The sequence below is a fragment of the Haematobia irritans genome, chromosome 3, assembly GCF_050003625.1.
Source record: "Haematobia irritans isolate KBUSLIRL chromosome 3, ASM5000362v1, whole genome shotgun sequence".
NCBI classification, from domain to species: domain Eukaryota; kingdom Metazoa; phylum Arthropoda; class Insecta; order Diptera; family Muscidae; genus Haematobia; species Haematobia irritans.
This window is the reverse complement of record NC_134399.1, coordinates 151,965,098-152,037,186: the sequence shown is the minus strand read 5'-3', so window position 1 is coordinate 152,037,186 and position 72,089 is coordinate 151,965,098. Positions and strand designations below refer to the sequence as shown.

At 33.9% G+C, this 72,089-nt stretch overlaps 1 protein-coding gene and 4 long non-coding RNA genes across 9 annotated transcripts; 1 reads left to right on the top strand and 4 right to left on the bottom strand.

Annotated features, from left to right (window-relative positions):
• Positions 1–9,518: 9,518 nt before the first annotated feature.
• On the bottom strand, positions 9,519–10,017 carry LOC142231943 (uncharacterized). Of its 2 annotated transcripts, XR_012720970.1 has the most exons (3): positions 9,959–10,017; positions 9,775–9,899; positions 9,519–9,714 (listed from the first exon to the last, which is right to left on the bottom strand). It is a non-coding gene; the product is annotated as an uncharacterized LOC142231943 (long non-coding RNA). The 2 variants fall into 2 exon arrangements; XR_012720969.1 differs by having other exon boundaries at positions 9,775–9,992.
• A 13,865-nt stretch (positions 10,018–23,882) lies between these two features.
• On the bottom strand, positions 23,883–24,790 carry LOC142229820 (uncharacterized). The gene is made up of 3 exons (XR_012720502.1): positions 24,647–24,790; positions 24,477–24,582; positions 23,883–24,411 (listed from the first exon to the last, which is right to left on the bottom strand). It is a non-coding gene; the product is annotated as an uncharacterized LOC142229820 (long non-coding RNA).
• Positions 24,791–25,111: 321 nt separating this feature from the next.
• Positions 25,112–25,495, bottom strand: LOC142229819 (uncharacterized). Its single transcript, XR_012720501.1, has 2 exons — positions 25,382–25,495; positions 25,112–25,325 (listed from the first exon to the last, which is right to left on the bottom strand). It is a non-coding gene; the product is annotated as an uncharacterized LOC142229819 (long non-coding RNA).
• Positions 25,496–34,696: 9,201 nt separating this feature from the next.
• On the top strand, positions 34,697–67,197 carry nej (CREB binding protein nejire). 3 transcript variants are annotated; one of them, XM_075300174.1, is made up of 16 exons: positions 34,697–34,843; positions 39,339–40,950; positions 41,013–41,205; positions 42,341–42,703; positions 43,324–47,751; positions 47,815–48,104; positions 48,215–48,372; positions 51,542–51,622; positions 52,779–53,733; positions 53,818–54,048; positions 54,134–54,364; positions 54,424–54,821; positions 54,884–55,250; positions 55,315–55,641; positions 55,726–56,391; positions 62,127–67,197. In XM_075300174.1, the coding sequence occupies exons 2-16, from the start codon at positions 40,603–40,605 to the stop codon at positions 62,793–62,795; spliced, it is 9,705 nt and encodes a 3,234-aa protein (XP_075156289.1). In that variant the 5' UTR covers positions 34,697–34,843; positions 39,339–40,602; the 3' UTR covers positions 62,796–67,197. The 3 variants fall into 3 exon arrangements, with proteins under 3 accessions (XP_075156289.1, XP_075156287.1, XP_075156288.1); XM_075300172.1 differs by having other exon boundaries at positions 51,512–51,622; XM_075300173.1 differs by lacking the exon at positions 34,697–34,843 and adding an exon at positions 38,193–38,351 and having other exon boundaries at positions 51,512–51,622.
• Positions 60,319–61,852, bottom strand: LOC142229604 (uncharacterized). Of its 2 annotated transcripts, XR_012720442.1 has the most exons (3): positions 61,372–61,852; positions 60,937–61,308; positions 60,319–60,771 (listed from the first exon to the last, which is right to left on the bottom strand). It is a non-coding gene; the product is annotated as an uncharacterized LOC142229604 (long non-coding RNA). The 2 variants fall into 2 exon arrangements; XR_012720441.1 differs by having other exon boundaries at positions 60,937–61,852.
• Positions 67,198–72,089: the final 4,892 nt, after the last annotated feature.

Here is a 72,089-nt window from a genome sequence, read left to right as displayed (position 1 = left end):
TAGAAAAAAAGGCGCCCAACATATGGTGGTCGGCGCTACCGTTTTTTATTTATTTTTTTTTTTAATGTCTTTAGTGTGACATAAATTTAATACAATGGAGATGCCCTAAAATGTTTTTTTTTTAAGTTATTATAAATCAAACGGCAATAAATTTAAATAAATGCAAATCATAACTCAAAGCTCCATTTGATATATTCTTGAAAGAGCCAATGAGATGCTTCGATTGCACAAAAGTGGTCAGTTACCGAATTTGGTTTTCTTCGATGAGAAGCCATTCCAAATTGGTCGGGTTTACTTCCCAAAGGGGTCAGCTGAAAATTGTATATAAATATATTTTAATAAAAAGAACTTTTAAATTGTCTTTTTATATTCAATTGGCCTAAAATCATGATTATTACACAGAAAAAAAAATGTTTTCTGATTTAATTACAAAATTATTTTATGCAATTAATATTTTAATTGAAATTTCTTCAATCACCAAAATTATAGTATTAATTATAGAATTGATTGATAGAATATATTATGTTTGGGGCATGAATGTGAATGTAAACATATATAAATTTACATATTTCGAGGAGACCTATATATGTTGTGATATTTTATTCAGAGAGCGACAGAGAGAGAGAGAGAGAGAGAGTATATAGAAAGAAATAGGGATGGAAACCGGGAGGGTTGACGAAAGATATCAACATAATACAGTGAGAGAATCAAAAGGGAGCAATTTCTGTGAAACCGCTTGTATATTGTTTCGGAAAACTGTTTTATGATAAGGCCAAAAATTTGATATGCTTAAGTCTAAATATTATTTAATTTGAATATTAGAATGAGTATTCGGACTAAAGAGAATATACATTCGGAACCAAGAAATAGACATTTGAAAAAACAGCATGTGTTTTCGCCTTGAGAGCAGCATTTGATGTATATATGTGTGAACATATGTTTTGTTTATCATTTTAGCATTATAGGCAAAATTTTTTCTTGGTTCGTTAAAAGAAATCGGAACGTACGAGAAATAAGTCAAAATATTCAGGCGAAGGAAATTAAAAAAACGGTGGAAAATATACAAAAATTACAAAGGGATCTTCATAAAAATAACGAAAGGGCACTATACTCTTTTAGAGTTGGGACAGTAAAATGAAAAAAGGATTAAACAGTTAAAAATTAAACAGTTTAGTAAGTTTATTAATAAGCAGTCCAAGAGGAGTTGACGGACACCTTCAAATATAAAAGCGGGCAATAAGTTCGAGTTTTGTAGCTAAAACAATTGAAAAAGTTTATTTTCTTTAAAATGAATTATTAAAGAAAAGTAAAAGAAAAGTAGAGCGATAATGCCAACTTAATAACGATAAGTTTTAAATGCATTTAAAATGGTGTTAAATGTTAGTAAAAACTTTTCACATCTAAATAAATTTATGTGTATATTATAAAATTATGTATGTATGTTTGTACTCGACTCCACGTTCTTCTTTTGTTATAGTTTTTGAATTCCATCAAAAATTTCAAATTTTTTATACCAAAAACAGTTTTTTACAAAATTGTTATTTTTGAAATAAAAAAATAATATTTTTTTCCAAAAGCCATTTCGTTTATACCAAGCATTGTTTCTGACTGTAAATCTTTAATAACCCACATTTCGAAGTTTCATTATAAAAATTTAATATAGTATAATTATAAATATAAATGTGTAATTCAAAAAAAAAACAACGGTGATCGGTCAGAGCAGGGATTGAACCCACGATCCTTTGCATGCAAGGCAGACATGCTGTTTCTGTTAAATAATGTTATATTTGCATGGGCTCGTGGGCGCTGCAAACTATGCTATATAAATGTAACTTATAACGATAATTTCTTCTGGTGACAATAACAGCTACGTAGCCCAGTGGATAGTGTGTTGGCTTACAAACTGTATAGTCCTCGGTTCGATTCTCCGTCAAGGCGAAAGGTAAAATTTTAAAAAAATTATAAAATTTAATAATTTCTTCAATATTATTTGTATTACAGAAAAAGGTGCCAAGAACTAAAAAATTTCGTGGAAGTAAAAATTATGTTAGGGAATGAGCACAATCTTCTTTGGGGAAAGTTCTTCCAAGCATATAATATTTTTGGGCTCCAAATGCTTCCAAACATATAATATGTTCACATTAAACACACATATTAATGTTTCGGCAGTATCCAATAATATTTGTGCTTCCTGCAAAATATGTTTGGAACCTATGTTAGAGAGGCGATTTTTTTTTTAGGGCGTGTTTATGTATCATCTCGGATCTTCCAATTTTCGATTATTTAGACTTTCTTTTATAAAGCTAGGTTAGGTACACTGAAAAAAAATATTTACGTGATATTAAAGATTACGCAACCTAAAATTTAGGATGCGAAATTTACAAAAATATTAAGGACAAATTTCTTTAAAATAATTGAAATTCTTTGCTTCAGTTTTTTTTTTCATTAAATTTAGGACGCAAATTTACGAAATTTCGCATGTCTTTGAACTAAGGCTAATTTTCCTTAAAGTAAAGAAACACATTTTTGATTTAAAGAAATTGTCCTTAAATTAACTGAAATATAGAAACTTTAGATTTAATATAAAAACGCTTCAAATATAGGCTAAGACTTATTTTGAGGATTTAGCGTCTTTGGTTTAAGTTGTTTTGGAATTAAGAAAACATTTTTTACTTTGAAGTATAGGTTTTAATTTGGATTTTTATACACTGAAAAAACAGTGAACCCACCAGAAAGAAATGTTTCGGTTAATTTTAGAAAATTTTGAATATAAATTTTAACTAAACAGTATTACAAACGTTGGCATCACGCCGATGTCATCAAAATAAGTAAATATTTTTCGACAAATTCAAGAAAATTTATTAGACATAACTAAGTTTTTTCACTTGTTAAAGAAAATTTTGTAGTTTGAAGGAAAAACTTGGAGTTCAAAATTGCAAGAATGTCTTTAGTGATATACGAAGTTCATGATGGACGCATTTTTGGTAAAATTTACAAATTTAAAGAAATTCTAAACTATTTTGTGGAAGGTACGAATTTAGTTAATCATTATGCTTCATTTGAGTTTAGTTTTTTCCTCGGTTTTAGTTAATTTAACTAACGTAAACAAAAAATTATTAGAGTAAAGGAAACTTTCTCCAAACATAATAATTCCATGAACTAAAATAAAGTTAAATTGGCTTTAGTGAAATAGAGAGTTCACTTTTTTTTGAGTGTACTGGCATTTGTTTGTACGTGAGTACCTTTATTAATAAACCGCGAAAAGAGAATGAAAATTTGATGAATAAGATCTGTATCCTAATTTTAATTTTATTAGTCCTAGATTTAAAGCTAGATAGGTCTCTAAACAAAATCTTTATTTTAAAGAAGCCGCATCATTGGCTCGGAATCAATACCAAACTCCTTAAGGGAAGGTCAAAATCTTTGAATCCAAGTAAACTTGTTTTTGAGTGTATAGTGACAGCCCAATACATGTTCAGTCCATTGTGATACCACAGTAGTGAGTTTCTCTCATATCACTGAGTTCATTCGATGTTGAGATCAATGGCAAGGGACCTCCCTATTATAGCCGAGTCCGAACGGCATTACACATTGCAGTGAAACCACTTAGAGAAGTTTCGAACCACTCAGAAATGTCACCACCATTACCGAGAGGGGTGGAAAACTTTTTTGTGTTAGATCGAAACTGGGTTTGAAATAGAGGTGTGCACGTGAGTAATATTTTACTCACGCACACTCACGACGGAGAAATCTTATACACGCACACTCACTCACGATATTTTTGGTAGGACTCACGCTCACGCACGCTCACGAAAATAAAATTTGTACGTACGCACGAAAATCTTTTAAATGTCGTGACTCACGAAAAATATCGTAACTCACGAAAAATATCGTGACTCACGAATAATTTTATGAGTAATTTACCTAAAGAACCCGGCTGAAAATATGAGTATGATTAAAATGGAGAGCGTTATAAAACTTTTAAAACTTATGTTAGGATGTCACTAAAATTATATATGAATTGAACTCGTAAGCATTTTATGTTCGTAAGCGGGATTATTTTCGTGAGCGTGTTTTTCCAAAATTCGTTACTCGCGCACACTCACGAAGATATTATTTTCGTGACTCACGCTCACGCACGACATTTGTTTGGTTAATCACGCTCACGCACACTCACGCCGTTACCATCAGCGTGAGTCACGACAATTTCGTGTCAAAGTTTGAAATCATGACCCTCAGTATACAAAGCGAACATGCTAGAGATGAGTATTTTCTAAAAGGCGTCTTTTAAATGTGAATATTATTTAACCCTTCGTTGCATGATTTAATTCGAGCAAGGATAAAAATTTTTTGGTATGTTAGAATTGTTGAATATGGAGTTATGATACCGTAAACCAATTTTCGTTCGATTCTGATCACTGGAGCAAAAGTTATGTAACATTGCATATATGCAATTTCATGCAGATAATCAATTTCTTTAGTACACGTTGTTATCTCTATATATCATAGGTAGAGGAGAAAAGTGATCAGATCAAACATGTCTTAAGTGAAAAATTTTATTGCTGGATGGGGAAAATGGAACATTTTTACTAAAAAAATTTGTTTTATCGCTAAATATAAAATGTTTGCCAAAATCAGATAGCATAGTTGCGTCAAACATGTTACATGTTTTCCATCGAAAACTAACACTTTACTTCTGAAACATGTTTGAGGTGATCATATTCCTTCTCGGGATGCAATATTAAAAGTCAAACTCTTGGGATTCTAAATAATTTCTGCCTTTTTTGATGAACAGAGTTCCCCAGTTTTGCATTTAACACAAAGGGAAGTGAACTTGGAGAACACAATCCCATAGATGCGAGACCGTTTGACGGGTTTCGCCAAACTGTTCCACGTAGAACAGTGCAATAGTCGGAGGGGCGACGAAACTTCTAGGGGGTGATCCAAACAAGAAAAAGACTGGAGAACTACCATGCTTAAAGAAAAGAGGAACATAAACGTAATAGCAATCATCATACTTAGAATTGGCACATCTGTGCCGAGTAAGAGCAGCGGATGATTGTGTATTCAGCCGTATTTTGACGAAAAAGAGACTTTGGAACTCTGTTTAAGTTCAAATGCTACGCTTTTACAATATAAAGAAACCGCCATATCTTATATGAATCGGTATGATGGAACAAAGAAGTTGGAGCGTATCACAAGCTGAAAACGTATATGATACACGGAAACCTGGACCCTCGTTTTTACTTAGGGTAGGTATAATGGCGAACCAAAACTTCATTTTCACTTAGACTTTTCAGTTAATTATGATACCACAATATTGACCTTCTGTTTATCATTGAGTGCAGTTCGATTCAATATTAAGCTCTATAGCCGAGTTCGAACGGTCTTTCACCATGAGGAAGCTTTTAAACACCTAAAATTGTCACCAACATATTGACAGGGGATAGGCCACCGCAAAAAATTTGAACCCATTTAACCAATATATCACGATGATATAAGTGTAACAATTACAACCCAGAAGCTGGAATCTTCTTCTACGACCTCGATTTATATCAAAATCGGTGTTTAAATCTCCATCATCATCAAAATACTCGGTTTTATATTCATATTCGTCGCTAAGTGTCCTAGTAGTAAGAACAATTGATTGAATGCATGATATTGCACTTATGCAATTATATGGCATATATGCAATGACAGTTCATATCGGCTCAAACGCATGAAATTGCAGATATGATATCATTCATTGTAGAGCTCTTGTATATATAATTTGTATTATAAAACTATATACGTAGCGTCTAGAATAGAGTAAATTTTTCATTTTATATTTACATTTAAAAAATTTTTAAGAAAGTTTCATAATATTAAAACAAATAAGTTAAATTTGTCGAGGTACTCAAAATGCTTATTTTAATTTCGCTTTATTTAAATGAAATTGGTACGATACTGGACAAAATCCCTATCAAATATAATCTACGGCTTCCAAAATGTGAATAACAAAAAAAATTATGGTAATATATGTAAAAGAATAGGAGCTACACAGGCAAGAAACTAACATTGCATATATGCAATGTCATGCAACGAAGGGTTAATATAAAATTTTCTATTATTTAATTTTTCTATTGTTTAGTTAATTTAATACAATCATGGAACTAAAATTAATACCATCATCGAACAACAGTTTCCCATTTTTATATTCGGTTTCTGATATCCTTTCCCTAGTCACATGACATCTTTGGACTATGCATATAGTTAAGATTGAGATTAATTGCATCTCATATGAAATAGGATCTACTACACAAATTCCCACAAGCTAGCGGCTACAATTGTGGAATAAAAACCCAATCATTAAAATTCTATCGGCAGACTGTTTGTTGTTCTAGGGCCATAACCAAATATTTTCTTAGAATTTTGTCAACAATTGCTCATATACTCATATTGCACACATCTACTATTTCGAAGGATCCTTTCGTTATGGGTAAGGGCTATCTCACATGCGCATTCTCACTCCCAAGCAATAGACAACTGGTTGGCAGTGGGATAAACTGCCAGCCGGTAGTAATTTGGTTTGCCCGATGACAATAATAATGATGATGATGATGGTCATACTGATACGAATACCGATGATGGTGTTTGACCCTACTGCTCCTGTTGCTGATGATTTGTGTTACACTTGTTTGAAATGCATTGTCTTATTGTAAGGAGAGAAGATATAACTCTGCATGTATGATGGGGTGTTGAAGCCTACTTGGATCTGTATTCTTGCATCCCTGCTGAGTCGGCATTGGTTTATGTTTTTGTGTACTTCGATAGTCTTCCTTCCACTGATACTTTCAATTCTTTGCTTAGTGTGCCTATAGTTTTTTTCTTGTTTTTGCATAAGAATATCCAATATATTCTCAGTTGGTGGTTGGGAAAAATCACATGAGAAGTAATGTTCGAACAAACTGCATATTTTCTCTTCTGCAAAAAAAGGTGTCAATGTTATCCCATCACCTGAAAAGTTTTATCTGTAGATGGTGCTGAAAATTCACACGATACAAAATACAGTTCCGGTATTTCGAATTAGGTTTTTGTCATTTTGTCCTTTCATTGGCAATTTTTCGCACTTTCATAGCATGAAATTTTAATTCCGGTTCTTTAGATTTGCTACGTTTCAATTAAATCCAAGAATACAATTGGTGACAGTGGCATATTTCTTATCGATTTAATTCTATTTTATTTTACAAAAAAAAAAGAAATTCATATTTCAATTAGCCTCAATAAACAGCCAGACCTGCCTACCAGACCTATCGAAATCGGGCGATACATTTATATGGGTGCTAAATCTAAATTTGATTCGATATTTTCCAAATTCAATAGTCTTCGTTCTTGCGCCAAGAAAACGTCATGAAATCGGATACATGAACAGACGGACGGACGCCAAGGCCTAGATCAACTAAGGAGGTGATTCTGAGTCGACCGGTACATATTTTGTGGGGTCTAACATCAATATTTCTGGAAGGCCCATTTTTTTGGCAAATCAAAGATTTTATACCCTGACCACTATGTGGTTTCACAAAACAAAAAAATTCTGATTCAATCACGAAATTAATTGATCCAATTAATTTTTTAATTGAAATGTCTTCAATCACAGAAATGATATTAATTTGTGTGATTGATTTTTTTTTCAATTAAAAACATTTGTTGAATCAATTAAATTTTTAATTGAATATTTTTTAAAACTCAATTAAGATTTTAATTGGAAAACTTTTCGTGAAATTTTTTTCTGTATTAGGGTATAAAAAACAACTCTACTCAAATTAAAGTTAGGATACATATCTCCTTTATCAAATTTTCTATTTTCTTTTCGAGATGTATTAAAAAAAAAGCTTACACAGTTCAAAAATTTTGCCTTTACTACAATTTGATTTTGTTTTGATTCCGATCCAAAAGGCGAGCAAATTATACTGAGGATACAGTTCAGACGTAATTCACTTTTAAATTTAGTTTGTGGATATTTGATACTCACACAATTTTTTTTTTCTGATTCAATCACGAAATTAATTGAAAGTATTAAAAAATTAATTGAAAGTCAATTAAAAAAATAATTGAAAGTCAATTAAAAAATTAATTGAAAGTCAATTAAAACATTAATTGAAAGTCAATTAAAAAATTAATTGATATTATTAATTTTTGTGATTGATTTTTGTTTCAATTAAAAAATTTGTTGAATCAATTAAATATTTAATTGAATTTTTTTTTTTTAAATTTGTGTGATTGATTTTTGTTTCAATTAAAACATTTGTTGAATCATTTAAATTTTTATTTGAATATTTTTAAAAACTCAATTGAGACTTTACTTGGAAAAATTTTCGTAATTTTTTTTTCTGTGCTGGGATCCAAATCTTAATTTATGTTTTTTCTTTTCATATTTTTTCATCGTGTAACATCAAAATCAACGTATTGATCGCAAATTAAAATTCCTAAATTCGACTTTAAGTATAAATTATGTAATTTTTATACCCTTCACCACTACAGGGTATAAGTTTGTGCATTTGTATGTAACATCCAGAAGGAGTAGTCATAGACCCATCTTTTAGTATACCGATCGGCTTAGAATTAAATTCTGAGTCGATTTAGCGATGTCCCTCTGTCTGTTGATGTATTTTTGTGTGTAAAGTCTAGCTCGCAGTTTAAGTCCATTATAAATATGCACACCGAATTTGGTAAAAATCGGTTTAGATTTAAACACAATTCCCATATATAGCTTTCGACCGATTTACACTCCTATGGCCCTAGAGGCCTAACTTTTACTCCGAGTAACGTGAAATTTTGCAAAGCGAGTAGAATTAAAATTATAAATATCCATACCGAATTTGGTTGAAATCGGTTCAGATTTAGACATAGCTGACATATATAGCTTTCGCCCGATTTACACTACTATGGACTCAGAGGACACTGTTTTGTTCCGAGTTACCTGAAATTTTGCCCGTACATTAATCAATTTAAATTTTGTGTCTAGAGGTTTTGGGAAAGTTTCAAAATTTTTTAAATATTTGTATATTTATATATTTAAATATTTGTATATGGGAATATAAACATTTATAGAGTTTCCAGCAAATTTGAAGGTGTCGGCTTTAGACTTTCCTAACTTGTTTACGTATATACACCCAGAAAAAAGTGACCCCTTCTTTAAGTTAAAATGAACTTACTGTGAAGAAAGTTGAACTTCGTATAGCGCCAAAGACATTTTTATTTGTTTGAACGATGTGATTTTCGTAGAAATTAGGTATAATGCATTCCATATATTAGTTAACATTTTCCTATATTTATTTACCACTATGCTACAGAATGAAAAAATTTAACTGATTTGAATTCATATATGGAATGAGTTTATTGAAATTTTTTCATTCATTTGGACAAATTTTACATATTTGTGGTAAAACTTTTACTTCATAATTAGAACTGCTTACCTTCGTTTTTAAATACAATTTTATTTATTTATATAAGCAATTTTATCTTCAATAAAAGACATGTTTTATTAATATATTGAATATATTTATTAAGAATCAACAGCATCGACTGGCCTTGAAATATTAGTTTATTATTCCACTATTTCCAATTTCCATGTAATGTCATCAACTGCAAAACGCATTTTTTCTTCTTCTTGTACCTTTCACTTTTAATAAGTTGCTGCGTAACGATTTTGTCCTCCTTTTACAATTTCAATACCTACAAATATAAAAAATCAAACCATTTTTGTTACAAAAGGTTAGCGTCACTGAATATTACCTGATAATTGAAGATTCCAAAATGAAGACAAATGAAAGGGTTGTTATTCTGCTGGTGTTTTCTTTCTTTATACACCATCACGAACATTGATAGATTTATTTTCAAAAAAACGAACATTTTTCTCACTAATTTAAAATAATAAATCTTTTATATATTTTATTTGTTACTTATTATATTATTTTACCATATTATTTTTTAACAATCTCTCCGTATACCACAACAACGCGATTCCAACTAAAAAACAACCCACGCGCAAACATATCGATTACACCCACGCGCAAACACATCGATTACGATGACAGGTATCGATTACAGGTAGACAAAAGAAATATAGGAAAATTTCCTATATTCTAACAAGTGTGTTTCCTTAAGTTTTGAAAGGATTGCATACTTCTTAGTAAAGGGTGATTCTTTTGAGGTTAGGATTTTCATGCATTAGTATTTGACAGATCACGTGGGATTTCAGACATGGTGTCAAAGAGAAAGATGCTCAGTATGCTTTGACATTTCATCATGAATAGACTTACTAACGAGCAACGCTTGCAAATCATTGAATTTTATTACCAAAATCAGTGGCAGAAAATCCGCTTTTTTATCGACAAATTTTGTTCAGCGATGAGGCTCATTTCTGGTTGAATGGCTACGTAAATAAGCAAAATTGCCGCATTTGGAGTGAAGAGCAACCAGAAGCCGTTCAAGAACTGCCCATGCATCCCGAAAAATGCACTGTTTGGTGTGGTTTGTACGCTGGTGGAATCATTGGACCGTATTTTTTCAAAGATGCTGTTGGACGCAACGTTACGGTGAATGGCGATCGATATCGTTCGATGCTAACAAACTTTTTGTTGCCAAAAATGGAAGAACTGAACTTGGTTGACATGTGGTTTCAACAAGATGGCGCTACATGCCACACAGCTCGCGATTCTATGGCCATTTTGAGGGAAAACTTCGGAGAACAATTCATCTCAAGAAATGGACCGGTAAGTTGGCCACCAAGATCATGCGATTTGACGCCTTTAGACTATTTTTTGTGGGGCTACGTCAAGTCTAAAGTCTACAGAAATAAGCCAGCAACTATTCCAGCTTTGGAAGACAACATTTCCGAAGAAATTCGGGCTATTCCGGCCGAAATGCTCGAAAAAGTTGCCCAAAATTGGACTTTCCGAATGGACCACCTAAGTCGCAGCCGCGGTCAACATTTAAATGAAATTATCTTCAAAAAGTAAATGTCATGGACCAATCTAACGTTTCAAATAAAGAACCGATGAGATTTTGCAAATTTTATGCGTTTTTTTTTTTAAAAAAGTTATCAAGCTCTTAACAAATCACCCTTTACGAATGAACTAAAATATTTTTCTATGTCAAGTGTTGTTCGTATGTATGAAAAACTTTCTATTATAAAGGAAGTCGCAATTATCATTTTATAAGAAATTTTACTAATTTTGAGGAAACTTGGTTTTAGTTCGGATTTTGTTTATTTTTACGAATGCTTTGTTATCGGTGAATACAATTTTCTTGTTCAGTAGTAAATTCTTATACCCAGCGAAGAAAACAGTATTAGTAAAATTCCATGCCTTATTCTAGTTAATGAACTATTCCTAACTGCTTACAGTTTAGGATTTTTTTTACTGAAACGAGTAAATTTTATTATTTCTCACAAAAATTTACCTTAATGGAAATAAAATGGATAAACTATATTGATGAAGAATTTTTCCTTTAGTTTCGAAGGCACTTTTTTCTGGGTGTAGCTTTTTCAAATAAAATCTTTACAGGCGTCTCCTATTTCTGAAAGATGGGGGCATACTAACTTTGTCATTCCGTTTGTAATACATCGAAATATTGGTCTCAGGCCCCAAAAAGTACATATATATTCCGGGTCGTTGTGAAATTCTGAATCGATGTGAGCCAACTGTCCGTCAGGGTTGGTCTGTTGCAAACTGTGACTTTTCCGATATACATTTACCACCAGAGATGATCTGTCGTATACTGTAAGTTATTTGACATAAATTTACTACGTCAAAAACGTCGAAAACCTTCGTAAAATACTTGGTTTTTCACAATATAAGAATTTATTAAATATACTTTTCTATAGACATAAAATTTTGAAAATTTTTCTATAGAAATAAAATTTTGACAAATTTTTCTATAGAAATAAAATTTTGAAAAATTTTCTATAGAAATAAAATTTTCTATAGAAATAAAATTTTGGCATGGTTATTAGCGGCCATATACTGGCGTAATGTACCAAATTTCAACCGAATCGGGGGTTATATACAATTATGGACCGATATGGACCAATTTTTGCATGATTGTTAGATACCATATATTAACACCACGAACCAAATTTCAACTGGATCGGGTTAATTTTGCTCCTCCAAGATGCTGTGGAGGTCAAATCTGGGGATCGGTTTATATGGGGGCTATATATAATTATGGACCGATATGGACCAATTTTTGCACGGTTATTATAGACCATATACTAACACGACATACCAAGTTTCAACCGTTTCGGATTAATTTTGCTCTTCCAAGAGGCTCCGGAGTTCATATCTGGGGATCGGTTTATATGGAGGCTATATATAATTATGCACCGATAGGGACTAATTTTCTCATGGTTGTTAGAGACCATACTAACACCATGTACCAAATTTCAACCGGATCGGATGAAATTTGCTTCTCTAAGAAGCTCCACAAGACAAATCTGGGGATCGGTTTATATGGGGGCTATATATAATTATGGACCGATATAAACCAATTTTTGCATGGTTGTTAGAGACCATATACTAACATCACGTATCAAATTTTAACCGGATCGGATGAAATTTACTTCTCTAAGAGGCTCCGCAAGCCAAATCTGGGGGGTCGGTTTATATGGGGGCTGTACGTAAAAGTGGTCCAATATGGCCCATTTGCAATACCATCCGACCTACATCAATAACAACTACTTATGCCAAGTTTCAAGTCGATAGCTTGTTTCGTGCGGAAGTTAGCGTGATTTCAACAGACGGACGGACGGACATGCTTAGATGGACTCAGAATTTCACCAGGACCCAGAATACATATATTCTTTGTGGGGTTTTAGAACAATATTTCCATGTGTTACAAACGGAATGACAAAGTTAATATACCCCCATCCTATGGTGGAGGGTATAAAAAGCTAAAAACTTCAATATGACTTTTCATACCTTACGATATTAAAAGTAGGATCCTGTAAGTATTTTTGACAACAATTCGCACATAGACCCTGACGGAAAATATTTGAACTTGATTGGATGTGTACATGTAGTTGATTCCCTAACCTAATGAAAGTACTTCGCGTTTCTGCTAGGTGTCGCACTTTATGCTAGAGATGGCGCTATTCACTTTGTCATTTAGATAAATTATATACAGCTGCAGTTTCATCGGAAGGTAACATAAAGTTTTGAGATAAATTGAACTTGTCTCAATCGGATTTTGGAATTAAGATATCATGCATTTGGACATTAATCGCCTGTTTCAGTATCAGGCTAACATGAAAAATATTAAAAAAACCGGTTTCAAAGATTTTGTCATTACTATAATGATTTTATTTTTCAAAGAAATTCGTCTTCACATGCAAAAATCATATTCGTATATTAAGACCCGAAATCTTTGGGCCCACTACAGCAATTTTTAGTGTACATGCTAGGGAATCAAATAGTTGACTTCTTTAAATTAGACTACGTGAATTTAGATTTTCGCAAACATACACTGTTAGAAAAATATGTTTTTCATATGTTCCGATATAAACAAAATGTGTTTCGGGCACAATTTTTAAACACAATATATTTAAGTGCCAACATGTAATGTTCCTAAACTAACACTAAATGTTTGGGACACATATGTTAATATGTTAAAATATATTATGTTTGGGGTATGAATGTTTCATAAAAATAATATGTGTGAATGTAAACATATATAAATTTACAAATTTCGAGCAAACATATATATGTTTACAATTTCTGTGAAACGGTTGTATGTTGTTTCGGAAAACTGCTTTATGATAAGGCCAAAAATTTTATATGCTTAAGTCTAAATATTATTTAATTTGAATATTAGAATGAGTATTCGGAGTAAAGAGAATAGACATTCGGAACCAAGAGCATAGAGATTTGAAAAAAACAGCATGTGTTTTCGCCTTGAGAGGAGAATTTTATGTATGTGGGGACTGTAAATTTTTAATAACCCACATTTCGAAGTTTCATTATAAAAATTTAATATAGTATAAATGTCTAAATTGCAAAAAAAAAATTGGTTCGGTCGGAGCAAGAATTGAACCCACGACCCTTTGCATGCAAGGCAGACATGCTAACCACTGCTCCACGTGGCCAACAAATGTATGTTTCTTTTAAATAATGTTATGTTTGCATGGGCTCGTGGGCGCTGCAAAGTATGCTATATAAATGTAACTTGTAACGATAATTGTCTACTGGTGACTATAACTACTACGTAGCCCAGTGGCTAGTGTGTTGGCTTTCAAACTGTATGGGCCTCGATTCGATTCTCCGCCCAGGCGAAAGGTAAAATTAAAAAAAAAATTATAAAATTGAATAATTTCTTCAACATTATTTGTATTACAGAAAAAGGTGCCAAGAACTAAAAATTTCGTGGAAGTGAAAATTATGTGAGGGAATGATCACAATCTTCTTTGGGGAAAATTCTTCCAAGCATATAATATTTTTGGGCTCAAAATGCTTCCAAACATATAATATGTTCACATAAAACAAACATATTAATATTTCGGCAGTATCCAATAATATATGTGCTTCCTGCAAAATATGTTTGGAACATATGTTAAAGAAGCGATTTTTTTTGAGGGTGTAGACTATTTGACATCGCAAAAATAGTGTCGCATATTGGGACCGATATAAATCAAATTTGGTATAGAACTTTATGGACTTACAATAACCCTAGGTTTCCAATTTCAAGCCAATCGGATGAAAATGGGGGCTATATCACAACGGGGACCAATATCAACCAAATTTGACATAGCTGGTTTGGACCTAAAATACCTATAAATTTCCAAATATCAAGAAATTTGGATAAAAAATTTTTTGCACTATTAAAGTCTCTAGTGCGATTACAGCAGACAAAAGGAATGGAAAACTTATTATGTACCCATCCATTCAAAAGTTCGATTTTATCCCCATCGCTACCAAAGACTCTTAAGTGCACACAATTTTTTTTATACCCACCACCATAGGATGGGGGGTATATTAACTTTGTCATTCCGTTTGTAACACATCGAAATATTGCTCTAAGACCCCATAAAGTATATATATTCTGGGTCGTGGTGAAATTCTGAGTCGATCTGAGCATGTCCGTCCGTCCGTCTGTTGAAATCACGCTAACTTCCGAACGAAACAAGCTATCGACTTGAAACTTGGCACAAGTAGTTTTTATTGATGTAGGTCGGATGGTATTGCAAATGGGCCATATCGGTCCAGTTTTACGTATAGCCCCCATATAAACGGACCCCAAAATTTGGCTTGCGAGGCCTCTAAGAGAAGCAAATTTCATCCGATCCGGCTGAAATTTGGTACATGGTGTTAGTATATGGTCTCTAACAACCATGCAAAAATTGGTCCACATCGGTCCATAATTATATATAGCCCCCATATAAACCGATCCCCCGATTTGGCTTGCGAGGCCCCTATGAGAAGCAAATTTCATCCGATCCGGCTGAAATTTGGTACATGGTGTCAGTATATGGTATCTAATAACCATGCAAAAATTGGTCCACATCGGTCCATAATTATATATAGCCCCCATATAAACCGATCCCCCGATTTGGCTTGCGAGGCCTCTAAGAGAAGCAAATTTCATCCGATCCGGCTGAAATTTGGTACATGGTGTTAGTATATGGTCTCTAACAACCATGCAAAAATTGGTCGACATCGGTCCATAATTATATATAGCCCCCATATAAACCGATCCCCCGATTTGGCTTGCGAGGCCGTTAAGAGAAGCAAATTTCATCCGATCCGGCTGAAATTTTGTACGTGATGTTAGTATATGGTCTATAACAACCATGCAAAAATTGGTCCACATCGGTTCATTATTATATATAGCCCCCATATAAACCGATCACCAGATTTGACCTCCGGAACCTCTTGGAAGACCAAAATTCATCTGATTCTGTTGAAATTTGGTATGTGGTGTTAATATATGGCCTCAAACTCCCATGCAAAAATTGGTCGATATCGGTCCATAATTATATATAGGCCCAATATAAACGATCCCCAGATTTGACCTCCAGAGCCCCTTGGAAGAGCAAAATTCTTGCCATTCGGTTGAAATTTGGTACGTGATGTTAGTATATGGTATCCAACAACCATGCAGGAATTGGTTCCTATCAGTCCATAATTATATATAGCTCCCATATAAACCGATCGCCAGATTTGACCTCCGATGCCTTTTGGAGAAGCAAAATTCATCCGATCTGCTTGAAATTTGGTACGTGGTGGTAGTATATGATATTTAACAACCATGCCAAAAGTGGTCCATATCAGTCCATAATCGTACATAGCCCCATATAAACCGATCCCGAGATTTGGTTTTGGAACCTCTTGGAGGAGCAAATTTCATCCGAGTGAGTTGAAATTTGGTACATTGTGCTAGTATATGGTCGTTAACAACCATGCCTAACTAGGTCCATATCGGTCTATAGTTATATATGGCCCTCAGATAAATCGATCCCCAATCACACAAAAATTGGTCCATATCAAATTCATAATTGTATATAGCCCCCATATAAGCGGCCCCCATATTTCAATTCTGGCTCTCTACGTACAAAAAGTCCATATCGATTCGTAATTATTTGTAGACTTAACTATACATAACTTTTTTGTCTAATATATACCATGTATGGACTAAATCACAGTCTTTCGTACAAGTTTCTATGCAATCCATGGTGGTGGGTACATAAGATTCGGCCTGGTCGAACTTGCGGCCGTATGTACTTGTTTTTTATTCAATCACGAAAATCGCGGATTCAATCATTTTTTTAATTGAAATGTCTTCAATCACGAAAATGATAGTATCAATCATCCATTTTGATTGAAAACCAACACGATTTTCAATTAAAAATTTAATTGATTTTTGTCACGGAATCAATTAATTGTGTGATTGAATCAATTAAAAACGTGATTGATATTTAACATAAAATTAAATCACAGTTTTAATTGAATCAATTAACATTTTAATTAATTTCGCGACAAAAATCAATCTACTATTTGATTGATTTAATTAAATTATTAATTGATATGGGCAATAAATTTCAATCAAAAAATTTATATATTGCGCCCCCAATATCTTATTTAGTTTTATTTGAAATAACAAAAATTATGCGTTTCTTATAAAATCATCTTCAATATTTTATTTTTCTGAATTATGCTATAGACTAAAGAATTTTGTTTTTGTTATTTGTGTGTTTTATTCTAACATAACTTAACAGGTTGGCTGATAAGTCCCCGGTCTAACAAAGAAAAACACATTTTTTTGTCAAAATTATTATTCAACATAGTTCCCTTCAAGAGCGATATAACGATTATAACGACCTTCCAATTTTTTGCTTCGGAGACGGTTCACCGGTCGCTGTCCACTCAGCCGACTGTCGATTGGACTCAGGAGTGTAGTGATGGAGCCATGTTTCATCCATTGTCACATATCATACATTGTTGAATAAATACCCATTCTCTTGTTCTCTTTTCGCTCTTTCTATTGCTCAAAATTATTCAATTGCAATCACAAAGGTGATTGGATCAATCACATGTGTAATTGGAAACGGAAAAATTTTCAATCACGTTTGTAATTGGAAATTATTTCCGAGTTGATTAACAATTTGATTGAATCAATTAATATTATAATTGGAAACGTAACAAATATAAATCAATTTTTTAATTGGGTTTTATTGGGATTTGATTAAATAATTAATTGAATAAATTAACATTTTAATTGAATCCGTTTCCAAATTCAATTAAGTGATTAATTGAAAAAATTTCGGTAATAATTTTTTGTGTGTGGCACTAAACAATTGGAAAAGTACCAAAAATTTTTTTAAAGCATTTTTCACCACAATTGTTAGAAGACCCATGTTGATATTTTGTAAAACACCAATAGTAAATAGCTTCTTATAAATTTCGATCAAGGCTTAAAACACTGGCTGATAGATATCTAAGATAAGATCGCGTTTATCTGATGAAACTTTGGATATCGTGATAATTTTAAGAAGTTAATTACTGCGATTAGGTTAGGTTAGGTTAGGTGGCAGCAGCCCGATGTATCAGGCTCACTTAGACTATTCAGTTCATTGTGATACCACATTGGTGAACTTCTCTCTTATCACTGAGTGCTGCCCGATTCCATGTTAAGCTCAATGACAAGGGACCTCCTTTTTATAGCCGAGTCCGAACGGCGTTCCACATTTCAGTGAAAGCACTTAGAGAAGCTTTGAAACCTTCAGAAATGCCATCAGCATTACTGAGGTGGGATAATCCACCGCTGAAAAACTTTGGTGTTCGGTCGAAGCACGACCTTGTGTATGCAAGGCGGGCATGCTAACCATTGCACCACGGTGGCTCTCTTACTGCGATTAACTACAAAAGAATTAACACAAGGGTACGAATGTTCTTTGTTAAGGATGATAGTAATTTGCAGTTTATTTTTAATTTACTCTTATGTTCTTTTGTTGTGTGCATTTTTTAATAAAATTGCATTAAACCAAATTGACTTAATGCACAACATTCTTTTTGTTTTTTTATTGTTATTACTCAAAATATCGGGATCCCGAAAACAATCCGTATAATCCTGGGATTCGGGGATTCAATATTTCGATATTCCGAATCCTGGGATTTATAATACTCAAGCCCGAATGACACCTCTGAAGAGCGCGCAACCAATACACGTCAAATGTTGACACTATTTAGTTTGTGTATTCTATATTGTATTGGTTTGAACCCATGATAAGTATTTACGCAGTCACCTCAGCTTTCATATATGACTGTAATAACTATTCTCACCATTGGGGAGTAGTAGAGACACCAACCATTTTAGATTTGAGACATTTGTAGAAACAGACTACAGATGTCTCTACCCAAATACCATATGGTTGATATTTCGACCATAGACCAAGGAAGGTATAGACAACGAAAGTGAATTCACAGAGCTGTAGTTTGTCTGCACACCGTAGATGGCTCTTTTTCGTCTGCAATTGAGTGATTTGTAAATTTGGCTTTAATTTGTTTTCTTTCGTTTGTTCTTTTGATGAAACACCAAATATTGGAAAAACATGTAAAATTCTATACATCCACATCTTTTTTGTAATGCAAATTGACTGATTTGTACGGTAATTCTCGTTTTCCAAAAAGAAATTGAGTCACTTGACTGCGCAATTGAGTGGAATGACTGCGCACTGCAAATAAACAACACCATGGTGAATTATCAAGTTATGTCTCTATTTAAATTGGTCTATGTTTCGACCATAGACCAAGGAAGGTATAGACATCTCAAGTGAATTCACAGCGCTGTAGTTTGTCTGCACACCGTAGATGGCTCTTTTTCGTCTGCAATTGAGTGATTTTTTAATTTGGCTTTAATTTGTTTTCTTTCCTTTGTTCTCTCGTTGAAACACCAAATATTGTGAAAGTTTATAAAATACTATTCATCCACACCTTTTTTGTAATGCAAATTGACTAATTTATACGGTTATTCTCGTTTTCCAAAAATAAATTGAGTCACTTGACTGCGGAATTGAGTGGAATGACTGCGCACTGCAAATAAACAAAACCATGGTGAATTATCAAGGTATGTCTCTATATTTTCTTGGTCTATGTTCCGACTCGTGAAAGTAAAATATAATAGATGTGTTCCTTTACCTTATGCACTGCCCAGACTATAAGTTTATCCAGACGGAATCAGAGAATGAAGCCGACCCATTTTTGTCGGTGGCTAAGCCGATATAAATTTGTCTTATCGACGGCGGACAATTATCCATTATAAAATCAATTTGATGTTATCCGAATGGTAATGAGATTAGTTGTACAACTTATCTTACAATCACATTTACACATAATTCAAATGTTCTGAGCCAAATTTTTGCAAAATTATTATAGCAACTTGATACTGACGGATTTTGGGTGGAAAGTTAAACATTTTGACAAAAAAATGCAACCATTATTAATAATTTTTTCTGACTTTAGTCGAGATGAGTCGACAAATTCAGCGACGGCTTCGACTGGTAAAAACTAGTCGGCGGCGGCTAAAATCGGCGGCGCGACTCGGCGGCTTCATTCTCTGGACGGAATGTCTGTGTTTGTAAAAAAGAAAGACGAATAGCCGAAGGTAAGTGAAATATCGATAAATGTATTATCGACCTCACAAACAAGCTGAAATATCGATTATGCATTCCAACATAACTTATACCCTGCCAGCATTTCAAAGTTCCATGTCATCCTCATCGCTACCAAAGACGCGTAAGTGACACTTCAACAATCGCCAACTGTGATGGGTGAAATATATCAAAAAGTATGAAAAGTACATGAAAATATGTTGCCATCACTATTTTTACAAGAGCCATTTTGTATTTTGTGAAACACCAAGCGCAACTAGCTTATTATAAATTATTTAAATAAAAACGAAAATGAAGTGCTGCAAAACATAGTTATTACGCTTAAACTTGTGAAAGGTATGGTGGTGAATAGGTTAGGTTAGATGGCAGCCCGATGTATCAGGCTCACTTAGAATATTCAGTCCATTGTGATACCACATTGGTGAACTTCTCTCTTATCACTGAGTGCCGCTCGATTGCATGTTGAGCCGAGTACGAACGGCGTTCCACATCGCAGTGGAACCACTTAGAGAAGCTTTGAAACCCTCAGAAATATCACCAGCATTACTGAGGTGGGATAATCCACCGCTGAAAAACTTTTTGGTGTTCGGTCGAAGCAGGAATGGAACCCACGACCTTGTGTATGCAAGGCGGGCATGCTAACCATTGCACCACGGTGGCTCCAAAATATGGTGGTGAATAGGGCTGTTACCCGGGATAAATTCCGTCCCGAATTCCCGGATTTATACCGACAAATTGAGTTAATAAACATTTATGGTACACCTTGAGTAAGAATTTATTATACATGAGGTATACTAACCAGCACAATTTCATCACAAATCGAAGTAAACGATAAGGTCCTTTGAATAATGAGTTCATGCGAAATGGAATTCGTGCCACATAAAATAAAAAGCAATGGTAGAAGATCCGCGAAAATATAACAAGATCGTGTTTATATGATAAAAATCTGGATGCCTTCATATTTTTTCTTAAATCGAAGTACAAAAAGATTATCACAAGTACGCACAGAAAAAAAGTTCACGAAATTTTTTCCAATTAAAATCTTAATTGAGTTTTAAAAAATATTCAATTAAAAATTTTATTGATTCAACAATTTTTTTAATTGAAACAAAAATCAATCACACAAATTAATAGTATCAATTAACTTTTTAATTGGATCAATTACTTTTTAATTGGCCTTCAATTAATTTTTTAATTGATACTATCATTTCTGTGATTGAAGACATTTTAATTAAAACATTAATTGGATCAATTAATTTCCTGATTGAATCAGAAAAAAATTTTGTTGTGTGCACGAAAATACGCCTAATCTAACCTAATCCTTAAAATGTTTTGTTGAGTAAGATAGCGATATGAAATGGCTTCTTTTTTTGTCATAATATTTTTGTTTTTCGTTTCTTCACTATATTGAGTTGGACTAAGTGTTCGTTAAGTACCCAGCAAAAAAATTTGGAAGTTCTTCCAAAGGCACAACTTTATAAGCACTTCCAGAAGATGCACTCCCAATGATTTTCTTTATTTTAACTACCCAGGAAGTTCTTTTAATTCAATATTTTTTAACTTGGCTTTTTCATACTTTTAATGGGTAATTTTAACTTTTTTTGTTTCAAATAGATTAAAAACAGAGTAAGAATTCATAAAATGATACAAATCATTTAAATTTTGTCGAAAAAAATGCTAAGTCCAATCTGAAAAGATTGTCAATTTTTGAAAATATTTGAGGTCAAACGTTTCCGACAAGCGTTAGAAAACATTAAAAATTATAAAAATTATTTATTTGACAAAATTTCACAGAATTTTTTAATTTACATCCAAAACATTGAATTCGGATCACACCTAAAGAATTGATACAAATTCAGTGCGACGGCTGTTGAAATGGAGGACTTCCGTCCTATAACAAGCCCGTGTTAAACTCATCGCTTCTGCGTCAATTTTGCACCACTTCCGGATCCAAAAAGAACATTTTCATTACTTTTTTGGCGACGCTTTTTTTGCTGGGTATGATAGCAATTTAAAATTGCTTTTTAATTTACTCTTATGTTCTTTTCTTGTTATAGCCTCCACCATATGATGGGGGTATATTAACATTGTCATTCCGTTTGTAACACATCGAAATATTGCTCTAAGGCCCTATAAAGTATATATTATGGGTCTTGGTGAAATTCTGAGTCGATCTAAGCTACAGGTGTGCACGTGACACAAAATTTTAGTGACTCACGCGTGAGTCGTGAGTCACGCTCATGGCAATGGCGTGAGTGTGCGTGAGTGTGCGTGAGTGTGATTAACAAACCAAAATGTCGTGCGTGAGCGTGAGTCATGAAAATATTATCTTCGTGAGTGTGCGTGAGTAAAGATTTACGCTCACGAAAATAATCCCGCTCACCAACATAAAACGCTTAAGAGTTAAATTCATTTACAATTTTAGTGACACCTGGGACGTTAAGAGTGTTTTCAGACACGTCGCTAAGGTAAATAACTCAAAAAATTGTTCGTGAGTCACGATATTTTTCGTGAGTCACGGTATTTTTCGTGAGTCACGACATTTTCGTGCGTGAGTACAAATTTTCTTTTCGTGAGTGTGCGTGAGCGTGAGTCCTACCAATATCGTGCGTGAGTAAGATTTTTCCGTCGTGAGTGAGCGTGAGTAAAATATTACTCACGTGCACACCTCTAATCCAAGCATGTCCGCCCGTGCGTCTGTTGAAATCACGCTAACTTCCGAACGAAACAATCTATCGACTTGAAACTTGGCACAAGTAGTTGCTATTGATGTAGGTCGGATGGTATTGCAAATGGGCCATATCGGACCACTTTTACATATAGCCCCCATACAAACCGACCCCCAGATTTGGATTGCGGAGCATCTTGGAGGAGAAAAATTCATCAGATTCATGACTGCACGCTCACAAAAAATCGCTTCTGTAACATATACTCCCAAACATATTTTGCTTCAAGCATATACATTTTTGGGTATTGCCCAAACATTTATATGTTTGATCTCTACCACTATATAATATGTTTGAAAGCATATTGGTCTAAACAATATATGTTTGGGTAGTCTAAGTTCCAAACATTTTGTATTTTTGCATCCAAATTCAATAATGTTGTCTTCCAAAAAACAATATGTTATTATGTGACCATATAATATGTTTGGAAGCATTTTGCACCCAAAAATATTATATGCTTAAAAAAAAATTCTCCCAAACAATATTGTGCTCAAAATTTTATTTATTTATTTATATATTTACAATCATAATGAATTATGAAAATAAAGAGGTAATATAGGTGCTAACAACATAGGTTTTCGACCTGAATGTTCAAAATTTTGTTTCTGCCTAATTGTATATTCCCCCACATCTTTCTCACTTCCACGAGATTTTTTAGTTCTTAGCGAATTTTTCTGTAATACAAACATCCCAATAAACACAAACGTTTGAAAAATGCAAAATTTCAACAATTTTTCAAACATTTTTTCAAAGGATTAGGGTAATATTCAAGTTGAGAAATTGTTGAGAAAATCGCGTTCTCAACAAAAAACAGACATTACCCTCAACAGTGAAATTCAACACATTAGCAATAATATCTCAAGTGTTATCCTCAAATTGAAATGCATCGCTACTCAATAATTTGTCAAACAATTTTCGATGCGAGTCAAATTCAAAATTAACATCGTTGCAAATGCTTTTCAACCTAAATTTGTATGAATGATATCCCCACTTCAAATTGAAAGTCAAAGCCAAAATTCTATGAATTTTGTATAATTTATTCATTTTCATCAAAATAAAATATATAATAATACACTACAATACCAATTGATAAATAATAATCTTATTAAACATATCAACAAATAAGAACAAAAAAAAAAAAAACAAACAACAAAACTTTAAATATCTTAAACATTATTAGTAAACACTTTTGCATTGATAATTCGATTTCCTTCCTTTTGGTGTCATAAAACAGCATTAAAATTTATTAACATGCGGGCAATTTGAAATTAGGAACGTACTGGACCGCGTGTTAGAATGATTTCCAGCCGAAGGAATTCACAAAATATCCATTTTAAACTGTTAATAGCATATGAATTAAACTGACGATGTGATCCACATTTTCATCCAGAAGTTGTTGATTTCAACAATTTGTTGTTTTAAACAATTTTAATTGGTTGCACTTGTAATGTTTCTGGAAACTTTTTCTTGTCGATAAGCCACGCATTTTTCATTGGTCAGCTTCTTAATGTTTGCAAGAATGTAGCATCCAAAGATTTTAGTTTTCTGCAAAGAGATTTAAATTTAGTGACTTCTCTAAAGTGTTGATTTAATTTTTCATATTGACGTACCAATTATTATAAACTTTTTGAAGCAGTTCCAGTTAATTGTCCACCATTTTTTCATCTGCCAGCTTTTTAATGTTTTCAAAAACGTAGAATCCATAATTTTAGTTTTCTGCAAAGAGATATACATTTAGTGAATTCCTTAAAGTTTTATTTCATTTATTATTTTCACTTACCTATTTTTATAAACTATTTGGTTATTTGGCTAAAATTTTCCATTTTTTTTTATTTCTTGCAATTTACCACGAACTTCGTTGCACAAATAAGTATTGAAAACCACATGGTTTTTTCGTTGCATTTTAGGGTAGTGTTTTGTCAAAGTTTTCTCATATTATCTTCAACACCTTTTCAAAGATTTCGTCAACATTTTGGCAAATTGGAAGTACCCTGCCAACATTTTTGGAATTTGACGACACTTCTGAGAATCTCCACCACGTCGAAAACAATCGTATACGATATCAAAAACTCGTCGGAAAAGCGCCGTCACTATTGAGAAGTTGTACCACGCAAAAGTTACTACAAAAAGGTTTCGCATGAGTGCAATTATTAGGTGCCTTTATAGATCAATTTAGAACGACGCCAATAAGGGACCCTCCAAACAATCAGAAAAAGTGCATTTTAAGATAGTTTTAAAAGAATCATTGTGGTCGAGTAAAACACGTTTGTTTAGATATTTATTAATTTGTGTAAACATTTACAAATTCTTAAAAATATAACATTTATACCACTATCACATTACATTTTAAATAATTTTTGGCATTAATGATGATGTTGAGTTACAAGTAGCGAGTTACATGTTGCAGCGTCTATCAACTAGTGTTTTTATTTGATGGAAGCAGCATGTCTGTAAAATATCTGAAAAACAATCACTTTATTCCATTTGGAAAATCAAAAATTGTTCACCAATATACCTTTCGCAATTTTAAGCGTATAATCTATGTTTTCAGAACTTTATTTTCGTTTTTATTTAATTAAAATATAACAAGCTGGTTGCGCTTGGCGTTTCACAAAAAATAAAATCGTAGCAGGGATGGCAAAATACTTTCATGTACTTTTTGATGTACCTTTTCATGATGGTTGAAGTGACATTTACGAGTCTGTGGTAACGATGAGGATGAAATGGAACTTTGAAATGCTGGCAGGGTAATTCGCAAACAATTTGAAGATGTATTGAAGATGAGCTATTTCAAGTCAAGTTGAATTTATGTTGAAAATTATATTTACCCTCAAACTGAAAAGTTGTTGCATTTGAAAAACGCTCATCCTGTGTTTATTGGGTTTTTAGATAAATTTAGAACGACGCCAATAAGAGCCCCTTCAAACTATCAGAAAAAGTGTATTTTAAGGTAGTTGTAAAAGAATCATTGTGGTCAAGTAAAACACGATTGTTTGGATGTTTATTCATTTGAATAAACATTTATAAATTCTTATAAATATAATATTTATACGACTATCACATCACATTTAACATAATTTTTTAGATTAATAAGAGAATGATGTTGAGATTCAAGTAGCAAGTTACATCCCTGCTAGCATTTCAAAGTTCCATTTCATCCTCATCGCTACCACAGACTCGTAAATGTCACTACAACAAAAAAAAAGTTATGGTAAATATGATGAGATAAACTGAAAAATTATATATTTATAAGAATTTATAAATGCTTAATCAAATTAATAAACATCTACACAATCGTGTTTTACTTGACCACAATGATTCTTTTACAACTACCTTAAAATTTACTTTTTCTGATTGTTTGAAGGGGCTCTTATTGGCGCCGTTCTAAATTTATCTAAAAATACACCTAATAATTGCACTGATGAGAAACTTTTTGTAGTAACTTGGCGTGGTACAACTTCTAAATAGTGACGGCGCTTTTCCGGCGAGTTTTTGATGTCGTATACGATTTTTTCGACGTGGTGGGGATTCTCAGTAGTGCCGTCAAATTCAAAAAATGTTGGCAGGGATGTTGCAGCGTCTATTAGACACTGTGTTTATTCTCGATGGAGGCAGCGTGTCTGGAAAAATATCCGAAAAACTATCACTTTGTTCCGTTTGGAAGGTCGAAAATTGTTCACCAATATACCTTTCACAATTTTGAGCCAAATAACTATATTCTTCATTTTCGTTTTTATTTAAATAAATTGTAATAACCCTGCCAAAATTTTTTGAATTTGGGGGCGCTTCTGAGAATCCCCACTACGTCGAAAACAGTCGTATACGATATCCAAAACTCCTCGGAAAAGCGCCGTCACTATTGAGAAGTTGTACCACGCCAAGTTACTACAAAAAAGTATCGCCCTTCTCGATACATTTAGAAGGACGCCAATAAGAGCTCTTTCAAACAATCAGAGAAAGTGCATTTTAAGATAGTTGTAAAAGAATCATTGTGGTCAAGTAAAACACGATTGTTTAGATGTTTATTAATTTATAAACATTTATAACTTCTCATAAATATAACATTTATACGACTATCACATCACAGTTAACATATTTTTGTGCATTAATAAAAGATTGATGTTGAGTTACAAGTTGCAAGTTACATGTTGTAGCGTCTATCAGCCAGTGCTTTTATTCCCAATGGAGAAAAAATATTTGAAAAAACTATCACTTTTTTCCATTTGGAAAGTAAAAAATTGTTCACCAATATAGCTTTCACAATTTTAAGCGAAATAACTATGTTTTCAGCACTTCATAACCGTTTTTATTTAAATAAATTATAAGAAGCTAGTTGTGCCTGGTGTTTCACAAAATATAAAATGGCTCTTGTAACAATAGTGATGGCAAAATACTTTCATGCGAATAGTGATCGCAAAATACTATCACAGTTGGCGATTGTTGCAGTATCACTTACGAGTCGGTGGTAGCGATGAGGATGAAATGGAACTTTGAAATGCTGGCAGGGAAGCCAGTTTCGCTTGGTGTTTCACAAAAATATATAACAAAAAAGTTTCGCATCAGTGCAATTATTAGGTGCATTTTTAGATAAATTTAGAACGACGCCAATAAGAGCCATTTCAAACAATCAGAAAAAGTGCACTTTAACATAGTTGTAAAAGAATCATTGTGGTCAAGTAAAACAACTGAACTTTATTTTAGTTCATGAATATTAGTTGATTTTAGTTAAATTTTGCACAATATGAGTAACGGTTGGCTGATAAGTCCCCGGTCTGACACATAGATGGCATCGCTAGTATTAAATGCGTATTTTTATATAGTACCAACCTTCAAATGATTTGTGTCAAAATTTGACGTCTGTAAGTCAATTAGTTTGTGAGATAGAGCGTCTTTTGTGAAGCAATGTTTGTTATTGTGAAAAAAATGGAAAAAAAGGAATTTCGTGTTTTGATAAAATACTGTTTTCTGAAGGGAAAAAATACGGTGGAAGCAAAAACTTGGCTTGATAATGAGTTTCCGGACTCTGCCCCAGGGAAATCAACAATAATTGATTGGTATGCAAAATTCAAGGGTGGTGAAATGAGCACGGAGGACGGTGAACGCAGTGGACGCCCGAAAGAGGTGGTTGCCGACGAAAACATCAAAAAATCCACAAAATGATTTTGAATAACCGTAAAATGAAGTTGATCGAGATAGCAGAGGCCTTAAAAATATCAAAGGAACGTGTTGGTCATATCCGTGTGCCGCGCGTGCTCACATTTGACCAAAAACATCAACGTGTTGATGATTCTGAGCGGTGTTTGCAGCTGTTAACTCGTAATACACCCGAGTTTTTCCGTCGATATGTGACAATCGATGAAACATGGCTCCATCACTACACTCCTGAGTCCAATCGACTGTCGGCTGAGTGGACAGCGACCGGTGAACCGTCTCCGAAGCGTGGAAAGATTCAAAAGTCCGCTGGCAAAGTAATGGCCTCTGTTTTTTGGCATGCGCATGGAATAATTTTTATCGATTATCTTGAGAAGGGAAAAACTATCAACAGTGACTATTATATGGCGTTATTGGGGCGTTTGAAGGTCGAAATCGCGGCAAAACGGCCCCATATAAAGAAGAAAAAAGTGTTGTTCCACCACAACGCACCGTGCCACAAGTCATTGAGAACGATGGCAAAAAACTTTGAATTGCTTCCCCACCCACCGTATTCTCCAGATCTGGCCCCCAGCGACTTTTTCTTGTTCTCAGACCTCAAAAGGATGCTCGCAGGGAAAAAATTTTGCTGCAATGAAGAGGTGATCGCCGAAACTGAGGCCTATTTTGAGGCAAAACCGAAGGAGTACTACCAAAATGGTAGAAAAAATTGGAAGGTCTTTATAATCGTTGTATCGCTCTTGAAGGGAATTATGTTGAATAATAAAAACGAATTTTGACAAAAAAAAATGTGTTTTTCTTTGTTAGACCGGGGACTTATCAGACAACCTGTTAAATGTTCCTTATTTGAATAATTTTTTGCTAACTTTAATGCCGTGAACTAAAAATAAGAAAAAAAGTTGTATACAAATATAGTGCACAATTTTACTAAAAAATAAATTAGTTCATATTTTCCTAAAAGGGCAGAAGTTTCTTAAATTGAGTTCAAAAGTTTCTCAAATGAGTAAATTTTACTAAAATTGTACCTGTCTCGAACTTCGTACAGCGCTGAGGACATTTTAACAATTTTTAAATCCAATTGTTTCTTTCAACATATGAAATTTTCTTAAACAACAGAAAAAAACTTAATTATTTTTAAAAAATTTTCTTCAATTTGACAAAAAGTATTAACTTATTTGTAACATGTTGCAATTAGAAAACTATTTTAGTTAAAATTTTCTAAAATAAACCTACATTTTCTTCCACGGTGGGGTCACTTTTTTTGGGTGTAGCACTATGTACCATATTTCAATTGAATCGCATGAATTTTGCTTCTCCAAAAGGCTCCGGAGGTCAAATCTGGGGACCAGTTTATATGGGGCTTATATGTTGTACTAACACCACGTACTAAATTTCAACCGGATCGGATAAATTTTGCTCTTCCAAGAGGCTTCGGATGTCAAATTTGGGGATCGGTTAACATGGGGGCTATATATAGTTATGGATCAATTTTTGCATGGTTGTTAGAGACCATATACTAACACCACGTACCAAATTTCAACCGGATCGGATGAAATTTGCTTCTCTAAGAGCCTCCGCAAGCCAAATCTGAGGGTCGGTTTATATGGGGTCTATACGTGGTCCAATATGGCCCATTTGCAATACCATTCGACCTACATCAATAACAACTACTTATGCCAAGTTTCAAGTCGATATCTTGTTTCGTTCGGAAGTTAGCGTGATGTGAACAGACGGACGGACAGATCGACTCAGCATTTCATCACGACCCAGAATATTCATACATTATGGGGTCTTAGAGTAATATTTCGATGTGTTACAAACGGAATGACAAAGTTAATATACCCCCATCCTATGGTGGAGGGTATAAAAAATACAGGCGATCAGTTGCTTAGAAATGCTTTTGGACACATCTACGATTCATCACCTGTCACAATGCCATAGACGTGTTTCGAAGCACCACGATCGTATTTTTTGAACATTTCTTTCAATTAATCGACACGAGGCTTTTTTGATCGATTGACAAATTGTGTGGGATTCAACGCAAAGAACTTTCTTTGACCGTCAAATATTTATGCAATATTAAATGTATGCTGCTCCCACTAATGGTCTCTCATCAAGTGTACATTTCCAGTGCAAACTAGTGTTACTTTTTAGATTCTCTTCTAGTGCGAAAAGGCTTCGAATTCTTTTGTGAAATTAGTGCCGCGCATAGAGGGAAATTGAGGGCATTTTCAACACTGCCGACAAACGAGTGTGCTGTGATTGCCCTGTTGCTCCTTTGAATTCTTTTCAGCCCGCTGAAATGATAGCATGTTTTTAGTTTGCTGGCAACATTTTAAAAATGTGCATTCTGTACAGACAATTAGACTATTCAGTCCATTGTGATACCACATTGGTGAACTTCTCTCTTATAACTGAGTGCTGCCCGATTCCATGTTAAGCTCAATGACAAGGGACCTCCTTTTTATAGCCGAGTCCGTACGGCGTTCCACATTGCAGTGAAATCATTTAGAGAAGCCTTGAAACACTCAGAAATGTCACCAGCATTACTGAGGTGGGATAATCCACCGCTGAAAAAACTTTTTTTGGTGCAGGAATCGAACCAACGACGCTGTATATGCAAGGCGGGCATGCTACCCACTGCACCACGGTAGTACTTGAATGCAAGGTATTGAGATAACGAACAAACTTGTATAATTGGATCTGTGATAAGTGATATATAGATGAAAATAGGGCAAATTTTCAGAAAAAAAGTGTTTTACAATGACTCTTTGTGGCCAGAAAAGTATAAATCATATCTCTTCATGTTCGTAAAGATGATACTTTAAGGTAAGAATAAGACCAACTAGAAGAAAATCGACCGAAAAAAGCAAGTTATAAATTATAAGCAATTGAGTGAATAAAACCGATGCCAAATCATAGAAATATGAGCCACTCACACACAAAAATATGCATTGTTGTGTGACCGAGTGGCATTTTTGTGTGGGTGAGTGGCTCATATTTGTATGATTTGGCATCGGATTTATTCACTCAACGATATAATCGGACATTTCTACCTCGAGATATGATTTGTTTAGTGAAAAAAGGCCGAAGAACTAAAAATAACGCGATATCTCAAAAACTGTTCCATAAAAAAACCAGTAAGGAAAGTCTAAAGTCGGGCGGGGCCGACCATATTATACCCTGCACCACTTTGTAGATCTAAATTTTCGATACCATATCACATCCGTCAAATGTGTTGGGGGATATATATAAAGGTTTGTCCCAATTACATACATTTAAATATCACTCGATCTGGAAGAATTTGATAGACTTCTACAAAATCTATAGACTCAAAATTTAAGTCGGCTAATGCACTAGGGTGGAACACAATGTTAGTAAAAAAATATGGGAAACGTTTAAATCTGAAACAATTTTAAGGAAACTTCGAAAAAGTTTATTTATGATTTATCGCTCGATATATATGTATTAGAAGTTTAGGAAAATTAGAGTCATTTTTACAACTTTTCGACTAAGCAGTGGCGATTTTACAAGGAAAATGTTGGTATTTTGACCATTTTTGTCGAAATCAGAAAAACATATATATGGGAGCTATATCTAAATCTGAACCGATTTCAACCAAATTTGGCACGCATAGCTACAATGCTAATTCTACTCCCTGTGCAAAATTTCAACTAAATCGGAGTTAAAAATTGGCCTCTGTGGTCATATGAGTGTAAATCGGGCGAAAGCTTTATATGGTGATATTTTGCAAGTTTTTCGAGACTCATAAAATATTCGGATGTACGGAATTTGAGGAAGATCGGTTGATATACACGCCAATTATGACCAGATCGGTGAAAAATATATATGGCAGCTATATCTAAATCTGAACCGATTTTTTCCAAAATCAATAGGGATCGTCTTTGAGCCGAAGCAGGACCCTATACCAAATTTTAGGACAATCGGACTAAAACTGCGAGCTGTACTTTGCACGCAAAAATACATCAACAGACAGACAGACAGACAGACGGACATCGCTAAATCGACTCAGAATTTAATTCTAAGCCGATCCGTATACTAAAAGGTTGGTCTATGATTACTCCTTCTTGGCGTTACATACAAATGCACAAACTATTATACCCTGTACCACAGTAGTGGTGAAGGGTATAAAAAATAATTTTCATTTTCAAATTCAGCAAAATGTACATGAAAAAAAAATATGCCGCAGACGATTAATTTATTTAATTTGTTTTATTACTTTATCACAGCTTTTTATATGTGTTTGAAAACTAAAATGTTTCCTCGTTTTTATGTATTACTAGTCGATCTGGAGTGCTTCCGTGTACCATTCTGTCAAAGTTTCAAAATTGGTCAGAAAAAGTTTTACAGGTTATAAAAATAAAGATAAATCAAATGAATCGAATCAATTATATTTTTTAATTAGCTAGACTATTCGTTTTTCAATCATTACTGCGTGCATCTATTTTCAATATGGTTGATTTCATACCATAAAATAAAATAACGGATGTAAATGTCGAACGTTTGCGACTAGACCGATTTCAGTCTGAATATGTTTTGAACGTTATTGTTGTTGCAGCTTGGTAGTTCACTTGCCACTCAGTTATGGGACAAGTTACTAAATCCCGCTCATATTTAAAAAAAAAAGATTTGCACTACTATATTTTATACAACCTTTAAATTCCAAAATTTTGTGAGCCATACAATTCTAGATTTTATGACGAAAATTGTTTAGTATTGGTCATGGGTATTGGCAATTTCAAATGGGAATCTTCCCAATTTTTTAATTTAAAAAATGTTTCGGGTACCAATAATAAAGGAATATGCCAAAACAGTCCACATGTAACCGTTTTGCCTGCCCGTTTCTTTGAGCGGCCACATGACGAAGTGTAGTCATAACTTTGATTCCGGAAATTGAAAGCGAAAAATATATAAAATAATGAATAATTAAAGTCGGTTTATTCATTCAGTTCACAAAAACATTCTTAATGTTTGGATGACCTGTAAGATGTGCAAAGGTGTAACTTGATAGATATGTTACTCAAACCATGCCAAAGTTTAAAGAATTCGGAAAATGTATGTTTAAGAATCCTCCGTGAAGTTTAATGAGCTGAAGGCAAGGGCTTATAATTAAATAAAATTAATTACTTACAAACCTTTCAAGTTTGGGAGGGATACAGTCCACTTCTAATATCGTTTATATGATTAACGGAAATTGTCATCTTACTCCTTTTTGCTTTAACTGCCAGTTAGCAGAAAAGAAAGTAAATTGCAAATACCATCCGTCCGGTTAAATTTAACTGAAAAAATGTTTGCAGTAATCTTCCTAACTGATGTATAAAGATATAGATAGGATGACAGACATGTCCATAGTGTATTTTAAAAATTAAAAAACTTACGGAGCTACATGAAAATGGGGTAAATAAAAGTACTACTATACAATAACCGAAAAAAAACGTTTGAAAAAATTCGATCCGCACATTTCTTTAATACTAGAAGCTGAAGTACACTTCTAGGTTATTCCACTGTTCAACCAAAACTGGGGCTCCATAGTTCATTATTGTATACCTTTAGTTTCACAGAAACTTTCTTCTACTTTCAATCGGTGACAAACAAAATTCAAAGTTGTTTTTAATTTTAAACTCTATTGTCCTGTACACAAGGAAATCCACAACGATTTTTATTTTTTATAAAAACAAAAAATTAAACCTTTTCGGATGTCGATTGCAATGTCTCAATATCCTATCTACCATACAAGTCCCGATAGTGCTCAGTTCTTCGTGTTTTCGTGCAATAGCATCCCAACAAAGATACGCACAAGCTGCAGCCCAAATAATAGGCCTAGCCGTTTTCCTGGTTAGCGATTTCAAAGCTCAATATGAGTATTATTATATATGACGATATGTATAGATTTCGAGAATGTATTCTTTTCGTCCAAATTTCAAAGGAGAACCTACCTTTACGGAAGTATATGAATATAATGAAGGAATATCCGATAAAATTAAATGTATAATTTAGTTTTAACACCAAAATTGTAAAACAAAAAGTTTGGAATGACATCGTTCTTAAAGGAAAATTGATAGCCTTTGAATTCGGTTGATAACTTTGCTGAAGCAGCAATTTATCGGAACTGTTACTGAAGTTTTTTGTTTAAGCAAACGATTCTGCTATCCCTTTTCATTGGTCAAAAACTAAATGAATAACTTTTTCTTTTGGGTGTATATAAATATATATGTATATAAAAAAATTGATTGTATATAAAAAATTAGCTGAATGTTAGAGTATATACTTTTGCCAAAAATCGACAGAAAAAATACATTAATGGACATTTTTTATGCTCTTAAAATTATTCTAAAAGAAAGTTTCCAACTGATAAATATCTTGAGATATTAAAAACATGCTACAAAAATTAGTAACTTAATGTTATCAAGTAAGAACGAACATGTTACGGATAATGTAAAAAATGGTTATTTACTTCAAAAATATTTAAAATAACTTATTCTATACTTATTCGTTCATTGTATTTAATATAAGGTACTAAAAAGTACTACCATTTAAAAATGTGCCCAAAATTATCTACCGTGATATCATTAAACTTAGCGAGCTGACCCGATTTATTCATATTTCAACGAGTTGAAAGCAACGAAATTTATCGAGTTTCTTCTCTTGATCCTATTTTGCTCAGCGTCATTTTCATTTTCGGTCTCGAAAGTTGATGAAATATTTTATAAATTTTTTAGTAGAAAAAACTTTGCGGTAAAATACGATATGTTTCGATCGCAAACAACTTTAAACGAGTGAAAATATCGCCGGAAGATGAAAAAAAGTAAATAAATATAAAATACGGTTGAGCCGTCGGAAGAATAAATATTTATAAGTACAAAACCTGCTACGGTCCTTAATACAAATTTTCAATTTCCCCCTTTTGAGTGCGTTGGTTGGTTGGTTGGTTGTTCCCATATACACCACCACTGAAGAAGTATAGTGAATATTGGTTCTTCCACTGAACAAGCCAAAAAGAAGAAAGCAAAGAAAAAACCCGAAGTGTTGAATAAAGTGATTAATTAATCGATAAAGTGATTTGAAGAATTTTATTACAAAAAATTCTCTATATCAAATCGAATGTATCAAACATTAAAGTGCTTAATGAAGAATATTTCATAAAAAATATTGTGGCTGAAAATCCAATTTATTCCGTACTGAGATGATTTTTTCGTCGTTTTTACCGTCTCGTACCCGTAATTTTCTCTTGTCTTGTTAATGGCTGAAAATTTTTTCTATGTTGTGTGGTGTGTCGTTAGTTTTCAGTAGTACGGTGAGATTGTTCGTATCTTTCTGCTGTTCGTTGATGCTCACGGTGTAGAAAACGGGCGAGTTCACAAAGTTTGCTGGTTGAGTATAGAATTGCTGCAAGTGTGTGTTTTTTTTATTTCTCCTGTATATATATTGAGTGTCCATTTGTATGCTGGCCGTTCTTTTGTCGTCTACTGCTATTTCAGGGCATGAGAGTGAAAGAGACGGCTATAACAATAATAACATGTCGTCGTTTTAGAGATGACAAAACAACAAACGTTTAGAGAATTATTTCATTCAAAATGCTACTGCTATAGCCTTCAAATGGTTTATAAGACTTATTGTTATTCAAACGCATATTAAAAATTATAATTTTTTCCACTTGTGTAGATATTCTTCAAGAGAGAAATACTTATATCTTATTTAGCACAAAAAAAGCGCTGCTGTACTCGTTCATTTCTTGTGGGAGAACTCGTTGGTTTTCATTGTTGTGTGTGAAACCCGAATACACCCGAAGTATTTTTTCTACACTTGCCTTAATGCCGCCGGTGTTGCCATCGTGCTACTTTTTCACGCCCTTTTTCCTAACTAGGGTACGAAATTTCGTACTATATAATATTTTACATATCACTGTTTAAAAAAAAAAAACATTTTTATTTGAATTAATTTTTGTTTAATAAAAACTATGGTTTTAGTTTCTCTCATATAAAGATTTCATCAAAATTCTTTCTGATATATTAAATAATAAGCAAATTGCGCGAAATTTAACAACAGCATTGATAGAATACACAATTACACTAAAAATCCACATATTTCGATAATTTTGAATATAGAATCTGTTTGCATACATTTTTAAAAGTTTGAATGCCCATAACACCGAAAATAAATTCTTTTGCGTAAAATTTTGTGTTGCAGTATTTATTTAGTTTGCATTCACACACTACAAGATAAGATCTTTTCTACAACTACTTGTATGACAACGTTAATATATCGTTAGCTTAATGTTTAAAGGTGCTAAGTCAAATTTTTGAAATTTTGCAGGAGAGACAAAAAACTTAATTGTGAAAAAAAAACCTATTTTCGAAAAACGGTAAATGTATTTACCATAAATGCTTTCATTATAAACAAAAAAATTTCCTCAAAATCGCACACAAAAAATTGCTATTAAAATTTTTTAGCAAAGCCTACTCAACCTAAAATTTGACTTAGCACGTGTATAGGTGCTGACTTAGCACTTTTACACATCATTACCAAACAGAGATAAAACCAGATATTTAATATATATATTTTGGTAAACTATGTATTTTTGATTTATCTGTCGATCTGCATCTTAATCCATTTTTTTGTAAAAGGTTGACTTAGCACCATATTTCAACTTTAGTGTAGTCTTTGAACGAATCAAATTTTATTTGTTTTGTTTAATTAAATCCTTCTTATAAATTAAATGAAAATCTAATTTGCTACATTTCTACAGAATATTTTTCTAAAATATGATTGGCTCCAAACTGATATACTTGTTGAAACTTTCTACTGAATTTCTATTCCATTGATGGGAAATAAAGTATAGTGACATTAGAAATATAGGCATATTAAAATGTTAGTAATACTTAAGGCAAAATTTTTTGTTGTTTTACCAAATTATGTATGCTATAAAGGAGCAACTACGATTTTCCCAGCAGTTTACTTACATTAAAATCCGAATTGATATACAAACTTATGGAAGGAAATCTTTTATTATGCTGAAACAAGTAAAAGAATTGTATAAAGTAATTAATTGAATTACTACTTAGAAAACTAACTCCCATATTCATAAAAGTTAACGTACACTTTAAACCTACTATTACAATACAAATTCATTCGATAAACTGTCAGTAAATTATTATGAATATGGGTATAAATTGTATGCCCTGTTTCAGTATATCGAACGAAACCCCTGTCGAATGGAATTAATTTGCGTTTTTGTTTTTTTGAAAATTCGTTTCGTTTGTATCAAAAGAGTATTTTAATATTTGTTAATAATGTCTTTCTTGACACATATTGTATACATATTGTTCGTTTCATACTCGATAACAAAATATGAAGTGACTTGCCATTCAATATAGTGGAAACCAAATCAATCTTTCGGTTGAAATACGAAAAAAGCTAATCTTTGTCTTTTAATAAGTAAAACATATACTCTGCAAATATGCTCCTTCATAAGGAGTTTAGATACAAAATGGATTTACTTCGTTTTAAAGACTAATTCTTGACAAATACTAAAATCCCTTGATTTACAATTACTTGAACATGGAGATAATATAATAAGAAATAGTTTTTATACGGGAGACACATATACAAACTATTCAAAGTATCAAACTATGTTATTGTTTTATTCTTATTTAAGAATATCTCCTCAAATTGGTAAAACAGAAGTTCGAAAGATTTAAAATTAAAATCCTTTGTTTGCTTATATAAAATGTTTATACATTCATTTATTGTAATTACTAATATCAATATAGAATATTATATATTTACGCATCGGAAGTCATTTTGATGTTTTCCATGTGCATATCCAAAGCCAAATCATCTACAATAGATTTCGAATTGACCATTTGTTAGTTTATCTTTTTATTATGTACGTCTATATTTTTATTGAGACAGCACTTGCAGCTTTCTGATATAATTATTTTTTTCATAAAAAAATATAAAATATACTTTCTGGAAAAAAGTACATTTAGAGTACAATTTACATTTACTCCCTTTGTCATACAACCCACCATTACCCCCTTTTGTACGATATGTGACTATGGTAACACTGTCATACGTAAATGCGACTATACATTCGGCTTCAGTCTTCTTCCTAGTTCTGTTGCTGTTCGTTTGCAAAATCAGTTGACTTTTTCGCCAGTGCAACATAAACGGACAAAATTTTTGTGTTTTATTGTTGCAAAAAGTTTCAAAAAATTCTCTAAAATCCAAATAAAATCTTAAAATTTTTTGGAAAAAAATTGAAATTCAAGAAAATTCCAAAGAAAAAATCAAAATTGACAAATCAACAAAAAGTGAGCATCAACAAAAATAAATCGGGCAACAAATATCATTTGTGATAATTTTCAATTTTTCTACGAATTTTTCTCTAATTTCGGTTTTTGGAGAAAATTTTTTTAGAATTTTTTAATGTTGTCAAAAAAATTAAAACAAATTATTTTCTGATATGTGCATTAGAAATTTTTGAGATTCAACGACGACGTGAAGAAAAACGAACCAAAAATTTTTACAGTCGCCAGTCTGTGTGTTTTTTCTTTCTTTTTCCATTACTGCTCGCACTCGTTGAGTTTAAATGGTGGTATTCAAAATGAAAAAATACACCACATATGAATGTGTTGGTGTGTGTGCTTGTGTTTTGGGAGAGTGTGTGTATGTGAAATGGAAAAGCAACGAGTTCCAAAGCCTAAACGGGAGCGTGTGAGTGAAAGAAAACCGAATACAATAACGAACTAGTGCTTGTTGAGACCTTAATAATGGCAACGAGTGTATAGTGGTACGAAATAAAAAGAGAGAAATTTGTTTTCATCGACATTTTTACCAACTACTAGCTACTAAACTGCAATAGCTAGCGAGCGGCTCTATAAAAGTTTCTATCAGAGTTGATTTGCTAGCTAGCTGGTTTGTCTATTGGGGTTTCTCCTTCGTTGCTCTGTGTAGTACTTCAACAAAAATATTTCTTTTACTTCCCCAACTATAAACTCGCCTGGCTGCTTGGTTGGTTTTTCATTCGTTCGATTCCCGTTCATCTCTGTGTTCAATACAAAATCCATATATATATTTTCGTTTTGATGTGTGGTGTTATGGGTTGGAAACGAAGTAACAAAACAAGATAGAAAAAAAGCGCGCAACACTTTTCAACAATCTTTCACTTTGACCAAAACACAAAATGACATCCCACCATATGTATGAGAAGGCGGCTATTGGAATAGAAAAATAAACATATCTCTGCCACATATGTGAATGTGTTATAATTATGAGTGCTCTTTTTTTTCCTCAACTAGGTTTTGTGCAATTTTCTAAAAATGAAAAAGGGAAGAGAATAATATATTAAAACTAAAGACAAATATAAATAATAAAAAAATTCATGTGGAAAAGGCGAAAAAAATACCTCTGGCAAAAAGTAAGCATTGTAAATATCTATCCCAGCTGAGGATATAGATTGCTTTTTTAAAGGGAGAGGTGGCAACATATAATGTTATGAAATACAACAACAACAGTGAGCAACTGCAGCAGCAACGAGATGAGACTTGAGTGTATTATAAAAGTACAAGACAAATATCGGAAAAAGTATTGCAAATGATATGTTATTATGCTAAATACTAAAGTGATGGAGGTGGCGGCGGTGGGCTGTTGTTAGTTCCGAAAAAAAAAAAAACAATTGTCAATATTACCACATACCACAACTTCACCCACCACCTCCTTTTATTGCATTGCCGGACGGACGCGTCATCAAATAAGCAAAACCGTCTACCAATATCAATAGAAAAAAGGAATTAGTGTTTAAACAACATCAACAAGAATAAAACTATACTAAAGACAACAATCGGTCGGCAGTGTTTGAAGTGAAGCCAAAAAGAAGTAGAAGAGAAATAAATTTACAAACAACAAATTAAAAACAATTCGTGTTTATATACAAAATGCACTCAAGCGTGTTACTTGAAAACGCTTTGGTTTATTTGTCGGATAAAAAAGTTAATTCTGTGTGTAGTACCAAAACAATCTGCAAACAAATACAACAAAATCGCCCACATACATTACAACAACGGCAAAGAGACATACTATTTTTTAAACAACGACGTCGACGTTTACAACCTTGGCAAGTTCAATTCCTACTCTCCATATCAGAAACAGCATCGAGTTTATTGGTGAGCAAAAGCTGCAACAACCTAGCAACACTTTAAATTCCCAGTTTGCACAAATTGTTGGTGTTATCAGCAAATACGAAGAAAAACAAAACGCATAAATATCTTAAGCCGTCTTCAATTAACAAACAACAGTAGTTCCTTGTGTAACTTTCTCTCACATTATTCTTTTCTCTCGACTTGCTTTTGTTTTCCTTAAAAAACAAATCGAACTGTTGCTGAAACGTCGTAATATAGTGGTCGTTAAAATTGTCATCCAAAGAAAAGGAGTTTAAAACGGCCGGCAATATAGTCTTAAAAACGAACTAAAAAACTTTAAAATAAAACCTAACAAATAATTATTAAACTAAAACCAAAAAGCAAAAACTGTAGAAACGTTCACAAAATATCCACAACTTTATGAATGATGGCCGATCATATGGAAGAACCTCCGCAAAAGCGGATGAAAGTGGATGATCTCTATCTATTGGAGGAAAATTTGCCCGATGAATTAGTTTCTACGTGGAATGATCAACTAGGACCGGGCAATGGCCCTGGTTCTGGTGGTGGAGCTCCCAACCATGGTATGCCAGTAAATGTAGGAGTAGGTGGACCTAATAAACCTCCCGCCCAAGGTCCTGGACCCGGTAGTGCTGGTGGTCCACAATTAAATGGATCAGTGGATGATGTTAATTCAGCTGGTGGTGGTCCTGGTGGTAATCCTTTAAGGCAGATGCATCATCAACACTTGCAACACTTGTTGCAGCAACAGGTAAATAGAGAGATAACATCATGTTTTATTCTGTATACTAATTTGAACTTTTAATAATTTAGGGTAATAAAAATCCTGGAATGGTTGGCAATCCCATGGGCGCCGCTGTTATGAATCAATTGGGAAGTAAATCTCCAAATTTGCAGTCACCCAATACGGGCGGTATGCAAGTAAATGTTAATCAAATGTGTGCCATTGTGAACTCAATGCCAATGTCCATATCAAATAATGGTACACAAATGAACTCGATGTCAGGTAAGAATAAACAATAACAAATCAAGAAACAAACATACTTTATTTTCACAATCGACTTCCAATTAATATTCCCATAAAATTTACAAAAATGACACAAGTAGCAACTTTTATTTTTAATTGCTTTACAAACTCAGAGCGTTTTGATCATTCTAAAAGAAAATTTAGTTAAAATATAAGAAGGCCTTTGTGGCTTAAACCTCTAACTCGAATTATATTTTTGCCCAGCGAGTAACTTCCAAGTTGGAAAACAAAAGAAAAAAAAATCGCGGATAAAGAGAATATATTGGATTGGAAAATATAACCAATTTCGAACAGAGATAAATATATGTTATATATGATATATAATAAATTTATTGATAGGTCCTTAGAGTGGCATACTGAATAGAGGACTATGCTCCCAAGAATATAACAACGCTACGAGTTCAATCACGCCTAGTCACACTAACGATTTTAGTTATGCTCACAAACTACTACGCCTACCTCATTATTCTAGCCGATGAACGCTTTTTTAACTCTTGTACACCAATGGGCTCAGTCAAGAAGTAGATTTTAAACTTTAAATTGAGTGAGTCACGAGATTTCTGTGCGTCACCGACATTTTTCGATGGAGACAAGGGCGCATCCGCCCTAATGCGCTTTACAGACTATCAGTTATTCCGGACGGAATGTCGGTGTTTGTAAAGAATCTTACAGTGTGTCGAATCGATACGACTTGTCGGCGATGACTAAATAATCGGTAAAAGTGTTCTCGATCCCATAAACATGTAGCAGTATCGATTATGCCTTCGGACTTAACTTATAATGTGCACAATATATGGGATATGTTCGACACGAGCACTGTCGTCCGGAATAACTGATAGTCTGTAAAGCGCATAACACAAATATCGTCCATGAGAGCGCGTGATCAAAAAGTTTACCCTCATGAGCGAGCGTGTGTTAAAATCCTCAGGTGCCCATCTCTAATACACATGGATAAACATAGACAATGACATACATGCTATTATATTCATACGAAAAACTTTTAGATGCACAGGACACATTTTGTCCCATTTATATGAAAAGATTTTTATTCTTTGAGCAATGTCAATTAATATTATGAACAAATACTAAATTATTTTCACATAAATTATTACAGGTATGAATACCATTGCCCAAGGGAATATGGGCAATATGGTGCTTACAAATAGCGGTATGGGTGGCATGGGTGTAGGAGGTGCTGGTATGATTAAACAGCAAATTGGCGGTGGTGGTATGATGAATGCTGGACCTGGTGGTGTGGGACCTGTTGGTCCCGGTAATATGGGACCTGCTGTGGGCGGACCCAATCAAGGCATGCATATGGGAGGTCCGGGACACCCACAAGTAATGCAAAACGGACCAATGATGCGTATGGTCGGTCAACAGCATATGATACGAGGTCCAAACCCTCATTTAATGGGTGGTAATGGTCCAGGTATTGGTGGTGGCCCTCGAATGCAGAATCCAAACATGCAAATGGGTAAGTTGTACAATTATATTAATGATAAAACTCTTTAATGTTGTTGGGGGTGATATTCTTTAGTCCTATTCCGATTGAGGAACTTCTTAGCTCTAATGATTTTTGTCCCTTTAGAATGAAAAGTTTTCATTATTTAGTTTATCATATCTACATCTACGTATATATCAAATTATCTGAAATTAACTAGGAATGCTCAATAATTTAACATTTTGGACTCACTTGAAGTTCACTCTACTGCAATAAATCACTTCTGCTAAAGAAGTCGTTTTTCGTCCTTGATATGAAAAAAACTGACTTAATAATCTCCGTTGTTTATTGATATTTTTTAATCAAATAATCGATTAAACAAACAAGCCTTAAACGTTTGTTTGATTAATAGCGGAGGTAGAAATCCTAATATGCATATTTGGCTAGCCGATATTTCATTCGTTATTTTAATCGAAGTTGGCCAAGTTCTCAAAATTTAGAACTTCGAAAATTTTTGAAAAGTCCTTAGCCATTTTTTTAAATTGGGGAATGCCATAAATTCGCCATTTTGATTCTTGAAGTTTTAACACTTAAATTCTCTCAAAAAAATATTGGTGGTATCTTTAAACAATGGAACATTAATTTTCATACAGGCCAAATGAATAACATGGTTGGTGGAGGAGTTGGAGGACCGAACGGACCCTATGGCGGTGGGGTCGGCGTCGGTAATGTTGGCAACTATGGAGGCCCTGGTGGTCCGCAAGGCGGTCTTAATGTGAATGCCAACAATCCCCAACAACAAATGTTGGCACAACAGATTGCTGCTCAACATGGTGGCGTGCCACCTAATATGACAGCAGCTATGCAACAGGGTCAAAGGGGACCTGGCGGTGTTCCCCTTGGCATGGGTGGAGCAGGCGTTGGAGGCGATGGCAGTGGACCAGGTTTAGTCAGTGGACCACAACAACAAATGAACAATGCTCAAATGAATCCAAATCAACAGCAAAACCCACAAGGCGGTTTAATGGGTGCTGGCGGTATGGGCGGTATAAGACCACCGCAAGCGGGCGCAGGACCCGGGGGTCCACAACAAAATTCCATGATGCTTCCCCAACAACAACAGCAGCAGCAACAACAACCAGGTACTTCTCAACAAGTAGGCACGAATCAAGGCGCTGGTGGAGCAGGAGCTGGAGCCGGTGGTGCGGGCGGTAGCACCGGCAGCCAACATATCTCCGACGAGCGCAAAAAACAAATTCAACAACAACTCATGCTGCTATTGCATGCGCACAAGTGCAACCGCCGTGAAAGTCTTAATCCAAATCGTGAAAAATGTAACGTTCAATATTGTAAGCCAATGCAAGATGTTCTCACACATATGGCCAATTGTAAACAGAGTAGAGATTGTACAGTCCAGCATTGTATATCTTCGCGGCAGATCTTATTGCATTACAAAACATGTCAGCGTTCGGACTGCATCATTTGCTACCCATTCCGCCAAAATCACGCTTATCAAAGCAATAACCCGAACGCGGCTGGTGGCAGCGCCGGCGGCGGTGCTAATAATGCCAATCAGCAACAACAAGGACAGCCTAACGCGAATGATAAACAGGTTCCGGGTGGTGTTGGTGGACCTCAACAAGTTGGGGGTCCTCAGCAACCTGGAGGTGGTGTTCAACCCGGCGGTGGAGCTCCTAACGCTACAGTTGGATCCGGCGGAATGCCTGTAGGCGGAGTAGGACCAAATCAGGGGCAAATGAATATGAAACCCAATGCAGGCGATATGCAACAACAAATGCAAAATGCATCGCAGAATCCTAATCAAGAAATAAGACGCTTCGATAGTATGGGCATGCAAGGGGCTGTAGGTAATGCCGGAGGACCCAACAATATGTTACAAGGCAACGCAGTGGTTAACGCGCAACAACAACAAATGCAGGGTATACGCATGGCAGGAGTGCCGCCACCAGTGAGGGTTATGTCAAATTCCGTTGGTGGTCCAGGTGGAGGCGTTGCTGTAGGACCTTCTTCCGGAGGAGCTGTTAGCAATAACGATCAAGTTGGTATGCGACAAGTTGTCAACAACTTACTACTTAGTGGTGGTGGTAGCGGCCCCGATGGCGGTGGTGGACCCGGAATGCAAAACCAACAACAAATGCTGCTCCAGGGTGCTGGAGGGCCTAATAAATTTCAAATGTCGTCTGTACAAACACCTCGCCTGTCTGACCTTTTAAAACCCGGCGTCAAGGTACCAACAGATCCCAACCAAGTTCAATCAAATCCTCTTAATCAGCAACAACAGCAGCAACAAGCTAACATTCCCCTATCGGTCAACGTACATAACAATTTCAATAATTCCAATATAAATACCCTACTAGGCACGGGGGGGAATGGTGGCGACATGGTTGGGGGTGGTCCTGTCGGTAGTGGTGGACCGCCAAATAAGCAGTTGACTCCGCAAGAATTGGCCAAAATGAAAATGCAAGCGCAGGCTGGTGCTGGCCTAGTTGGTGGTCCAAACAACACGCCTCCCAACAATGCAGTAACAGGAAATGCTCCCGGTGGTGGGCCAATGGGAGGTGGAGGCGGTCCTAATGTTCCTGGTGGTAATGCGACTTCTGGTAGTGGCGGTGTTCCGTCTACATCACAGAATGCCGGAGTGCCCGGCGGCAGTGGCGGAGCAAGTGGAGGAAGCGGTGCTGGAGGCGATGAGAACAAAGATTGGAGGGAATTAGTGACGGACGATCTCCGAAAGCACTTGGTCCACAAGTTGGTGCAAGCTATTTTCCCTACATCCGATCCAGCTACCATGTTGGACAAACGCATGCATAACCTTGTCTCTTATGCGGAAAAAGTTGAAAGGGACATGTATGAAATGGCCAAATCTCGATCGGAATATTATCACCTGCTAGCCGAAAAAATTTACAAAATTCAAAAAGAATTAGAGGAGAAACGTCTCAAAAGAAAGGAGCAGCAACTTTTGCAGATGCAGCAACAACAACAGGGTGGAAATGCTGGCGGGACAGTTGGAGCCGGGCCCAGTAATGCTGCAGCTGGTTCGGGTCCCAATGCGACTGGAGGGCTTCCATCCTCCGTGGGAGGCCAACAACTACCTCCTGGTCATCCGCAACAAATGCAACAACAAATACGACCAATGGTTAGTCCAATGGGCGGAGTTGTAGGACCCGGGGTTTCAAACCAAGGTATGCCTATGGGTGGCGCGGCCAATATGATGCAACTAAGGGGTCAAACTCCAGGCAATGTTGGTGGCGGTATCATGCCCGGACAAAATATGGCGGGTATGCGAAGTCATTCACCCGGTGGCGGTATGCTGGCCATGCAGCAACAACAACAACAGCGTATGCAATTCCCGCAACAAGGTAACATGTTAGTAGGCCCGCCAGGACCAAGTCCCGGAGGCAATAGCATGAGTGGAAATGGTATTCCAACATCACAACAACAAAATATGGTCGTTCCCAATCCCGTGTTGTCGCCATTTACAGGACAGGCTATGCAACCGGGACAAACAGGACCCGCAGGAGGAGGCGTTGCCGGTGTATTGACCAGTCCCATTCCCGGACAGCAACAGCAATTTATCAATGCAAATGGTGGAACGGGTGCACATACGTCACAACAATTGAACGAAATGATGAAGCAGCAACAACGTATGATGCAACAACAACAGCAAAGTGGAATGCTTATGCCCCAGTCACCATTCAGCAATGCAAACACGCAAATGCAGCAACAACAAAACACTTTCACGTCCCCAATGTCTCAACAACAAAAACAGCAAAATATGATGGTGGGCAGTGCAGGAGGCGCTGGAATGGGTAATATGCCACCGACACCAACAAGTATGGACTCGCTTACATCTGCCACCGGCACAAGTGCAGCGGGACCAACTAACGTAACGAGTACAGGTTCTTCCGCAACAGTAGGTGCCGCAGGCGGCATGGTGGCGGCACCAAGCCCCTCGCCTAGTTTCACGACAAATGGTCCCATAGGTACTCCCATCAACAGTAATAATCCTCCCTCTGTACCATCACTAATGCAGTCGATAGGTGATCGTGGAAATACGCCACCTCCGACAATGAATGCAACATCTCCTGCCTCAGCGAATATCACAGCTGCATCCACAATTGGTGGAGGCGCAGCTGTTGTTGGCTTACAGCAATCGACCACACCCACGCCGTCGTCAACACCGTCGTCAGTATCTGTGGCGACGACAGTGTCATCAACGATTGCAACGATTGCATCGGGCTCAACAACGACCACGACGAACGCAGTAACAACACCATCAACTACACCTACCTCGGCCACAGCAACATCATCAGCTAACGCAATAACAGCGGCCGCAGCGACGGTAGCAGCTCCTTCAATTACGTCAACCCCCTCATCAACAGCGGCAGTTCCTGCAGTATCGACAGACGGCATTAGTAGCTCCAGCAATGGGGTCGTACAGAATCAGCAAAAACAGATAACATCTATGGGTAAAGGGGGTTCTGGAACAACAACTACCTCAGCGATCAGTTCATCCCTGCCATCGGTGCGACCATCAGCGGCATCTAGTAGTAGCAGTAATAGTCTCTCTTCACAAATGGCAGCGCTTGAGGCAGCAGCCCGTGACAACGATGACGACGTCCCACCACCTCCCTCTCCCAATGGTGATTCACAAACAACAGGTAAATCGTGCAAAGGCAAATTGGATTCCATAAAACAAGAAGATGACATTAAAAAGGAATACATGGATGACGGTAGTGGTGGTGACAATTCCCAACAGGAGTCATCAGCTGGTGTTGGAAAAAATGTAAATAATGATGGCACTGCCAAATTGGATATTAAAAAAGAAGATGGTGATGTTAAAATTAAAACTGAACCTATGGAAGTTGATGAGACAGGTACTAGTGGGGGAGATGCAGCCAAGTCAAGTGATAACAAAGACGATGTTAAACCAATGATTGAAGGAGGTTCGGGTGGCACAGGAGGAGGAGCGTCCGGGGATGTTAAAGTCAAAACTGAAACAAAGCCCGTGGTTCCGGAACCGCTAATGTCCAATGCTGGCGATAAGAAAAAGAAATGCGGTAAGTTTAAACAACTAATTATACCATTATACAATTAAACTTAACCATATATTTCTTCCATAGTGTTTGATCCTGAGGAATTAAAGCAAGCCTTATTGCCCACATTAGAAAAACTCATTCGTCATGAACCCGAATCTGTGCCATTCCGCTGTCCGGTTGATCCACAAGTCTTAGGCATACCTGATTATTTTGAAATAATCAAGAAGCCGATGGACTTGGGAAGTATACGTAACAATCTAATGGGAGGTAAATACAATGATCCTTGGGAATATGTCGATGACGTTTGGCTGATGTTTGATAATGCATGGCTATATAATCGTAAATCTTCAAAGGTCTACAAATACTGTACAAAGGTGTGTAGAGAACGAAAACAACTTGTTTTTTTAATTTTTTTGTTTTATTGTAAGACTTTAATAATATGAATATGAATATGTATGATATGTATTCTTTTATTCACTTTCAGCTTTCCGAAGTCTTTGAGCAAGAGATTGATCCTGTAATGCAGGCCTTGGGTTATTGTTGTGGCCGTAAATATACATTTAATCCTCAAGTTCTATGTTGCTTTGGTAAACAGTTGTGTACCATACCAAGAGATGCCAAATACTATAGTTACCAAAACAGGTATGTACATTTCAATAATATATTTATCTAAATAAATTCCATAACATATTTATGTGTACAAATTATCCTTCTAATCGTCAATCGTTTAAATGTCTTTTTCACAAGGATTCTTGTCATTATTACCACCACAAAGCATAAAATTTTAAAATGCTAATCAGTAGTAGTAGAAAAATGCTCATATATTTCATTTAAAGATTATGTAATTATTAATAAGTATTTTCGGAACATTTTCTGCAACTAGTACATGCCAGCTGTATTACAAAACTTATATTATGCAACATATGACGATATAATATAAAACCTAAAAATCACAAAATTATTTCTTTGTTCTTCGTTTTCAACAAAAGTATTTTTTCGGACGATGCTAACACCAACTTTCCCGCTTCCTTCGACCGTGAGGGACTCAACGCAGTAACGTAGGGATAGGGCCTTTTCGGAAACGCAGTGTTGCACTTCAACTGCTGCGCAACATTGATTTTGTTGCGCAGCTGTTGCCGATCAGCTGTTGCAGCTGCTTTTTTGTTGCATATTTTGTTTGCAATTTAGAACGCAATGGAAAAGTATATAATACATTTTATTTGCGAATTAGATGACTCTTCAAATGGGTCAAATCACTGTTATTTACAGAAAAAAAGATATCTAAAGTATAAAAAGCGGCCTGACGCAAAGTCGCCCTCCATATCCAAACATGCTCTTACTATTAATTTAGTTGTCTTGGAATCAACCTCTACCCTAAATTATGAAAATATAATAAAAATATTATAAACATATAAAATAATAATTAAAAAAAAACTAAATTGAAAATTTTAATATTTACTCGTTCCCTGCATCAGCCATTTTTATACTGCGTGTTTTTTATTACGTTTGCGCAACATATGCTACATTGTTGCATTTTAGAACATATGACGCTTACAGTGTTGCCGGATGTTGAAATTATGAATGTGATGCGCAGCAGTTGCAGCGCAACACTGCGTTTCCGAAAAGGCCCATAATTCTAAAATAATTAAAATTAAATTCATTACTTTTTCGAGTCTCCTACAACCGGTATAATGTTGCACAAAAAAAAAAATATATCAACAAAATTTTTAATTGAGTTAAAAAAAACAACAACTTTTATTGATTCAAACAAATTATTTCTGTGATTAAACAAAAATCAATTAAAAAGAGAGGAGATACTAACCCAACATACACAAATATTTATATACTATGTACTTCTCAAATTAAAATTCATTTTAATGCTTCAAGCATATTGGAGAATTTGTTGAAGGGAAGCAATTTGCAAGATATTTTTGTCTCTTGTCCCCTAAAATCCCCAATTCAAATTAAAATTCCTCACAAAAGTCCCCAATAAATATATGATTTAAGTTTTTATTAAAAGAATAAAGAAGTAGGCTCTACTGTAGAAAACCGTAAAATTTTTTTGATACCAGCTTGCGGACTGCAATAAGATTCAAGATTGCAAAATACAAAACCAGAAGAGCGGTGAGTGTCTTCCATAAGCTCGATAAATGTCACCACTCAAGTAATAAAATTGGGTGGTAGATCAATATGAAAGTGATTCATCTTCTGAGGGTTTCAAAACTTCTCTAAGTGGTTTCACTGCAGTGGGGAACGCCGTTCGGACTCGGCTATAAAAAGGAGGTCCCTTGTCATTGAGCTTAACAGGGAATCGGGCAGCACTCAGTGATAAGAGAAAAGTTCACCAAAGTGGTATCACAATGGACTGAATAGTCTAAGTGAGCCTGATACATCGGGCTGCAACCTAACCTAACCTTCATCATTTCCACATTTATGGGTTATAGACAAAGAAAATTTCATTAAAATTGATCCAACGGCTCAATTCGTTGATATAACGAAACATTAAGACAATGACAATTTTCGTTGATTGAATGAAATGTCTCGTTATTTATCGGCCAAATCATTATAATAACGAAAGGTTTCGATACATTTATGAAAATGTGTCGTTGGATCATTTTTAATGACACATTCAGTTTTTTTATCAGTCTGTATTGTCTGAATAAGTGATGAACACTGATGATCCTACTTCTTACTGCAAAATGTAAAATCATTAAACTACAACTTCTTTATCTAGTGTAGTTTAAATAAAATCGGAATATGATTTTCATTAAGGTAGACGAAAATATGATTTATCTAACAATTATTGTTGTCTTATTAAATTTCGTCGGACTTTTTTTCTGCAGGATATTTATTGGAAGCTATTAAAAATTTTGTGTTGTTAAGGCAATAGGCACAAGCCACTGTACATTGTTCCGAAATAGTAGGATTCGTAGCCAAATCGGCCTATTTTTTTACTTACGATTATACAATAATAATTAATAAATAAATCTTCATATAGTGTTGCATATTTCTTTTTATTATAGTTTGTATATAAAACGACTAAAATTTAAATTTCCTAGTACTACTACCACTAAAAACAATTTTATATCAAATAATCAATATGTTTGTAATGATTCTAATGCCAACCTTATTTTATTTTTCTTTTCTATACTTGCAAATGTTAAAAAAAAAAACTAAAAACAAAATATCCATTCTGGTTATGGTTTTTGTGTGCGTCTATTTTGATATCCAACCCTACCACCAAAACATCGCTACCTTTAATCCTTTAATAATGTTGTACTATGGAAATCATTTTTGTCATATAAATGTTCATCTCGACAACGATTTTTCCATCTAATGCTACACCGCGTGCTTTTGCTAATTACTGTTAACTAAAAACTCACTAAAAATATCTGTAAAATAATATCCCCTTGTAATGTGTCCTGTAAAAAATATGAAAAAAAAAAATAATTGCAAAAATAATATATTTGAACAAATGATAAACATACCTTCTTCCACCCCATCCCCTTATACAAAAAAACCACACGCACAAAAACATATGATCCATTCATCGCATTCTCTCGCTGCTACTCCTAAACAACAATAAACAAATTAAAAATAAATGATCGCTCGCTTGTTTGTATTAATTAATTAATTTTATTGTTGGATTGTTACGCGACCACCACCACATTATACTTCTCAACAACTGTAACCACAATCAATATCAAATAATATTATTATTGCAATACAATATAAACGATCCATCAATATGAAATTAAATTAAAAATGATCAAAATAACAGTCTAAAGGATTATGGTGTTGCCTCAAACAGATATACCTTCTGCCAGAAATGTTTCAACGACATCCAAGGGGATACTGTAACTCTGGGTGATGACCCCCTGCAATCACAAACGTAAGTAGTAAAATATATTTTTATTATAGTATCGAGAAATATTCTATAACATACCTTTATATAAACTATTACATTGCGGCACATCTGAAGGTTCCAGTGTTTTTTTAGCGATACCATATGATAGAGCCTAAATTAAATAAGACCAGTTAATTTTTACATAATGCTTTCGTTCGCATTTATTAAAATCTCTCCATACTCTTGTAACTATATGTATATAAACCGATCGATAGTATTTTGCAGTTTTAAATAACAAAAACCAATTTAAATAATATCGGTTAACACATTTCAGAACAATAAATGTAGCGAAATGGTTTAACTTTTTTAAATAGGTGATTCTCTATATTCCATTTTATTTTTATTACAATAATTTATATACATTAAATAATTTTTATGTAAACAAGTAACAGATTTAAAAATTAAAAAAATTCCCTTACTTTTTCAAGTTTTTTTGTAAATATAATGAAACTGAGTTCAACAGCATATCTACATTTAAATAGACTTGAAAGAATAGTTAAAAGCATGGTACAAGCTTTATAAGGCAGCAGCCCCACTAGCCCAATAATAGCTCCGTTCGAGTACCGATAATTTTTGATAATTATCACAAATTTTTACTGCAAGTCGTTCGTTTACTCCAAAAAGCCAGCGAAAGAGAGCCACAGAGAGAGAGATCAAATTTTACATTTGAGAGCAAGATTAGCGCATAATTACCAGCTGTATTGTAAATTGGTTTATGGTAAATTGTTACTGGGATGCGTCCGTGTACATTTTTGCTAATTCTTGATAGTTTTTACTGGAAAAGTACCCAAACAGACTTAACAACAGATATGATACAAACAACAGTTCAAAGCTACAAAATACAACAACTGTGTTTCTTTACCTACCTGCAGCTACTTTAACTAGGAGTGAAGTAAAGGAACACAATGTGTACTAATTTATTTTGACATTTTATTAAACCTTTGAAAGTCAGCTGATGATTTTAGGCTACCTTATAAATTAACAGTACCATGGTCAAGAAGCATCACTTTTATTCTTTTTAATATCGCTGTCAATTTTCAATGTTGCCGTTGAATTTAAGTTTTAAAATATTCTAGAAAAAAACATAAACTTACAATACATCTTTTAATTAAACTTCCTTCGCATGCTTCATAACTTCCAGCCAAATCAAAAAGGATCAATTCAAAGAAATGAAAAATGATCATTTAGAGCTGGAGCCATTTGTTGATTGTCAAGAATGTGGTCGCAAACAACATCAAATATGTGTCTTATGGTTGGACTCCATATGGCCAGGAGGTTTCGTATGTGATAATTGCCTACAAAAGAAAAATTCCAAACGGAAAGAGAACAAATTCAATGCTAAGCGTTTACCCACCACCAAATTGGGTATATACATTGAAACACGCGTCAATAATTTCCTAAAAAAGAAAGAAGCCGGTGCTGGAGAAGTGCACATACGTGTCGTCTCATCGTCGGATAAATGTGTCGAAGTTAAACCAGGCATGCGTAGACGATTCGTAGAAAATGGTGAAATGAATTCTGAATTCCCCTATAGGGCAAAGGCTTTGTTTGCCTTCGAAGAAGTTGATGGCATAGACGTTTGTTTCTTTGGTATGCATGTCCAAGAATATGGATCAGAGTGTCCAGCACCCAACACAAGGCGTGTCTATATTGCCTATTTGGATTCGGTGCATTTCTTTAGACCTCGACAGTATCGTACCGCAGTTTATCATGAAATTTTATTGGGTTATATGGACTATGTGAAACAATTAGGATATACAATGGCCCATATTTGGGCTTGTCCTCCTTCAGAAGGAGATGATTATATATTCCACTGCCATCCTACGGATCAAAGAATACCCAAACCAAAACGTTTGCAAGAATGGTACAAAAAAATGTTGGACAAGGGTATGATCGAACGTACCATACAAGATTACAAAGATATTCTAAAACAAGCCATAGAAGATAAATTGACATCAGCCGCAGAACTGCCCTACTTCGAAGGAGATTTCTGGCCTAATGTTCTGGAAGAAAGCATTAAAGAATTGGATCAAGAAGAAGAAGAAAAAAGAAAACAGGCTGAAGCTGCCGAAGCCGCAGCCGCTGCAGCGGCCAATGTAAGTTTTTAAAAGTTGATGTGTAATTAGAATTGCACCAAAGGTTATATTATTTTGTTGTTTTGGTTTCATTTTATTAAATAGATTTTCTCAATTGAGGATAATGAAGTTAGTGGCGATGGAAAGAAAAAGGGACAAAAGAAGGCAAAGAAGTCGAATAAATCTAAGGCTGCACAACGTAAAAATAATAAAAAATCAAATGAACAACAGGCTGGTAATGATCTCTCTGCGAAAATTTACGCCACCATGGAAAAGCACAAAGAAGTTTTCTTTGTTATACGTTTACATTCTGCCCAATCGGCTGCCAGTTTGGCGGTAAGTTCTATGACCATGAACTAATCTTGTTCCCCATATCCACCATAGAGACAGAGTCTTATATTTTCGTATTATTTCATTGCAGCCCATTCAAGATCCTGATCCATTGTTGCAGTGCGATCTTATGGATGGTCGTGATGCATTCCTTACACTAGCTCGTGATAAACACTATGAATTTTCCTCATTACGTCGTGCGCAATTTTCTACACTTTGTATGTTATACGAGTTACATAACCAAGGCCAAGATAAATTTGTGTACACTTGCAACAATTGTAAGACTGCTGTCGAAACTAGATTTCATTGTACAGTGTGTGATGTAAGTATTGCCACATTATATGATTTGTCAACTATTGACACAATGTTTTGTTTTCGCAGGACTTCGATTTGTGCACCGTTTGTAATGAAAAGATTGGTCATCCTCATAAAATGGAGAAACTTGGCTTTGATTTGGACGATGGTTCATCTCCGGCCGATATGAAACAAGCTAATCCACAAGAGGCTCGCAAACAGTCCATACAACGTTGTATTCAATCGTTGGTGCATGCTTGTCAATGTCGCGATGCCAATTGTCGTCTACCTTCATGCCAGAAGATGAAGAGGGTTGTACAGCACACCAAGAATTGCAAGAGGAAAACCAATGGCGGTTGTCCGATTTGCAAGCAGCTTATCGCATTATGCTGCTACCATGCTAAACATTGCCAAGAGCAAAAATGTCCAGTGCCTTTCTGTCCAAATATCAAACACAAACTCAAGCAACAACAATTGCAACAAAAGTAAGTGGAATTATTAATACACTTTAAGAGTTTGTTCTAAATTTGTACATTTATTATTTTAGACTGCAACAGCAACAGTTATTACGCAGACGTGTCGCTCTTATGTCTCGTACTGTTACTGCGCCTGCAGCTTTGCCAGGACCTGCTGTTCCCAATCCAGCAGCGGTTGTAGTGCCCGGAGGCGTTCCAGTACCAAGTGTGGCAATGGGTGGTGTTGCAGTTAGTCCAGCTGTGATGGGTGGTCAACAAGCCATAATGCCAGCGGGAGCTGGAGCTATGAGTCCATCTACAGTGCCGGTTCCTTCACCTGTATCTGCACCAATGACCGGTGCTGGCATGACATCGCCACATCCACATCAGCCTGGAATAGGAATGAAACCGGGTGGTGGTCATTCCCCCTCTCCAAATGTATTGCAGGTTGTTAAACAGGTAAGATTCTTTTTGACAATAACTATTACGAGAATATGTCAATATGTTTTCGCGTTCGCCTTAGGTGCAAGAAGAGGCCGCCAGACAACAAGTTCCGCATGGTGGAGGTTTTGGAAAAGGTGGAGCAATGGCTCCTCCCGTAATGCAGCGACATCATATGGGCGGACTGCCTAATCAACCAAACCCCGGAATGGTTGGCAATGTGGGGAATGTGCCTGGAGGTGTTGTGGGTAATGTGGGTCCAATGGGACCTGGTGGAAATAATGTTATGGGTAACAATCTCCTGCCTATGGATCAATGGGGTAACCGATATCCCAACAACAATGCAAATCAAGGCATGCGCCAACCTAATCAAAATCAGGTTATGCAACAAAATGCAATGCAGCAACAGGTACGTTGTAACCAAGAGATTCGTCTCGCAAAGCTATAGATTTTCTGGTAACATTTCTGTTTCGCCTTTTCTACATATTTGCAGGGCATGATGGGAGGTATGGTTGGAGCTGCCGGAGGTTCACAACAAATGCCTGGCAGTTCTGGAAACATGCCTGGAAATGCTCAAGGCGTTGGTGTTGGTGGTGGCATGGGTGGCAGTGGAGGAGGTATGGTTGGAATGGGCGGAGCTGGACCCATGGGCGGTCCTGGTGGAATACGTCCTCAAGGTCAACACCCTAATGCTGGTGTTGTAGGTTCTGGTCAAATGCCAAATGGTCCCCTTAACAATCAACTGAATACCCAACAGCTTGCTCAAATAATGCAAAAAATTAAAAACAATCCCTCCAGTGAAGGTCATCAACAAATATTGCAAGTTCTAAAACAAAATCCACAAATAATGGCAGCTATCATTAAACAAAGACAACAAAGTCAAAATAATGCAAATGCTGGTGGTGGCAGCCAACAAGGTGCTGCTGGTGGAGCTGGAAATGGGCCACAGCAACAGCAAGCACAACAGCAACAGTTGCAGCAACAACAGGCGATGCAACAACAACAAATGCAGCATATGATGAGCCAGCAACAAATGCCACAGTCGCAACAACAGCAGGTAATGATGCAACAAGCCCAACAGCAGAATCCTGCCCAGCACCAACGCATGCCCGGTATGCAAAACCCAATGATGATGCAACAACAGCAGCAGCAAGGACAAGTAAGTGTTTGAAGTCTTATTCTATGCTATTTAACTTAATATGCATACAATATAGTGTTGTATGATTTGAATAATATGGTATCATGTACATTTCGTTTTATCGTGCTTGCTCAGTCGCCATATAGTCCGTATCTCCCACTGTGGTATCACAATGGACTGAATAGTCAGAGTGAGCCTGATATATTGGGCTGCCACATAACCTAACCTAGTCCGTGTCTCCCTACAACACTCGGCAAGAAGTTCTGTATGACAGCAAACAGTGCTTTCCAGTGTGTTTAAGTTTTTAAGTCTCACGAGTGTCACCTCTGTGCGATTGTCATATAAATATTTGTCATTCTATTTATCCTATTAATATTCGATGTCTGATTTTGGTGATTCGCGATTGTCTACTGAACGTGGTAGTCATAGCCGTAGGTTTTATAACCGCAGTATAAAACCAATTAAAAAGAGAAGGTCGCATTCCCAATCGTTCCCTGACTAAATTTTGACAAGAGTGCAATGGTACATATGTCTTCTTTATGTGGTCTGCGGCATTTTCCTACCACTTCATTTTAGAGTTCAAGGAATAAAGTATCAGAAAGTGGTACCTACGAAGTGATTATATAGGTAACGCCTGAGCCCCTCGACTTGATTCCACAAAGAAGTAATACCACGCCTGAGCCCCTCGACTTGATTCCACCAAGAAGTAATACCACATCGAACTTTTATCATTGCATTTTATTTTATGTGCCACGAATTACATTTCATTGTTAAAACAGACATGAACGTTTGCTTTGAATTTTGATGAAATTGTTTGTTCTCCTTCTTACATAAAATTGTGGATGTATACAGAAATCTTATGAAAAATATTTTTTTCTTTTTTAATTCTTTGTGATGGGCTATTTTTCATTTCTACTAAAGAGAACAAAATATGAAATTTTTATGATCAAAACTAGTGAATAAAATAGAAAAAGAAGTTCGTCCTTATTGATATTCAAAAGAAAAATAAATTCACCGTCTTATATATTCGTCACATATATATAATGAGTTCGCTTCAATTGTCGTCACAATATTCGCTAATCATGTTAATGGTGTGAATATATATAGTCTTCACAACATCTCCATCAGGAGTTGCCGAAGTTTGAAGGGGTCGACATGGTCGATATTTCTATATTAGATTTTGAAGGAGCATTTCCATCTAATTTTTCAAAATTAAAATTAGTCCGAATTGAAATGTTCCAAATTTAGTACAATTGTATCAACTTTTACATCCCTGCTTAATTTGTCAGGTATGAAATCTAAGGGTCGTTTACACTGAACGAAGACTCCAATTTATTAATACCAAATTTTAAAAAGCCACAAATTTACCAAAATGCGATTATTTTTCCCGAAAAATACGTGATTCAAAATAACAAATCCCGGAACTCGGGAGTAATCCCGCGCCTAAAATACCGGGATTTCGGGAAATCATGAATGACTATAGACATAAAATTTTGACAAAATTCTCTATAGAAATAAAATCTTGACAGAATTATCTATAGAAATAAAATCTTGACAAAATTTTCTATAAAAATAAAATTTTGACAACATTTTCTATAGAAATAAAATTTTGACAACATTTTCTATAGAAATAAAATTTTGACAAAATTTTCTATAGCAATAAAATGTTTTATCAAAATTTTCTATAGCAATAAAATGTTGACAAAATTTTCTATATCAATAAAATGTTGACAAAATTTTCTATAGAAAAAAAATTTTGATAAAATTTTCTATAGCAATAAAATTTTGACAAAATTATCTATAGAAATAAAATCTTGACAAAATTTACTATAGAAATAAAATCTGGACAAAATTTTCTATAAAAATAAAATTTTGACAACATTTTCTATAGAAATAAAATTTTGACCAAATTTTCTATAGAAATAAAATTTTGACAAAATTCTCTATAGAAATAAAATCTTGACAAAATTTTCTATAGCAATAAAATGTTGACAAAATTTTCTATAGCAATAAAATGTTGACAAAATTTTCTATAGCAATAAAATTTTGACAAAATTTTCTATAGAAATAAAATTTCACAAAATTTTCTATAGAAATAAAATTTTGACAAAATTGTCTATAGAAATAAAAATTTCACAAAATTTTCTATAAAATTTTGAAAAATTTTCGATAGAAATAAAATTGTAACAAAATTTTCTATAGAAATAAAATTTTGACAAAATTTTCTATAGAAATAAAATGTTGACAAAATTTTCTATAGCAATAAAATGTTGACAAAACTTTCTATAGCAATAAAATTTTGACAAAATTTTCTATAGAAATAAAATTTCACAAAATTTTCTATAGAAATAAAATTTTGACAAAATTGTCTATAGAAATAAAAATTTCACAAAATTTTCTATAAAATTTTGAAAAATTTTCGATAGAAATAAAATTGTAACAAAATTTTCTATAGAAATAAAATTTTGACAAAATTTTCTATAGAAATAAAATGTTGAAAAAATTTTCTATAGCAATAAAATGTTGACAAAATTTTCTATAGAAAAAAAATTTGATAAAATTTTCTATAGCAATAAAATTTTGACAAAATTCTCTATAGAAAAAAAAATCTTGACAAAATTATCTATAGAAATAAAATCTTGACAAAATTTTCTATAAAAATAAAATTTTGACAACATTTTCTATAGAAATAAAATTTTGACCAAATTTTCTATAGAAATAAAATTTTGACAAAATTCTCTATAGAAATAAAATCTTGACAAAATTTTCTATAGCAATAAAATGTTGACAAAATTTTCTATAGAAAAAAAAATTTGATAAAATTTTCTATAGCAATAAAATTTTGACAAAATTTTCTATAGAAATAAAATTTCACAAAATTTTCTATAGAAATAAAATTTTGACAAAATTGTCTATAGAAATAAAAATTTCACAAAATTTTCTATAAAATTTTGAAAAATTTTCGATAGAAATAAAATTGTAACAAAATATTCTATAGAAATAAAAATTTGACAAAATTTTCTATAGAAATAAAATGTTGACAAAATTTTCTATAGCAATAAAATGTTGACAAAATTTTCTATAGCAATAAAATGCTGACAAAATTTTCTATAGAAAAAAAAATTTTGATAAAATTTTCTATAGCAGTAAAATTTTGACAAAATTTTCTATAGCAATAAAATTTTGACAAATTTTTTATAGAAATAAAATAAAATTTTGACAAATTTCTATAGAAAATAATAGAAATAAAATAGAAGAAATACAATATGACAAATTTCTATAGAAAATTTTGTCAAAATTGTATTTTTATAGAAAACTTTGTCAAAATTTTATTTCTTTAGACAATGTTGTCAAATATTTATTTCTATAGAAAATTTTGTTAAAATTATATTTCTATAGAACATTTTGTCAAATTTGTATTTCTATAGAAAATTTATGAAGGGGGAATATTTTTTTCAAAATCTACGAAAACATCAAGAATTCTACCAATCTACCAAACAGTCAAAATCTACCATGTTTGGTAGACTGTGGTAACCGTGATTCCATATAGAAAAAAATCTCAATACGATTAAAAGTTTGGATCTCGGCATTCGATTGAAATTTGGTGCATTGCCAACAACATCAAACGAAACAGAACAAAAATAAATACGAAAATTAAGTTAGTGGCACTAAACAAACTATAAAACATACTTATTTACGAGGATATCAAAGTAAAAAGTGAATTTTATCATATGGCCCAAACCTATTTTTATATTCGTAATTTTCTGAATTGGTCTATAGCCCGGCTTTTGTAGATTGCATTTTCTTTGAAAATTGCAATAATATGTGTACTATATAATAATTGAAAACATTTTAGGACACGACCAGAGAGTCGAGAGGAATAATTTTTTTTTTTTTTTTTTTATAACCATTTTATATTGGCCTACAGTTTCCGGTTTTTAACATTAATTTATTTATATGTACCCGTGTAAAAATTGGGGGATCTGATTTGATATGGTTAGATCTGAGCCAAGATATAGTCAGATCTGAGCAGATCCGAAAAATGGTTATATCTGCTCAGATCTAAATACTATGAAATTGGATCTGATCAGATCTCAAAAATGAGACACATCTAATCAGATCTAATTTGATATAATTGTATATTATTTGATACAATTGTATCTTTCGAGATCTTTCAACACATAAAATCCCATAATTTGTATATAAAATGAGATCAATTGTTTTATTTAATAATACAGACAAAAAGTATGTGCATAATAAATATGTTTAATTTAAATTGATCCATCAAAGCTATTTAAGAGTATTGACAGTTGAGTTAGAGTGTTGTCCAAGGGTTTTTTCGTTTGTTTCTTCTGCTTTGGACTTAGACACGCGACTAAAGTATTACAGCGTTAAGACAATCTGCAATGAAATTAAGTAAAAAAACAATTATTAAACAAATATAGGAATAAACAAATATGGGAATATATTGAACTATGTAAGCAAGTATTAGTATTGTTTTGGATCATTCTTCTTTAAGTTGCAATACAAATTGCCATATAATTTTATGTTGCTTTTAATACTCACATTTAAAGTGTATTCGGAATTAGGTTAGGTATAGCGATAGGATGTTATTTTAGGCTCATACATACTATTCAGACCATCATGACATCACAGTGATCAACATCTTACTTATCACTGACTGCTGCTCGATTCAATAATTAGCTCAATAACATGGGACCTCCTTGCTATAATCGAGTCCTATCGGCATTTCACGTTGCGCTGAAACAACTTAGAGAATCTTTGAAGCAGAAATGTCACCAACATTACTGCGAGGAGATAATCCACCGCCGTAATAATTTTTGGTGTTGGTCGGAACTGGGATTGAACCCGTGACCTTTTGAATGCAAGGCGGGCATGTTAACCAGTACACCACTGAGGTTTCATTTTTTTCCAAATCTAGAAAATAGTAAAACAATATGAAAATGACTACTAAGGAAATAACAAATACAATCTACTTACCTACATAATCTCCGCAATAAAGGAAACGATATACACTTTATCAAAGGAACACATTTAAAACAATTATATTAAATTTCTTAATTTTCTCAGCTAGTCTGGCGTTAAATTTGTTTAGAAGTGATGCCCCTGACGGCGTTGACATTTGACATAATGGCATTGAAGTTTAGACGTGTATTTTAAAAATCTTTTTAACTTGTTCATGATTTTTTTTTATGTTTTGGACCGTATTTAACCCCATATAGTCAGATATGATGTTATATCTACCATATCTTATTAGATATAGTGCTATATATGGTCCTATCCAAGCATATATTATTAGATATGCCAGATATAATTAGATATTATACTATATATGATGAGATCTGCAATTATATCTAACCAGATCTAGCACCATATATAGCATATCTGTGCATATCTAATTATGTCTGAACCAATATCTGAACAGATCCAATTAGACCCAATTTGATATTATTAGATAGGATTGGATCCTCCAATTTTTACACGGGTATATCAATTTATATATTAAATAAATTTTGATACAATATGTAGGATATATATAGGTAATTTTACACGTTTTGTAATATGAAATGCTTAATATCTTGTCAACAATATCTGAATTTTATTGTGTTAGTAGATTGTCAAAATGAGATTAGATTATTACAACAAAGAATTAAATATAATTTTATATGTAATTATATATTTTTTCATCCAATTTTTTTCTATTCTGTTTATAATTTTTTCGTGCAATCTTTCAGACATCTAACGCACAATGGTTTAATAAAATGCGTCAAATGCCGAACTATCCCCCGCCTTATCGTCAACGTGCTCCTCAGCAAATGGGAGGTGTTGGTGGTGGCGGAGGCCAACAATTCGGAGGTGTGGGTTCATTTGGAGGTCCTGGTGGTGTAGTTGGACCTACTGGTGGCCCTGTCGATCAATATGCCGCCATGCAACAGGGCATGAAACCAACGCCGCAACAACAAATGGGAGGAATGCCGGGAGTTCAACAGCAACAAATGATGCAGGGGGCTGGGGGTATGGTAGGGGGTCCAAATGTAATGGGCCCACCAACACCGCATACGCTACAGCAACAACTTATGCAACAATCAGCGAGAGCATCTCCGCCCATTAGATCTCCACAGCCTACACCCTCACCCCGTTCAGCGCCCTCGCCTAGAGCAGGACCTTCGGCATCTCCAAGAGCTCAACCCTCACCGCATCATGTAATGTCACATTCACCCGCGCCACAAACAAGCCACGATGGTTTACACAATCATGGCGGTATGCATCCGCATCAGTCTCCACTACCGGGTGTGCCACAGGATGTGGTGGGCGGAGTCGTGGGCGGTGTTGGGGTAGGTGGTCCCGGTGGCCCAGTCTCCGATGCATCCGATCAATTGACCAAATTTGTGGAACAGCTTTAGTGTAATTAGCTAATGGCAGCGGCTCAATCCTATACATCTCCTTCCTCACATCCCCATCAAATAAACCCCCGTCCCACCTCTCCTTCGTCTTTACATGGAAGCCGCTTTAATATGAATCAACCGCCTGTCTCCACTCCCAATATCCAGCAGCAACACCAACAACATCGCTATTTTTAAGATAGGCCACTAGTTAGAGTCTCTACACTTTCATATATACGTGTGTCCCTTGAGAGAACAAGTTTGGTAATATATATTAACTTATCTCCCATTTGAATTGACAAGGCCACACTTCTCTTTTACTACTCATGTTAGTTTGTTTAATTTTTAATCATCCATAAGTCGTTTTTTACACATAATTATAACATTTAAAATGTTTTTATGGTTAAAAAATAACTCCTTTTAGTACGTTTACAAAGTTTGAAATAAAGTTCTATGTTTATCATGGTCATCATAAGGAAATTGTATTCCTTTCATCGTAATTTTACATTTGACACATAATAATTCCTAGCGATTCTCCTTCATAACTGTTAAGATTTTTTCTGCGCACTCTAAATAAAGAAAACTTTATAGTAAGAAAAATAACCTCATGTGTAACATACATATTATAGAATATATATTAAAAGCAGAAGAAGAAAATAAGAAAAGAACCACAGACTAAACAAAATGAAACATAGAAATCTATAAAACTTTTCCCAATGGTCCTATCCTCTCCCGATATTACAAGAGTAATTGTATACTATCAATAATTATACTAATGCTAAGAATAGCTTACATAAACTTATCGTAAAATATAACGCCTTAGCTATAGTCAACCAAACACACACACACCCACAAAACATTAATAGAATATTAAAAGAAAAGAAATAAAAGCAGTAAAAAATCATTGTTAAAAGTTAAGTCGTAGCGTTCTAAGAAATTTTATACTTTTCTCTAAAACAAATATTAATTTATAAAAATCAAGACGAAAATGTTTATTTTTAGCAATTTGAGCTATATACATATATATATAAATATTCAAATCTAATTTTAATATTATATACAACATACTTATAGAGAAAAATAGATATGCTAAGAATGTATATGTGTTTTTTTTTTTTTTTTTTGAAAATGTCTGAAAGAAAACCCCATTAACGCTTTTAAGTAATTTAAAATGAAAAAAATCTTTCTATAATATATTTCTAATGATATCCAATCTATATATATTTGTAAAATGTTATAAAATATTTTGTAAATATTAACATTAAGATCCCTGCGCGTCGCCCCTACTAATTTTTATAGGCAAAAATCGAAAATAGTGTTAAATATATATAAAAAAATAATAATAATTAAAAAAAAATACACACGAGTTGTAATAAACTTTTCTAAACAAAATCCATAAAGCAGAAAGCAGCTCTCATTACACATTGATAAGTTTTTTTTTATACCAAACTCCTCAAACAGGTTTATAAATAAGAAAAACAAGCCTTATTAAACACATAAATATTAGTAGAGGGGTTAGTGGAATGAAATCTGGGGGAGCTGACCCCTAGCAATTTCCTAAATTCGCCTATTGTCTTCAATTCTCTTAATCACTCCCTAAATGAAAAAAAAAAAAACACTCGTAATAAATATAAGAATAATAATTTAAAATATTAAAACAAAACTCAAGAATTTATTTACAATCCAAAAGAGTATGTGAAGCCGGAGTCATTGTGAATAGATCAACTTTGTGTATATAGGGGAAATAGCACTAATCACCAAAAATAGCATAATCTCATGCTTATCTTATTTAAGGAAAAATACATATAACATAGAATTGACAAAACAACAAGAACAATTTCCTTAAAATATTTCAACTTTTATACTGTGTATTATCCCTCATATATAATTTTATAAGTACGGGTTTTCAATACTCTCCCCATCGCTCATTGGGAAGCCTAAAATTGAAATTTGCTAAAAAGGACATTTTCACATGCTTTTCTTAAAAACAAATCTGGTGATATTCCGTGGATATTTGCATACATCTCAATTTTAACTCAAGCTGACCATTATTTTTTTATAGCTTAAGGAAATTTATGCTTCAGACGATCACGAAAGCGTTGAAAAGATTTCTGAATGATTTTGGTTTGATTTTAAAAATTTCTTTAAATTTTCACTTATGCTATTAAAATTTAAATTGAAAAACTTTTACTGATATGCTTTGCGTGTACTATGCGAAATTTACCATATTTTTATAATCATGTCGGAAAAAATTAACAACTAATTTTTATCGGTGAAAAATAATTATGAAAACTGAAGTATTATTACATATCAATATCAAACTTGGGCTTGAAAAATAATGTTCAAGGGTGTTAAACTTTTAAATAATGTGGTAGCGGTAAATTTTACCCTTATTGTTTTTATTAATTTACTGAGTGCTATTAATCCTTTCTTCTTTCTTAAAATATATATATATATATATTTATTGGAAACATTTTCAAAAAAAAAAATAGAGCTAAAATTTACCACCATCACATTGGTGGAAGGTCAACCCAAGCAAAGCCAATTACTTGATAGGATTCTTTATGAAAATTATGACCCTACATCGTTTATCTTCAAGACACGTCTCTTACAATATCCGCCACATAACCAGACTTCATTATAACTTTAATTCTATAGAGTGGAAACGCTGCCTCTTTTTTTATAGTAGAAAATAGGCATAAGTGATGAGTTTTTCAACTCGATTTAGCAAACAAAAAATTTTAATTCTATGAATTGATTTCTGAAGATGAAGATTTTAAAATAATTAAAATCAAAAATTAGTTTTTTATAATATTCGAAAAACAATTGTTTGCATTTGATTAATTGTTTTTGTTTATCTATCTTAAAATATTTTTTCAAACAAATAATATTTTAATTTTGTTATATATGAAAACATATGAATCTTTTAATAAAAGATTTTAAATTTAAAGTACAAGTAATAAACACAAAAAAAAAAGATTTTCACGTTATAAATAAATGCAAATAATTTCTTTTAAACATTACAAATATTTTTCATATTAATATTTTGACTCTTTTTTTATGTATTTTAAAGTATTTTTTGTATCGGTACAAAATTTAAAAAACGATCAAAATTTTCAACAAAAAACTGAATTCCTAGAATTAACATCGGTTCAGGGTTAGAGGACTCAACATCTTTTTTTTTTTTTTTTTTTTTTTTGTTTCAACAGAACTGCATGTGAAGATGTCAAAAATGTGTATATATTTTTTATTTATAGAAATTTGGCAAATAAGAATCATCCACACACAGAATTAAAAAGCTGCTCCCCTTTTAGTGACACATACATGAAAATAAAATAAACTGCCGATCTATTTTTTGTTTTTGTAAATACAATTGTGATTAAAGAAAGCGTCAATGTGTATTGAAAATGTATGAAAAATATTACATGAATGGAAAAAGAACAAAGAAATCCGCCCAATCTTTGTTATAAAAAATTGTTTTATTAGAAAATTGAAGAAAATGAAAATCATAGGAAAAATACATTTTGCCTTAACTTTTAAAGAATACAAGAAGAGTGTATATAATAAATAAGAAAATGTAAGTTATTTTAAAATAAATGTTTCGATTCAACCGAAAACCGCCACAACAACACCAACATTTGAACTAACTAGCCGCCATTAGTTTAACTGATTTAAAACGGGAGAGTCGAAATATATAATCTTAGTTAAAACTATTTTTTTTTTTTTGTACAAGAAGTCATCCTCTTATACCATTGTAAATAAATAATAGAAAAATAGAGTTTTAAGTAATGAAAAATTAAAAAAAAAAATGAAATATTCCAAAACTGTTTTGTGATTAAAGCTATTACGAGAAGGATAATTTTAGATTAGTTATTAAGTTCAAGTATTTCCCATTTTGATCACACACACACACCCATACAAACGCATCCAAATATTTTAAGCGAAATGATTTATACTATTTTTTAAGACTAATGTAAGAAATTGCGAAATATTTTGAGTTAAATTTTTGTCGTTACCGTTTTTTTTGTGTTATGCATATAAATAAATAATATTTTTGTTTATTCTAATCTTAGGCACTTTTTAAGAATTATTATTTTAGTTTTGTATGCACTGAGTAATTATTTTATATTTAGAAATTTTATAAATATTTAAAATATACATATACATTAATATAGAATAATCGTTGTGTAAGTGTTTATATCGTAAGCTGAAGACCATAAAATCTATGATCCTCCTATTTTTTGTTTCCAAGTTTCTACGGCAAACCCGCCATTGCTCTTTAGAAACTAAAAAAATCGTTTTATATTTTCACAAACAAAGCTTAAAAACAACAATAACCCAGAATATGTAGATAACATACACTTATTCTAAATAAAAAAGAAAATTAAAAAATAAAACAAACTATATAATTATTTAAATAGAACTTTTTGTTTGCCGATATATCGACTTCCCACATTTCTAAGAGTAGTTTTCACATAAACTGCTCTAAATATTATCTATAACCAATGAAAAAAAAAGTAACAATACACACCATCTCGATCCCTTTAGCCGAAAAACAAGAAAAATACCAACTATCAATGTGTATAACTGGCGTAAATATTGCATTATTTATACATAACCGTTATAAAAAAATAACAAACACAACCAATACTTAAACAGATCAAAAGGAAAATGCAGAAAAAGTTTTAATTTAATTCTATTATTGTGTAGTTGAAAATGATCTTCAAACAGCAAATCGCAGAGCATACAAAGCATGCGCAAACGAAAAGTAAACATGACGCGATATATACAGACAAAAGCGATTAGAATAGTTAATGCATCGCATTATCTTTTAGTAAAAGAATTCAGCATTATTTGTATATTATTTAATTATTAAAATATAAAAACAAACAAAAAAAATCGTTTATAAAGTAATATTTAATATAAAATAATGAAGAAAACCCGAAGAAAAAAAAAAACAAATGATAATAATTATATACTTGTAAAAGAGAAATTAATTTAAAAATGCATATAAAAATAATTAAAATAAAAAAAAAATAATAAAACAAACATCTGTTGATTTTTCTTAAGTGAGTAGCTAATCAAATGGTACAAAAGGACTGATTTTAAAATGAGCCATACATGACTGTTGCAAGTCAGAAGAATAGTCGGGACTTTCAACATTTGGATCCAGAAATTTTACGTGATTTCCGAGGCTTAGTTTGGACTACTCGATTAATGTGTTCACGCCGAAATATCATTTTTAAATGCAATTTTTTCCTTAAAAAAGGTTTATAACATAAGCAAAAACCATTGTTACACCAGGTTTACATTCTGAAAAGGGGAAGCATAAAATACAAAATTATTATTTTTTATTTATTCATTCAGAGCATGTAATGCATGCAATGGTTTTTCGTGCGAATATCAATATTTTTTTCTAAAGGTATTAAATATTGTGCGTGCAGTCCTAGTTCCTCAATTTTGGAGCTTGGCTCTGAACTCTTACAATAGTAAACAAAATATAATTGGTCAAAAATGTAAGACCGATTTCAAGAGTTTTATAGGTTAGGTTAGGTTAACAGGTTGGCTGATAAGTCCCCGGTCTAACAAAGAAAACCACATTTTTTTTGTCAAAATTCGTTTTTATTATTCAACATAGTTCCCTTCAAGAGCGATACAACGATTATAACGACCTTCCAATTTTTTGATACCAGTAGTACTCCTTCGGTTTTGCCTCAAAATAGGCCTCAGTTTCGGCGATCACCTCTTCATTGCAGCCAAATTTTTTCCCTGCGAGCATGCTTTTGAGGTCTGAGAACAAGAAAAAGTCGCTGGAGGCCAGGGGCCAAATCACCGCATTCGTCATCGAGTTCTGCTTCGTATAGAGAAACATTTCGATCGTATTAAATTTTTGGATCACCGCATTCGATCGTCATTTATTTTGTCTACTACTTTTTTTACATTGCTGTAAACATATGGCAATAAGAAATTGAAAGAGAGTAGAATTTCAAAATAATGTTTTGTTATGAAATTATGTTATTTCTGAGATATTTATATTGTTTTTGTATGTTAAAATATATGTGTAAAAATATATTATGAATCCAAGTTTTTTTTTTCCTCGTTTTCGGATTCAGACGATGAGTACAAAGTGGCATTAATAAGGAAAAATATTCGTGACAAAAGCAGTCCTTTAGCATTGCCTGAAGTAGAGTAAGAGTAAATTGTGTTTTTAACATCCATAGATTTAAAAGGCGTTTTCATATGTCAAAAGAAGCTTTTAAATATGTTTCTTGAAAAAATAAGTTTTTTTGAAGCGGCTACTAAGCATTCCTTTCTTTGATCCGATTCCCTAAATGCAAGTAATATTATATTTTTTTTTTTGTATTTTGCCAAAATGGAATAATAATTACATTTTCACCAACTTTTTTCTTTTTGTTTACCTTTTTTCTGCTCAAAAATCACTAAATACTTCGTTTTCGATAGCATGCTACCTATCGTGTTAAACTTCGAGTAGAAACAATTCGATAACGACTGCGGTGATCCGCGTAAACTACATTACGATGACGAAGTACTCGATTTCGACTGCGGTGATTTGGCCCCAGATCTGGAGAATACGGTGGGTGGGGAAGCAATTCGAAGCCCAATTCATGATTTTTTGCCATCGTTCTCAATGACTTGTGGCACGGTGCGTTGTCTTGGTGGAACAACACTTTTTTTCTTCTTCATATGGGTCCGTTTTGCCGCGATTTCGACCTTCAAACGCTCCAATAACGCCATATAATAGTCACTGTTAATGGTTTTCCCCTTCTCAAGATAATCGATAAAAATTATTCCATGCGCATCCCAAAAAACAGAGACCATTACTTTGCCAGCGGACTTTTGAGTCTTTCCACGCTTCGGAGACGGTTCACCGGTCGCTGTCCTCTCAGCCGACTGTCGATTGGACTCAGGAGTGTAGTGATGGAGCCATGTTTCATCCATTGTCACATATCGACGGAAAAACTCGGGAGTATTACGAGTTAACAGCTGCAAACACCGCTCAGAATCATCAACACGTTGTTGTTTTTGGTCAAATGTGAGCTCGCGAGGCACCCATTTTGCACAGAGCTTCCGCATACTGATAAATGATATGACCAACACGTTCCTTTGATATCTTTAAGGCCTCTGCTATCTCGATCAACTTCATTTTACGCTCTATCTCACAAACTAATTGACTTACAGACGTCAAATTTTGACACGAATCATTTGAAGGTTGGTACTATATAAAAATAATATTCATTTAATACTATCGACGCCATCTATGTGTCAGTCCGGGGACTTATCAGCCAACCTGTTAGGTGGCAGCCCGATGTATCAGGCTCACTTAGACTATTCAGTCCATTGTGATACCACATTGGTGAACTTCTCTCTTATCAGTGAGTGCTGGGGGCTAATCACGGCATTCGATATCGAATTCATAATCGTATCGAAAAAATTGTCGATACGATTAAAAGTTTGGATCACGGCATTCGATCGAAATTTGATGCAATTTCTCAAGCGTTGCCAACAGCAAAAAACGAAGCAGAGCAAAATGAAATGACAAAACTAAGTTAGCGTCACAAAATAGAATGTAGAAAAAACATATTTTGGAGGTTTCAAAGTAAAAAGTAAATTGTATTGCATTATATCTTATGGACCCATATCTCTTTTTACATTCCTCCAAATTCCTTCCTAATTGGAGGATGAGATGAATATAAAATAATTCAGCGACAAATAAGGAATAAAAGTGCACATTGTTATTGGTGTAAGTACATGGGTTTGAAATGGTGTGCACTGTTAGAAAGTCACCTTTTGTAGGCTCAATGGACGATTTCGGCTGACGAAGGAGGCGTTCAAATGGAAAATAATTTTTGGTGGCATGTCAACGTCAATTTTATCACTTTACAATTGTCTGCCGTCTTAAAACTTTTTGCGAGTGGGAGACTTCATAATTCACTATTCTTACAAGGTGGTTAGAATGCTCGCTGCGAACACTACTATGACCAATTTTTGTTTAACTTTTATTGGAATTGCATTGGTCCTAAATATTAAAAATATGTTCATTATATGTAAATTTACTACAAACAAGCAACAATTCGAACTAAAACTAATATATTTACTATTCCTATATGGCGAAAACAATGTAAAAACATGTGAAAAATGTTTTACGATTGCAATTTACCAATCGAAAAAATTGTCGATCAAAAAAACTCGATATCGACTCCCGTGATCCGAAAAATTTAGATTTCGATCAAAAGTTCTCGATATCGAATGCCGTGATTAGCCCCCTGCTTGATTCCATGTTAAGCTCATTGACTAGGGACCTCCTTTTTATAGCCGAGTCCGAACGGCGTTCCACATTGCAGTGAAACCACTTAGAGAAGCTTTGAAACCCTCAGAAATGTCACCAGCATTACTGAGGTGGGATAATCCACCGCTGAAAAACTTTTTGGTGTTCGGTCGAAGCAGGAATCGAACCCACGACCTTGTGTATGCAAGGCGGGCATGCTAATCATTGCACCATTGTAAGTATTTTACAATTCAGTAGTTTTTCTTTAGATTGCAGAACATGAGTTTCGTCGCATTTGCTTAACATTTTGCCACAACGGGAATTGTTCCCGTCAGAGTTGTTCTGTAAGTTATTTTTCTCCTCACGGGCGGGAAAACTTTTCACAGCAACACTTGTTGCTAAAAATTTGGCGGTTGTTTAACCCTAGACAGTCATCCTTCGTTCAAATGATGACTCTTAATTATATTTCCGATCTAAACTATATTTTGGTCGATTGGGAAATAACAAATTTAAGTTATTCTAATTCAATAATTTTGTGAAATTTTGTGTAATATCAATTAAAAATGAACTGAATAAAAATTTTAAGTAAATTTTGGTTCTCATTTTTGCTCATGAATCTATTTAAAGCGCCATGAAATAGGCCGTAGTAAAAATGACACAGGATAACGCTAGTGTTCAAAAAATGAGGATGACATTCCAGGGTTAAAAGCAGTTGATTTTATGTAAATTCGAAACGATAGATTTGAGAAAATGCATTGAAACTTTTATGATTGAAATAAATTATGTTATTGTTTCTTAATTATCAGCGATTTTTGTGTGAATACGATTACGCTTATATTTTAAATAAAACACGAAAAACAATCAGGCATTTTGTATTTTTTCCAAAAACTTTCAAAAATAGAAAGTAAACAACTTGTTTACGTTTTCTTCTGCAAACCGTATGATTTACAGTTTTTCATTTTTCGGCAAGCGATTTCGAAAAATCTTGTTTCACGGGAAACCAAGAACAACCAAAAATTTTTCGGAGG

Excerpts from the sequence above, each read along its gene's own strand:
- nej (XM_075300172.1), top strand. The coding sequence starts at position 40,603 with ATGATGGCCGATCATATGGAAGAACCTCCGCAAAAGCGGATGAAAGTG. Across the intron at positions 54,049-54,133 it reads AATCGGCTGCCAGTTTGGCG|CCCATTCAAGATCCTGATCC; the intron begins GTAAGTTCTATG and ends ATTTCATTGCAG. Across the intron at positions 54,822-54,883 it reads CAACAACAATTGCAACAAAA|ACTGCAACAGCAACAGTTAT; the intron begins GTAAGTGGAATT and ends TTATTATTTTAG.